We start from the raw sequence: 57000 nt of genomic DNA on the forward strand, positions 1-57000 counted from the left end.
GTGTTTGTAACTCTGAGGTTCTTCTGTAGCTTCGTATTAATAGTTCTTCTGCTCCTCCCGGGCTCCACATAGTTCCCTTTTTGTATCCTGCCTGTTAAACACTAGCCCAGGGCTTCTCTCCATCACAGAAGCCTGTCTCCTGAGCAGTCACTCCACAATTGACCTCCCTCAGTCTACTTATACAATTACTCACCCCTGAGGTGTGGAACATGAGTAATTGGGTGCTTTCCCTTGGCTTGCAGGTGATAGGGGCTTAGCCTCATCATAGTGATCCATGCTGGATGAGACCCACATCCTTGGTTCGGTTTATGGGAATTTATGCAGAGACTTATGCCAATGGGATTTTCAAAGACAGGAGTAAATAATATGCAGACGAGCTGCACCATAGGAAATGTTGCCCTCATTTTTGGTGGCATATGTTTTAATGCTTGTACCCTGACAATAAAACCACACAAATCTGTTTTAACGTTGAAATAAATGCAGTTCAAATTCTAAGTTTGTGCCCACACAATTTGTCGGTTGTTATTAAACCATAAAGAAGAAAATGTGTGCTTTTATTTTTTCCAGACAGCCTTTTCTCTATAATTGCCTATCATTTTAACTGTAAAAATTCAGCAAAGTGCGTAAGAGCTGCCTGCATAATAATGATAATTATATACATGCAAAACATTATTAGGGAACCTTGCACCCCAAAACACGTCACTAACTATATACATACACAACACCACTACATTTTAGCTACCAGTGGAGCCAGTGCTAAGCCAATTTACCCCAGTTGAGGATCTAGACCTAGAAATATACACATGGGTTACAACATTTGGAACTGGTTTCAGATTTCTAAAATCTGCCAAGTTTAGGGTTCTTTGCCTCCGGGGGTTTTATTCCAGGCACATCTGTAGTTAATGTAAGCATGTTAGTGGAAACTGGTAGTTTGGGAACTAAGGAACCCAAAATAATTGTCAGAACTTTACCAGCATAACACTAGTTAATCAGAAGGGGAAATTTACTGGTTAATATTTAGCAGTAAAATGTTTCATACTGTCAATATCACAAAGGGTATCAAAATTCAACAAAACAACTACCACTAGCAAGAAGCTCTGAAGTGACAGCTTTAATTAACTTTCTTCGAATACATCTGCCACTTCACAGTAGTACCTGTTAAAAATACATTTTACTGTGTCTTGCTTCAGAACATGATCTGGAGCAACGTGGATGAAGATTTCTTCTAAGTCAAGTGGGTCAAGTTATCTCAGTTTTGTCTGTCCGATACAGCATGCACTCACCACACAATACATCACTCGGCCTGGGTGCTGCTGGAACATAGAGACCAAATTACCTTTTGCCCTGGAGGAATGCTGCCTCTTTCAGCAGTGCAACTGATCTCACAGAGTAGTCATCTTCCGGTACTGGATCAATACCACAACAGAATACACAGTCTTCAGTAATACTAGTTCTCCTTCACCTTATCAGACAAACCTTTACTGCGCCAAACCATGCTTTCCTTTCTGCTTAAAACAGCTTGGTAGGAACCTGATTCAAAGCCCATTGAAGTCAAACGACTATCCATTGACTTCTCTGGGCATTGGACCTGGCCCTAATGATACACATTGTGAGCCCAATTCTTTGCTCTGGATGAGCTGTGTTCAACGTAAGAACAAGAGACAGAGATAGAAGATGGCTGTAAACTACCCCTATGTTTCCTTACAGGATGCCCAGCCCTCCATCCCAAAGGGCCATTCTGGCACCTGGAGATTGGTAGGGCATAAAGCCTCCCTATCCATGCCCTCATTCCCCAAGGAACACTCCCTGTGCCAGGGGCAGAAAGGCTGAATGGTGACTGAGATGCTATGGTGGCTGAATGCACCTGGGGATTACACTTGGTGAATCCTCAGAAGGCCAGATCTGGCTGGTTTGCTCTGCTGAAGCAGCACATAGCAGCTGCAGCGGGGTTGAGAATGGGTCCCCATAGCTATAAATGGAGCTTGTCTCCAATGCAAAGGTGTACCTCCCATTGGCAGCCATAGGAGTTACTATTTCTTATCAAGGGGAAAATACACTCTCAGACATAAAATCCCAAACAGGAACTCAGACAACAGCACGAAAATACCTTGTCCTGAGCAATTCCACAGGATGGAAAGGAGTAAGGGGGAAATCGGCTCTAGAATGAAGGAAACTTCAGAGTCTCTTGGATCACATAGCAGAGAGGATCTGTGTGCGTTACCCCCTTACCGCCCCGGGTGAAAACCACACAAGGCAAGTATGTCTAACATTCTCATATTTGGGTCACTCTGCCCTAGTATGAGCGATACGGTTTTTAACAGAAATTCCACAGTCGGCCGAAGAATTGATGTGCCTCCTACCCTAACATCGCAGCTGCGGAGGCGACTTCTTCACAAACAACCACTCCTTCCCCACCCATCTCCATTTAGAACAAAATGAATATCAATCTAGCGAGGGCCGTGACTCAGCACAGAAGAGGAGAGAGCTCAAATTTTGAGACTGCGCTGCTGAGAGGAATACAGTGCATGAATCACAGACATGATCTCAGGCACTGTGGGATAAATACAGAGCTGATGTATATGTTAGACTCCCTCAGGCTCCCTTACCACCTACTTATCCCTTCCTACTAATAATGTAATGGAGTTGGTGTCACTTACACCTTCTTCTAGCTGTTGTGTGTGTAGTTAGAGTCAGGCAGGGGAGCTTAGCCCTGGTCTAAACTGGGAGGGGAGGGGAGTTGATCGTAGGGTAGGTCTATATTTACCTCCGGGTCTGGCGGTAAGCAATCGATCTTCTGGGATCGATTTATCGCGTCTTGTCTAGACGCGATAAATCGATCCCGGATCGATCCCGGAAGTGCTCGCCGTCGACGCCAGTACTCCAGCTCGGCGAGAGGAGTACGCGGCATCGACGGGGGAGCCTGCCTGCCACGTCTGGACCCGCGGTAAGTTCGAACTAAGGTACTTCGACTTCAGCTACGTTATTAAAGTAGCTGAAGTTGCGTACCTTAGTTCGAAGTGGGGGGGTTAGTGTGGACCAGGCCCAAGTTACGCAACTTCAGCTATGTGAATAATGTAGCTGAAGTCGACGTGCTTAGATCTACTTACTGCAGTGAGTCGACTGCTGCCACTCCCCCATTGACTCTGCCTGCGTCTCTCGTGGCGCTGGAGTACAGGAGTCGATGGGAAAGGGCTCGGGGGTCAATTTATCGCATCTAGACGAGACACGATAAATCGATCCCCGCTGGATCGATCGCTGCCCACCGATCCGGCAAGTAGTGTAGACATACCCTAAGTGACATGAGTATAGTCTCCCTTACACACTGGTAAAGTGGGAATAAGTAGGACTTAGGGGAGTGGTCCATTTTTGCACCACTCTAACTATTTTGTTTAGTGGGTGATTTTTTACCAAACTAGCTGTACCAGTACTACCATTAATGTAGGTACAGTTATACTGGTATAAAGGTGCCTTTGGGTATGTCTACACTACGAAATTAGGTCGAATTTATAGAAGCCAGTTTTATAGAAATCGGTTGTATACAGCCGATTGTGTGTGTCCCCACATAAAATGCTCTAAGTGCTCTAGTCGGTGGACCGCGTCCACAGTACCGAGGCTAGCGTCGACTTCCGGAGCATTGCACTATGGGTAGCTATCCCACAGCTATCCCACAGTTCCCGCAGTCTCCGCCGCCCATTGGAATTCTGGGTTGAGATCCCAATGCCCGGATGATGCAAAACAGTGTCGCGGGAGGTTCTGGGTACATGTCGTCAGGCCCCTCCCCCTCCGTCACAGCAACGGCAGACAATAGATTTGCGCCTTTTTACCTGGGTTACCTGTGCAGACAACATACCATGGCAAGCATGGAGCCCGCTCAGCTCACCGTCACCATATGTCATCTGGGTGCCGGCAGACGTGGGACTGCATTGCTACACAGCAGCAGCAGCTAACTGCCTTTTGGCGGTAGACGGTGCAGTAGACTGGTAGCCTTCATCGGCGATCTGGGTGCTGGCAGCTGTGGGGCTGGCAGCCGTAGGGCTGCATTGCACCAGCCCCTCGCCTTTTGCCTTTTGACAGTAGATGGTGTATTACGACTGGTAACCGTCCTATTACAAGTTGGATCATCACACATTAACAGAGTCTTCCCTGAGCAGCAGATCGTGCAATAGGCCTGAAGGCCATCGTAGTACACTAACTGCCAAGCGCCCAGTATTTGCTGCCAAGCACCCAGAAGATGCCGAGGGCTATCAGTCATGCTGCACCGTCGTCTTAAGATGTAAAAAATATATTTGTTCTGTATTCATTTGCTTCCCGCTCCCTCCGTCAAATCAACGGCCTGCTAAACCCAGGGTTTTCAGTTTAATCTTTGGGGGGACCATTCTGTGTGACAGTTGTTTGTGTTTCTCCCTAATGCACAGCCACCTTTCTTGATTTTAATTCCCTGTACCTGTACATCATGTCGTCACTCGGCCTGCCCTCCCTCCCTCCTTCCCCTGGTCCGTCAGATACTAGTTTCGCGCCTTTTTTCAGACCAGGCGCCATAACTAGCACTGGGATCATGGAGCCCGCTCAGATCACCGTGGCAATTATGAGCACTATGAACACCACGCGCATTGTCCTGGAGTATATGCAGAGCCAGGACATGCCAAGGCGAAACCCGGACCAGCCGAGGAGGCGATTGCAGTGCGGCGAAGAGAGTGATGAGGAAATTGACATGGACATAGACCTCTCACAAGGCACAGGCCCCAGCAATGTGGAAATCATGGTGTTACTGGGGCAGGTTCATGGCGTTGAACGCCGATTCTGGGCCCGGGAAACAAGCACAGACTGGTGGGACCACATCGTGCTGCAGGTGTGGGACGATTCCCAGTGGCTGCGAAACTTTCGCATGCGTAAGGACACTTTCATGGAACTTTGTGACTTGCTTTCCCCTGCCCTGAAACGCCAGAATACCAAGACGAGAGCAGCCCTCACAGTTGAGAAGCGAGTGGCGATAGCCCTGTGGAAGCTTGCAACGCCAGATAGCTACCGGTCAGTCGGGAATCAATTTGGAGTGGGCAAATCTACGGTGGGGGCTGCTGTGATCCAAGTTGCCAGGGCAATGAAAGACCTGGTGATATCAAGGGTAGTGACTCTGGGCAACGTGCAGGCAATAGTGGATGGTTTTGCTGAAATGGGATTCCCAAACTGTGGTGGGGCCATAGACGGAACCCATATCCCTATCTTGGCACCGGAGCACCAAGCCACCGAGTACATAAACCGCAAGGGGTACTTTTCAATGCTGCTGCAAGCCCTGGTGGATCACAAGGGACGTTTCACCAACATCAACGTGGGATGGCCGGGAAAGGTACATGATGCTCGCGTCTTCAGGCACGCTGGTCTGTTTCGAAAGCTGGAGGAAGGGACTTTCTTCCTGGACCAGAAAGTAACCGTTGGGGATGTTGAAATGCCTATCGTGATCCTTGGGGACCCAGCCTACCCCTTAATGCCATGACTCATGAAGCCGTACACAGGCAGCCTGGACAGGAGTCAGGACCTGTTCAACTATAGGCTGAGCAAGTGCCGAATGGTGGTGGAATGTGCATTTGGACGTTTAAAAGCGCGCTGGCACAGCTTACTGACTCGCTCAGAACTCAGCGAAAAGAATATCCCCATTGTTATTGCTGCTTGCTGTGCGCTCCACAATATCTGTGAGAGTAAGGGGGAGACATTTATGGCGGGGTGGGAGGTTGAGGCAACTCGCCTGGCCGCTGATTACGCGCAGCCAGACACCAGGGCGGTTAGAGGAGCACAGCAGGGCGCGGTGCGCATCAGAGAAGCTTTGAAAATGAGTTTTGTGACTGGCCAGGCTACGGTGTGAAACTTCTGTTTGTTTCTCCTTGATGAACCCTCCAACCCCCCCCCCCGCCGACCCGGTTCACTCTACTTCCCTGTAAACCAACCACCCCACCCTTCCCTCCCCACTTCGAGCACCGCTTGCAGAGGCAATAAAGTCATTGTTTTTTCACATTCATGCATTCTTTATTAATTCCTCACACAAGTAGGGGGATAATTGCCAAGGTAGCCTGGGATGGGTAGGGGAGGAGGGATGGAAAAGGACACACTGCATTTTAAAACTTTAACTCTTATTGAAGGCCAGCCTTCTGATGCTTGAGCAATCACCTGGGGTGGAGTGACTGGGTGGCCGGAGGCCCCCCCACCGTGTTCTTGGGCGTCTGGGTGAGGAGGCTATGGAACTTGGGGAGAAGGGCTGTTGGTTACACAGGGGCTGTAGCGGCGGTCTCTGCTCCTGCTGCCTTTCCTGCAGCTCAACCATACGCTGGAGCATATCAGTTTGATGCTCCAGCAGACGGAGCATTGTCTCTTGCCGTTTGTCTGCAAGCTGACGCCACCTATCATCTTCAGCCCACCACTTGCTCTTTTCATCCCGCCATTCAGCCCGCCACCTCTCCTCTCGTTCATATTGTGCTTTTCTCATGTCCGACATTGACTGCCTCCACGCATTCTGCTGTGCTCTATCAGCGTGGGAGGACATCTGGAGCTCCGTGAACATATCGTCCCGCGTCCTCCGTTTTCTCTTTCTAATGTTCACTAGCCTCTGCGAAGGAGAAACATTTGCAGCTGGTGGAGGAGAAGGGAGAGGTGGTTAAAAAAGACACATTTTAGAGAACAATGGGTACACTCTTTCGTTACAAGGTCGCATTTTTCCTCTGCCTGCCGGTTTGGTATGAGAGATCACTCACGCAGTGCCAGCCAACATATTTCGGCTTGCAGGCAGCCATGGTAAGCCACAGTCTTTTGGCTTTTTTAACCTTCTTAACATGTGGGAATGGTTTCAAACAGCAGCGCATTTCCCATATCAAGGATGAATTGGGTTGGCCATTTAAAATGGGTTTTCAATGTAAAAGGAGGGGCTGCGGTTTCCGGGTTAACATGCAGCACAAACCCAAGTAAACCACCCCCACACACACACACCCGATTCTCTGGGATGATCACTTCACCCCTCCCCCCACCGCGTGGTTAACAGCGGGGAACATTTCTGTTCAGAAGAGCAGGAACGGGCACCTCTGAATGTCCCCTTAATAAAATCACCCCATTTCAACCAGGTGACCGTGAATGATATCACTCTCCTGAGGATAACAAAGAGAGATAAGGAATGGATGTTGTCTGCATGCCAGCAAACACCGGGACCATACGCTGCCATGCTTTGTTATGCAATGATTCCAGACTACGTGCTACTGGCCTGGCGTGGTAAAGTGTCCTACCATGGCAGACGGGATAAGGCAGCCCTCCCCAGAAACTTTTGGAAAGGCTTTGGGAGTACATGAAGGAGAGCTTTCTGGAGAGGTCCCTGGAGGATTTCCGCTCCATCCCCATACACGTTAACAGACTTTTCCAGTAGCTGTACTGGCCGCGATTGCCAGGGCAAATTAATCATTAATCATTAAAACACGCTTGCTTTTAAACCATGTGTAATATTTACAAAGGTACACTCACCAGAGGTCTCCTGTGTGCCCTGAGGGTCTTGAGTGAGTTCGGGGGTTACTGGTTCCAGGTCCAGGGTGACAAACATAACCTGGCTGTTGGGGAAACCGGTTTCTCCGCTTCCTTGCTGCTGTGAGCTACCTACAGTACCTCCATCCTCATCTTCCTCGTTCCCCGAACCCTCTTCCCTGTGTGTTTCTCCATTGACGGAGTCATAGCACACGGTTGGGGTAGTGGTGGCTGCACCCCCTAGAATGGCATGCAGCTCCGCGTAGAAGCGGCAAGTTTGCGGCTCTGCCCCAGACCTTCCATTTGCTTCTCTGGCTTTGTGGTAGGCTTGCCGTAGCTCCTTAATTTTCACGCGGCAATGCTGTGTGTCCCTGTTATGGCCTCTGTCCTTCATGGCCTTGGAGACCTTTTCTAATACTTTGCCATTTCTTTTACTGCTACGGAATTCAGCTAGCACTGATTCATCTCCCCATATGGCGAGCAGATCCCGTACCTCCCGTTCGGTCCATGCTGGAGCTCTTTTGCGATCCTGGGACTCCATCACGGTTACCTGTGCTGATGAGCTCTGCGTGGTTACCTGTGCTCTCCACGCTGGGCAAACAGGAAATGAAATTCAAACGTTTGCGGGTCTTTTCCTGTCTACCTGGTCAGTGCATCTGAGTTGAGAGTGCTGTCCAGAGCGATCACAATGAAGCACTGTGGGATAGCTCCCGGAGATCAATAACGTCGAATTCCGTCCACACTACCCCAATTCCGACCTGCAAAGGCCGATTTTATCGCTAATCCCCTCGTCGAAGGTGGTGTAAAGAAACCGGTTTAAAGGGCCCTTTAAGTCGAAAGGAAGGGCTTCGTCGTGTGAACGTGTCCAGGCTTAATTCGATTTAACACTGCTAAAGTCGACCTAAACCCGTAGTGTAGACCAGGCCTTAGAGCAGTATAGGTTATTCCCCTTCCCGGACAGGCTATACCCATATAAACACTTTTATACCAGCATAACTGCATCCATGCTTGGGGGGTTGGACCACTTTTGCTGTACCAGTATATTTAAAGTGATACAACTTTTGTGCATAGACAAGTGCCTTAAGGGAGTCTAATTAGTGTTAAGGGATTGCAAATCATCACTGAACGTGGCCACGTAGCTTCTAGGTCTTAGACAAATTAGGGTTGTAGATGGCTGAATGAGGTTGCTTTTTAAGACAATAATACCAGGAGTTAGATCCCACCTTCCTGAATGGCCACAGATCCGTAAACGGTGGCCCCATGAGCTCATTCTCTGGAATCCAGATTTTGATTGGGTGTGCAAACTAGAAATATTTCCCCCCACGTCAGCATTCAGTACAAACAACTTGCCATTTATTGTGCCAGGAAACTACTAACTGCAGACATCTTGGCAACTCTGCCTTTCCTTTTAAAGTTATTAAACACCCAAATAAGATCCACCTCTGAAGTGGCTTTCCTAACAGCTTCAAGGGCCAAGATGCCTGCAGTACTTTAATACAACAGACAACAGTTCTTCAGCACCAACGGAGGCTTTTAGAACTGGTGCTTTTAAAACAGCTATCATCAATCAAGTGGATCCCTCTCACATTTATTAGGAATAGCACTAAAAAGAAAATTGGCTATTGCTTTTCCAAGTGCTTCCTAACAAACTCATTGTGATGCTGCTGCTTGGAGAGATTAATTTGCAACGGAGGCTGTTTTAATTATTTCTTTTGCATTTACACCATCAGTGGCTCATTCTCACAGTGATTGATACCTTTGACTGCAGTTTTCTTTTTGCGGATACAGACTAACACGGCTGCTACTCTGAAACCTGTGAAATCTATACCCAATCCTGAGAAGAGGCTGGCCAGTTCACCACGGGTTTAAGCCAACACAGGGGAAGTGCAAGCTTTGGGTAACTACATAATAATACTTAGCTTTTTTATTCAGTAGTTTTCATCCACACATCTGAAGGGACCTCACAAAATAAAGGGTATTGTTACCTCAATTTTACAGTTGGAGAAACTGAATCATAGAGAGATTAGGTGACTTGTCCTAACGCACTAAGCAATCAGCAGCATACCTGGGACAAGAAGCTGGGTCTCCTGACAGCACTTCCACACTCCATACACTGGACAAGGCTGCCTTTCACACTGCCGCATTTATTAACAATTTACACTACAGTAGCACCTAAAGGCCCCAAATGAGATTGGAGCCCCATTGTGCTAGGCGCTGTACAAACACATGCTAAGAGATGCTTCATGATCCAAAGAGCTTAAAATCTGAGGAGCTCCATTCCAGCAATCAATAGCATGCAGGCTTGCTGAAATCAATGGGGCTCCGCATGGATCATCAGCTGTATGATGTGACCCTAAAAAGATGAAACAAAAAGGTAGAGAAGGGGATGCAACATACAGGCAGAGTGATCAGAGCAATGGCTGGCAAATGTTAGATTAGTTTCATAATTGCTATTTAATATTAGTTTTATTTTTCCCTTTTTTTTAGTAGTGTGGGGTTTTGTTTATAATGGGTGAAATAGTGGTAAAACAAGGAAAAGGCATCAGGGGTTGGTTTGAACAGACACACCAGAGCTATTGTAACCCACACACCTTCTGGGTGTGGTGTTCTGTCCCATCTAATGGCACTGAGACCACTTAGAGCAGTGGTTCTCAAACTTTTGTACTGGTGACCCCTTTCACATAGCAAGCCTCTGAGTGGAACCCCCCTTATAAATTAAAAACTCTTTTTTATATATTTAACACCATTATAAATGCTGGCAGCAAAGTGGGGTTTAGGGTGGAGGTTGACAGCTCGCGACCCCCCGTGTAATAACCTCGTGACCCCCTGAGGGATCCTGACCCCCCATTTGAGAACCCCTGACTTAGAGAGAGATATAAAGTGAGTCTGCTCTACAGCTTTAGCTAACAGCCAGTTGGCTTTTAGTTCATGCGGTAGCGGCTCATGCACAAAGGTCCAAGGTTCGATCCCACCCGCCCACAACCGGGGTTTGTCGGTGTTACACTATGCCAGCCAGATATTTCTATAAATCACACATGGATGTCTGAGCTCTTCTGAGGAACTATCCAATATTATGGGCTGCACGGTCTTCCTGAGTAAAGCTTACAGAACTGTCCCTCACCATCAATCTTCTGATAAGTCCCTCTAAAAACTCTTTTTTTAATGCACACCTTTTGTGATGCAAAGCACTATAAATTCACAATAAATAGGGATCTGACAAATAGTGATTTTGCCTACATTCTGTTTTTAATTTTTATAACTTACAAAATAAATTCACTGTAGGTTGAAAAAATCATTTTACCAGAAGGAATATATTTCCTCTTCACCTATTTGGGTAACCATCATATTCCATCACTTTGAACCTAACTTTATTTGCATGGTTATCACCTTACACCCTCAGAACCTATTTTAGTATGGGTGGCAATGTTCTGTCTCAGGATTTGCAGACATTAGCTCTCCTGTACAATTACCCAAACTATAATTACCTACATTTTCTTTTACAATGGCATACTTGCTTGTTATTTTTGCTTAGAGGATAAACGAGTCTGCAACAACACCCCTTACCCCCCAAACCTTTTTTTGAAGTGTTTTTATTCAGTAGGGTTAACAGCCTGCTTTCTATGAAGATCAAACTGGTGGTGGCTGCAATGGAACAATACCAGAGACATACTAACAGAAAGCCTCAACCAAAATTCAAAAAGTGGAAGTACCAATGTTTTAAAAGTCTTTGTTTCGTGCATATTCCTAATTATGTTTTGTACATAATGTTCATCTCTGTCTAAGCAGTATCTCCAATGGAAGGACTCTGGCATGCTGCGGTAGTAATAAGGAGATGACGCTGGCTTTCAGATCACTGCGTGCAACTTGTCATTATGCAGAAAGGTAGCCACAGTGCATGCTGATTACCACCTTGCTGATTCAATGTGGAGATTGCAAGACTATTCCATAGCAGCTGCTCTAGTCTAGGCTATATTAAGAAATGAATTTATGCAGCACTTTATATAATGCTGGGCATTTCAAATCCTTTCCCTCAAGCTCTGCAATAACGTTTAGATGTCTATGGGATGTATAGATTAGAAATCTCATGAAACCATACCAACACACTGCAGTAAAGAGTTTGCAATTCAATTACTTTCTTACTCCTCTCTTGCATCAACCATCTTCCAGTTTTCACCTGCTATGAGGAAAGTAATGACCCGAGCTTGTTACTGCTTTTCATGGCCAGCAAAGTGCCTCCGCATGTACTGGAGGCCACAAACCTTCTCACTAAGCATGTCATTTCAGCAAGGTGTACAGCATTTTACTACTTAGCCCTGGTCTACACTGGGCGGGGGGGATCGATCTAAGTTACGCAACTTCATAGCTCTACGTGAATAACATAGCTGAAGTCGACGTACTTAGATCGTCTTACAGTGGTGTCTTCATCGCGGTGAGTTGACTGCTGCCACTCCCTCATCGACTCTGCCTGCGCTCTCGTGGCGCTAGAGTACAGGAGTCGACAGGAGAGGGCTCGGGGGTCGATTTATCTCGTCTAGACTTGACACGATAAATCGACCCCCGGTGGATCGATCGCTGCCCACCGAACAAAGTGAACAAAGACTCTGTTGAATTTTTAATTCAGGGACTCTAAGGTCTACAAAGCAATACACTGCATTAGGCACCCAGGGCAATTCAACATTCTCCTGTCTTTTCAAAAATAGAAGAGGTTAGATTCTGAATTTATACCAGTGCAAAGCCAGAGTGACTCCACTGAAGTCAATGGAATTCCTCCAAATTTGCACTGTTGCTACTGAGATGAGAATCTGACTGTAATCTCCAGATAGGGATTGAGATTACGAGCACTTTCGGGAAATCTTTTGAAATCTTTCAACTTCCTGCATTCAGAAAAGCTCTCATGGCTGAATGGTTTGTTGAAGGGGAGGGGTTTCTACTGGGGGTTTGAATGTTTGAGGAAGATTCATAGACTCCAAGGCCAGAAGGGACTATCTTGTCTGAGCTCCTGCACAACACAGGCCACAGAACTTGCCAAAAACAATTCCTAGAGCACATGAGTTGTACATCATTTATTGTTAATGTGGCAAATATTTTACTAAAAATGTAATGATAAAAATATATAATGGACCAAATCCTACCACCATCTACAACTGTGTGACACCTGCAATCCTACGAGGGTGGCCTGAATGTAATTAGAACAGAGTCTGGCCCAAGGAATTGGAGAACTTCAGTCTATTCGCCATTCATAGGCAATAGTAGTAACGATCTAGCATAATTACGGATTATGAAATTGCAGTGTCTGTTGATACTGGCAAATGGACTGCTCCCTAACTGATTTGGATTTACACAGTGCTAGCCACAAAGTCTAAGCCACTATTAAATGTCGCATTTTGTCTAATGCACTATACATTTGCTTTACATTAACTACTGTGGCTAGTGTCTGACCTGATAAACTCAATGTTTCGTCAAGAGATTTCTGAGCCACAAAGGAGACAGCTGCCATGTAGAAAGCAGAGGCGATATGAATGACTGCTGCTCTACTTCAACTTCAAAGAGGCAGACTGTCCCCAAGCAGAGTTCCTGTGCGGAGGGAGAAGGAAACAGGCCAGAAAGAGAGAGGAATAAACAGAAAACTACAGACCTTGCTGTATCAACCTGGGAGGTGGGAGTGGACAGATTGTAGTGAATTTTGAATGATGTGGATAAGACTTAATCCCCACTAAGCAGCTAAGGAACCTTGATCCCGGACCAATTTTAGTGATATTTCTGCTGTTAGACGAATCTAACCACTGACAAAAGATACTGATGACACTGAGAAATCAGAAGCAAGGGGCAGCAGGATAAACTGAGGGGGGGGGGCAGGGGAGGGTGACAGGGAAGAGAACTGAAGGAGGGCTAGCGAGAGAGATTACCTCAGCAAGTTTTCATTCTTACACCACATTACAGTCTGCAGGCCCTCCTCTGGGGATATGTGGATTTTAATATTCCAAGGATCACTTCAATCCACTGGCTTAACCTTCCTATAGGAAACTTCACACAGTTTGAGTGCTGTTGCCTCACTGCTGCTGTGCAGCGTATCAGCAGGACAAAACGGTTACTTACCTTCTGTAACTGTTGTTCTTCGAGATGTGTTGTTCACGTCCATTACACATTAGGTGTATGCGCGCCGCGTGCACGGACGTCGGAAACTTTTCCCCTTAACGGCTCCCGTCGGGTCGGCAGTGCCCCCCCCTCCCGTCAGAGCGGCGCCCCGCTCCAGGGTATATATATCCCTGCTGACCCGACCCCTTCGGTTCCTTCTTGCCGGAGACTCCGACAGAGGGGAAGGAGGGTGGGAAGTGTAATGGACGTGAACAACACATCTCGAAGAACAACAGTTACAGAAGGTAAGTAACCGTTCTTTTTTCTTCGAGTGATTGATTGTTCACGTCCATTACACATTAGGTGACTCACAAGCTTACCATTGGAGGCGGGTAGGAGTCAAGGTATAACTGATTGTAGCACAGCCCTGCCAACCACTGCGTCCTCTCTGGTCTGATGGTGGATCGCGTAGTGGGCTGTGAACGTATGCACGGACGACCAGGTGGCCGCTTTACAGATTTCCTGGATTGGGATCTGCGCCAAGAAAGCCGCCGAGGACGCTTGGGCCCTAGTCGAGTGAGCCTGGATCTCTGGGGCTGGTACGTTGGCGAGCTCATAACACCTGCGTATACAACGCACAATCCATGCTGACAAGCGCTGCGTCGAGATAGGCAGGCCTCTCCTATGTTCCGCAACGGCAATAAACAGCTGAGGTGTTTTGCGGAACGACCTGGTCCGCTCCAGGTAAAACGCCAATGCCCTCCGAACATCGAGGGTATGCAGGCTGCGGTGGCTAGGGTCCGCATGGGGCTTAGGGAAGAACACCGGTAGACAAATATCCTGTCCCATGTGAAACTGCGAGACCACTTTTGGAAGGAATTTAGGGTGCGGCCTCAGTTGCACCTTATCCTTATGGAAAACTGTATAAGGGGGTTCGGAAGGGAGGGCCCTCAATTCCGATACCCTCCTGGCCGATGTGATGGCCACAAGAAATGCCACCTTCCACAAGAGGTGCATGAGGGAGCAAGTGGCTAGCGGTTCAAAGGGAGGCCCCATGAGCTTAGATAGGACTAGGTTCAGACTCCACGCAGGGACCGGTGGGCGCGAGTAGGGAAACACCCTCTCCAGCCCCTTGAGGAATCTGGCTACTGTGGGGTTGGAGAACACTGGCACTCCCAACTCCCCCGGATGAAACGCCGATATGGCAGCCAAATGCACTTTAATCGAGGCAAGGGCGAGCCCTTGATGCTTGAGGTGCAGTAAGTAGTCCAGGATCGATGGAACTGAGGCCTGCAGAGGCTGTATGTGCTAAGGCTCGCACCAGTGGGAGAACCTCTTCCATTTGGCCAGGTAGGTCGCCCTGGTGGAGGGCTTCCTACTACCAAGGAGAATTTGCTGTACCTGGTGAGAGCACCTGTGTTCCGCCTCGTTCAGCCAGAGAGATACCATGCCGTGAGATGTAGCGACGACAGGTTCGGGTGGAGCAGGCGACCCTTGTCCTGTGTGACTAGGTCGCGATGGAGGGGGAGGGCAATCGGGTTGGCTATAGACAATTCCAGCAGGGTCGTGAACCAATGCTGTCGTGGCCACACCGGGGCGATGAGGATGACTGTCGCCTTGTCCCTTCGGGTCTTGAGGAGGACCTTGTGGATGAGCGGGAATGGAGGGAAGGCATACCTCAGGCTCCCTCCCCACGGAATCGCGAAGGCGTCTGCCAACGACCCCGGACTGAAGTTCTGGAAAGAGCAAAACTGAGGGCATTGCCTGTTGTCCTTGGTGGCGAAAAGATCCACCCGGGGAAAACCCCACCTCCAGAAGATTGAATGCAGGACGTCCTGCCTCAAAGCCCATTCGTGCATGTGGTAGGATCGGCTAAGGCGGTCCGCTAACCTGTTTTGGATCCTTGGGAGATACGTTGTGATTAGATGGACCGAATGGGCTACACAGAAGTCCCATAGACGGAGTGCCTCGCGACAGAGGAGAGAGGACCGGGACCCGCCCTGCTTGTTTATATAAAACATGGCGGTAGTGTTGTCCATCAGAACTGCCACGCTGTGACCTTCTATGGTGGCGTGGAAGGTCTGACAGGCGAGGCGAACCGCCCTCAGCTCCTTCAGATTGATGTGAAGCAACCTGTCTTCCCTGGACCACATCCCCTGGGTCCACAGTTCCCCCAGGTGCGCCCCCCAACCCAGGTCCGATGCATCTGTTACTAACGTCAGAGTGGGTTGTGGGGCAGCGAAGGGGATCCCTTTGCAAACCCGCTGTTGATCGAGCCACCAGCGTAGGGAGCTCAACACCCGAGCCGGGATCGTCACCACCAGATCCAAGGGGTCTCTGTTGGGACGGTACGTTTGGGCAAACCATAACTGCAAAGGTCTGAGCCTTAGGCGGGCATGTCTGACTACGTGTGTGCAGGCTGCCATGTGTCCCAGGAGCTGCATGCAGCACCTTGCCGTCGTCGTGGGAAAATTCTGGATGGAGCTTACGGCCCCTTGAATTGCCAAGAACCGCAACTCTGGAAGACTTGTCCGTGCAGTCACCGAGTCCAGGACTGCACCTATGAAGTCCAGTCTCTGCGTGGGAGTTAACGTGGACTTGGGCACGTTGACCAGTAGGCCGAGCCTGCCGAACATCTGTAAGGCCAGCGTCACATGAGAGCGGACCTCGGCCTCTGACCTGCCCACGAGGAGCCAGTCGTCCAAGTACGGGTACACACGCATCCTTCTCTTCCGAAGGAAGGCTGCTACCACAGACATGCATTTCGTGAACACTGGCGGTGCCGATGCTAGGCCGAAGGTCAGGACCGTAAATTGAAAATGGCGCTGGTTGACGGTGAAGCGCAGGAACCGCCGGTGGGCTGGGTTGATGGCGATGTGAAAATACGCATCTTTCATATCGAGGGCAGCGTACCAATCCCCCGGATCCCGGGATGGGATAATAGTTCCAAGCGAGACCATACGGAAACGCGTTGTGACCAGAAACTTTTTTAGTCCGCGCAGGTCCAAAATGGGACGGAGGCCCCCTTTTGCCTTGGGAATCAGGAAATACCTGGAGTAGAATCCTTTTCCCCTTAGGTCTGGTGGGACCTCTTCCACCGCTCCCACTGCGAGGAGGGTCTGCACCTCCTGCATGAGAAGTTGCTCGTGAGAGGAGTCCCTGAAGAGGGACGGGGAAGGGGGATGGAAGGGAGGGGGCCAGGAAAACTGGAGGGTATAGCCCGCCTTTATTGTGCGCAGGACCCAGCGGTCCGATGTTATGCGTGACCATACACGGTAGAAATGGGACAGGCGGTCCTTGAAACCTAGAGGTGGATCCGGAATGGGATGTGGTACGCTGTCCTCGAGCGTAACTTCAAAAGCCTGGTTTATTCCCTGGCTGCGGCTTGCCCTGGCCATGACCTTGGCCTCGGTTAGGCGTATTGTTACGTCTTCGCCTATTATCCCTGCCACGATGGCGGTACGGTTCGTGCCAAGGGCGAGGGTGGTACTGCCTCTGTGGTGGTTGAGGCTTAAAGGGCTTCCGCTGTGTCACTGGGGTATGCATCCCTAACGACTTTAGGGTCGCTCGCGAGTCCTTGAGGCTATGTAGCCTGGCATCCATTTGGTCTGAAAACAAGCCTGACCCTTCAAACGGAAGGTCCTGCAGGGTGGTCTGCACCTCTGGCGGAAGGCCTGAAGCCAGTAACCATGCCGAGCGCCTCATCACTACCCCTGACGCGATTGTCCTAGCCGCTGCGTCAGCCGAGTCAAGGGAGGCCTGCAACGAAGTTTTGGCCACCGCCATCCCCTCGTCCACTAGGGCCGTGAACTCTGGATGTGCGTCTGGAGGTAGGGATTCTTTGAACTTGGAGACTGATGCCCAAGAATTAAAGTTGTGTCTATTTAGAATCGCCTGCTGATTAGCGATCCTCAGCTGGAGGCCCCCAGACGAGTAGACCTTCCTCCCGAATAAGTCCAAGCATTTCGCTTCCTTGCCCTTGGGCGCAGGGCCTTGCTGGCCATGACGCTCTCGTTCGTTGATCGCAGAGACCACCAGCGAACAAGGAGACGGGTGCAAAAAGAGGAAGTCAAACCCTCTAGATGGGGCAAAGTATTTCCTCTCCACGCCCCTTGCAGTTGGTGCACTGGAGGCCGGCGTTTGCCATACAGTCTTATAGTTATACTGTCCGTATAATCGGGAGAGCGACTCTGGAGGGGCCCTCCGGGCTCAGGATGTCGACCATGGGGTCCTCCTGCTCTACGGTCTCCTCTGCCTGCAAGCCCAGATTGAGGGCTACCCGGCGGAGCAGGTCCTGGTGCGCCCGATGATCAATCGAGGGAGGGCCAGACACTGTTGTGCCCGCCACGGCCTCGTCCGGCGAGGAGGAAGAGGTCGGGGCCTTTTGCCCATCCTCGCCTTCCTGCAACCCGTCATCGACTGGTTGTTCCTCCGGGGACTGTCCCACGGCGTGGGACTGAGATGGTACCGTGCTCGGTGCCGAGTCCACTCCTTCCTGCTCCTGCGGTCTAGAGATCGATGCCTCCTTGTGAGAGGGCGGGCGGTACCGCAGAGAGCGGGACCGGTACCCTGCTGGCCCAGATCCCGAGGCCCTAGATGGGGGGCCTTGCTGGTGGTAGGCCCAGGGTGTCCAGAATGGCCATTGGCCTGGCTGGCCCCATTGAGGATGACCAGAGGCTTCGTAGTCTCTACTGGCCTGTGTCCTGTGGGCATACCTGCCGTACCGGCCCGAGTCAGTCTCCGACACCACGGACGGAGATCTTGAAGGGCACAGCGGTGCCGTGAAACGGTGCCGGTCCGGGTTTGGAGAGTAGTGTCTCCGCGACCAGGACCTGGAGTAGCGTCTCGCCGACCTGGACCTGGATCGGTACCGGTGACCACGGGACCGAGAACGACTACGGGTGGTCGGTCGCGGGGAACGTGCAGCCGACGCGTCCCGGTGCCGACTCGAGTACGGCTGCTGAGTCGGTGCCGGCTGCTTATCGATGCCCGACGGCTGTGGCGCTTTCTGCGCGGAGGGCAACCGGGAGTCCACCAAGGCGGAACTCGACTGGGACTGGTGCCGTGAACGGTGCCGAGATGGCGACCGAGATGGACGCACCATCGCTGGCTTGCCTCTGGATGGCAGTCTCGGCGGAGCGTCCTTAGTTTGTGGAGGGCCCTCAATGGACAATTCAATGAGGTCTTTTGCTGCCTCAAATGTGTCCGGAGTGGAGGGCTGTTCCAAGAGCTCCTCCAGCCCTTCTTCCTCACTTGACGCGCCTGTCCCAGGGCTCGACGGGCCTTTCGGCGCCGGAGCCACTGCCGGGACCTGTGTCGGGGCCGTAACAGCCTTAGGCGCACTCGAGGTCTTCGCTGGCGCTGCCCTCTTATGTGGGGAGCGTCCTCGGGCCCTGGGTTGGCCCTTCGATTTTGCCGGCGAAGACGACCGGTGCCGTAAATGTCCCCGTTGGGTTGGTGCCGTGGGCTTCGGGTGACCCGCCAGCGCCGGGTCCCGGACTGATGCCAGGGCGCTCTGTACTGAGGCAGACGGTACCGTTGAAGTGGAGGGCTGTAACGCCGTCTCCATGAGCAGCTGCTTGAGGCGAAAGTCTCTTTCTTTCTTAGTCCTGGGCTTCAAGGCCTTACGGATCTTGCAGCGCTCTTTCTGGTACGTTTCCCCCAGGCAACGGAGACACGAGTCGTAGGGGTCACTCAATGGCATAGGCTTATGGCACGTGGCGCAAGTCTTGAAGCCTTGCGCGGGGCATGCCCCGCCGCCCAGGGCCGGTGCCGGGGTCGACCAAACACCTACAACAAGAACTTCGAGTACTTCCTAAAGAACTGTTAACTACTAAGCTTAACACTAACAACTAGAGAACTGATAACTGTTGCAGATAACACTAATGACTATGCTAAGGGACACTCTCAGATGAGAGACAGAGTTGTTCCAACGCCACCACGGACGGTAAGAAGGAACTGAAGGGGTCGGGTCTGCAGGGATATATATACCCTAGAGCGGGGCGCCGCTCTGACGGGAGGGGGGGGCACTGCCGACCCGACGGGAGCCGCTAAGGGAAAAAGTTTCCGACGTCCGTGCATGCAGCGCGCGCACACCTAATGTGTAATGGACGTGAACAATCACTCGAAGAAGAATGATATCAACTCCAACCCGGCAGGTTCAGCATTTCAAGCAACTAATTGTTTCTGCGAGTGCTGCACACGTGATTTATGTTCAACACGCCTTAATCTTTATATATCCATCTTCCTAGGATCTTTGTAGACAACATAGCTAGGAAATGAAATTATGCTGTCTTTGAATCTTATAAACAAACAGGGCAGCAAATCTGTAAAGGCCTTCTGAGGTACTGAGTTAAACCACATGGTTTTCCTTCACAAGATGGGGGCAATTTATCGTGCGATTTCTTCTTATTTCTTTTAAAGAAGAAAAGGACTTTGTTAAAAGGAGGACAGCGAAGACTGCAATGCCAAATGAGCACTTTCCTTTGAAGGGATCCTGACAAACTTATGTCCTCCCATTAAGGTTTATACATTAAATAAACAGTGGCACAGGTGTGAAGAGGCCAGGCCCGAGAAGGGGATCACAGTTCCTCATGGGTCCCATCCACAGCCTGCTGAAATCAATGGGAGTGTTTCCATTGAAGTTGGCGGGCTCTGGATCAGGCCCAACAGAACCCTTTTCATGCCTTTTTAATCAATTTTATTTCAGGATTAATATTTAAAAGCACTGACTTGAACAGTCTCTCTCAGGGATGGAAACTTAAACATACCACCTTGGTGCTAGCACAATTAAAAAAGAACCAGTCTGTGTTTGTTTTTAAGCAGGACAAAGTGCAGGATGAATGACAACAAGTACATTCAATTTATTAAAACATTATTTCAATTTAGTGATTTAATTTTCAGTATAAAATAAAAAGATATTGCTTTAAAGTAGACCTGAAAATACATACCATAGAGACACATGTACACACACACATTGGACCAAAGTCATCGCTGACTACCGAAGTCAACTAAGTTACCCCAGGAATGAATTTGCCCCAGGATTTTTATCCTGACAACAGCCTTTTAAACAATAATTTGAATTCCAGTGCTACTCTATTTTTTTATCAGGATCAAGAGTTTGTGTTTATATGTCCCCTGACTCTTTTAATAACTCAGCACAAGGCATTTTGAGGGGCAATCAGAGTTTTATTACAGGCTTATAAATGGCTACTGGGGGCATAAAAAGAGCCCTGAGAAATGTAAACATAAATGCTAAGAAAATATACGGAAAGCAAATACTTGGCCACAGATATAACCGTTTGACATTGTGTATATTCCAAATTGTTATCTCTTTTCTTCATGGATTTAGTTGGAGCTTGGTGAACACTGGGGAGGAAAATCACTTTCAAACATTTTGGCAAAGGGAAAACCACATTTCAATGTGCCATGTATCCTGGTTTGCCCTTTCATTAAATATTTAAGGAAACAAAGTTTTGTTCATTTGACTGTTCATGGAAAATGAATTTCAGGCCCAAAGACCAAATTGTTTTTGATAAGCAACAACATTTATTTTTTGGTCACATTTCAAAATGTCAATGAAAAATATCTTTAAAAAAAAAAATCAAAATTCAGAACATTTCAACCATCTCCAGAACAAGGCTACTGCAGGAGCCTCAGAAGCAGGGCCCACATCATCCTTCTCATTGCATATACCGGGTGTCAAAACTCCCTCTTCCTCCCAGAGCTGGCTCCTCGTCTGCATATATTCTAATATGGATTGTACTGATAAATTAGGCAAATATACTGCTCTTTCCACAGCAGATGGAGTGTGGTTTCCTACTCTAAGTCTCACACACTGCAATGTAAGAAAAAACAAGAGGTCGTACTGGCCGCCAATTCCAGCAGCTCCCATTGGCCTGGAGCAGCGAACCACGGCCAGTGGGAGCCGCGATCGGCCGGACCTGCGGATGCGGCAGGTAAACAAACAGGTCCGGCCCACCAGGGGCTTTCCCTACACAAGCGGCATCCCAAGTTTGGGAAACACTTCTCTAGATCAATGGTTCTCAACCTTTCCAGACTACTGTACCCCTTTCATGAGTCTGATTTTTCTTGTAAACCCCCAAGTTTCACCTCACTTAAAAACTACTTGCTTACAAAACCAGACATAAAAATACAGAAGTGTCACAGCACACTATTACTGAAAAACTGCTTACTTTCTAATTTTTCCCATATAATTATAGAATAAATCGATTAGAATATAAATGTTGTACTTACATGTCAGTGTGTAGTATATAGAGCAGTATAAACAAGTCATTGTCTGTATGAAATTTTAGTTTGTACTGACTTTGCTAGTGCTTTTTATGTAGCCTGTTGTAAAACTAGGCAAATATCTAGATGAATTGGTGTACGCCCTGGAAGATCTCTGCATACCCCAATGGGTACGCGTACCTCTTGTTAAGAAGCACTGTAATAAATGTCATGAACAAATCAGAAATCTAAAAATGAACTTGAGATCATAAATAAATTGGAAGATGTAGACTACTCTCAACTGTGTGCCAATCTTTATGCAAACAACGACATAAATGAATGCAACCGTTGTGCAATCAAATGCAGCAAAAGCAACAATATAACTGGGGAGAGAGACTTCTGCCTTCTGATTCTCACTAGTACTACTTTGCTCTCTACACTGTCTGTCTGTCAAGTGCAAATTCCCAAGTACTGACGCGGGTACCCTCAGAGGGTATGTCTACTATGCAATTAAAAACCTGTGGCTGGCCTGTGCCAGCTAGCTCAGGCTTGTGGGGCTCAGGCTAAAGGATGTTCAACTGAGGCGTAGACATTGGGGTTTGGGCTGGAGCCTGGCCTCTAGAACCCTGTGAGGTGGGAGGGACCCAAACATCTACACTGCAATTAAACAGCCCCTTAGCCTGAGCCTCAGTCAGCTGCCACGGGCCAGCCAGGGGTGTTTAATTGCAGTGAAGACAGTGCTTAATTTGTAATGAAAGAGGTGCTGGGACTCAAGCAATTACGTGCCAGGGCTCAAACAAATTTTTTTTTTTTTTGCATTCATAACTGATGCAACAAGCCCAGAGGTGCCTGGACTATGAACTGCCAAACCTAGAGGTTCCAGGGCTCAATTCTACAACCCCCACTGACTTCCATGTCTGAAATAGACCAATGTGTCAGTACAGCAGATGGCTGTGGGCTGGCACTAGCAGAAGTGCCTTAAGGTGATCAATCTATGCTGGTGGGACCCATATTTGGATTACCCCCTGCTACATGCACAAGGTCTAAATGGGTCTTTTTAGCATATCCCCTTAGCCCACTACTACCTCCTGTGCATGCTGACAACCACTGTGCATGCTGACAACCAGTAAAGCTATTAAAAAAACAACACAAGGCAGCCAGAGAGATTTGCTGAGTTGTTCCCCAGGCCCCCTCTAGTGCCTTCCAACAGAAGCTCTTATGGGGATCTGACTGTTCCTTTCCAAAGCAGGATTATGCACAGGCATGCAGGTTGCAGTTACTAATTTGTTAGTGACTAGAACTATGGTGAATGAAAAGTAGTGGCAGAAAACTGGAGACCAATCAAGTCTACAAATGCCCTTGGTAGATAGACAGAATATTGTTGTATATGGGATGAGACACAACAGCATGCCAGGGGCACTGAGGCCTTGGCTACACTTACCCGCTAGTTCGGCGGCTGGCAATCGAACTTCTGGGTTCGACTTATCGCGTCTAGTCTGGACGCGATAAGTCGAACCCGGAAGTGCTCGCCGTCGACTGCGGTACTCCAGCTCGGCGAGAGGAGTACCGCGGAGTCGACGGGGGAGCCTGCCTGCCGAGTGTGGACCAAGGTAAGTTCGAACTAAGGTACTTTGACTTCAGCTACGTTATTCACGTAGCTGAAGTTGCGTACCTTAGTTCGAATTAGGGGGGTAGTGTAGACCAAGCCTGAGAAGAAATTAATGTTAGATTATTATGATATATTGTTTTTATCTTGGTAATGCCTTCGGATTCTGACCAGGGTCCCAGTGGACTAGCACTGTCCAAAGAACAAAAAGCCAGTTCTTGCCCCAGTGAGCTCCCAATCTAGGACTCAGACCTACGTTAAACACGTTCAATTACGAATGTCAAGTCTGACATAACCCCACTGAGTCAAGGAAATTCAGAATTAGTGGGGGCTGAAAAATTTAGAACAAACAATTTATTTGTCAAACGTTGCCTCTGTTTTCTATTTGTGAGATGTCCACAGAGAAATTTCTTTTTTTATTATTATTCAAATATTATTTGTAAATGTCTTCAGTCATTTATTCCTGATTTGTAAACTGTTAGCAAGCTGTTACTTAAAATCCTGTGATACTGTTTCTACTCCTTGACCAGATGACTTCTATAATGATCCACCTACAGTGCTAATCTTGATTTCCTTATCTAACTGCAACAGTGACAATGGCAATCCAAGGCCTGGTCCACACTAACCCCCCGCTTTGAACTAAGATATGCAACTTCAGCTACGTAGCTGAAGTCGAAGTACCTTAGTTCGAATTTACCGCGGGTCCAGATGCCGGCAGGCATGTTCCCCCGTCGACTCCGCGTACTCCTCTCACAGAGCAGGAGTACCGGTGTCGATGGCGAGCACTTCCGGGATCGATCCCAGAAGATCGATTGCTTACCGCCGGACACGGAGGTAAGTATAGACCTACCCCAAGAGTCACACTATTGTTGGTTAGTTACAGTTTGACATTTGCTTTCAGGTAGTGTCATGATTGAGCATTAGAGCCAAACATTGACTTTTCATGATCATCGCCACTGGTAAAAATCCACTTGAAAATAAGTGTTTGGAAAGCAAACAGAAAAGGAGCACGAACACAGTCCTAGTATATACATTTAAGACTCGAATGAATATTTGCAGAAATGTTTGTTGTATTTGCCCAACTTTCATTCCTAGATGTTGCAGGAAATATAGTTGTAGGAACCACTTCTGCAAGTCTTCTGTGGCTGTTGTTATTATTATTATTTGTGTTAATGCAGTACCTAGGGGCCACCGTTCAAGGGAAAGGACGCCATTGTTCTAAGCACTCAGGGCCGGTGCAACTCATTAGGCAACCTAGGCAGTTGCCTAGGGCGCTGCGATTTGGGGGGCAGCGACCGCGGCGGTTTTTCGGCGACGGGACCTTCCGCCGCCTCTGTGGGGGAGCAGCATTTCGGGGTGGGACCTTCCGCCGCCTAGGGTGGCGGAAAAGCTGGCAGCGCTCCTGTAAGCACTGTAAACACGGCAAAACCAAACAAACCAACTCTGCTGCAGCAAGTCTCAGGCCTAGACTCAGGCCTAAAAACAACCATGTCAATCTTCTGGCTTGGGCTCTGAAGGGCACTTCCCTTCGCAGGCTCCTGTGCTCCAGCCCGAGATGGAACATCTACACAGCTACTTTTAGGCTCTGAGACTAGCTGCCATGGGTTCTTGGTGTTTTTGTTTGCAGTGTGCACATACCCACAAAGTGAAAAGACAGTCCCTGTCCCAAAGAGCTTACAATATAAACTATGGAATTCCCATGGCGAGCTTGCTGGATCAGAGTCATTGCATGGTAGAGCACACAAAGGCCCTGAATCTGCAATGAGTTTTCTGTGAGCAGACCACTGCAGCCACTGAACGAGTGGGGTAAACGTTAGAAATCTCTCCAATACCCACACGGGACTAGTTGTTTCTCTTCTCCAGGTGCCAATCACATCCGCAACAGTATCGAGCATCGCAGCTTTTTGCTTGAATTTCCTCCATTTTTAATTGTGGTTATAAAAAGAAAGACGGAAAATAAACGACTGTGTGAATGTGACACATTGTTTTGAGTGTGGAACAATTTAGAACAATTTACCAAGGGTTGTGGTGGATTCTCCATCACTGACAATTTTTAAATCAAGTCTGGATTTAATTGGATTTCAATATTTTTCTAAAAGATCTGCTCTAGGAATGATTTTGGGGAAGTTCTATGTCCTATGTTATACAGGAGGTCAGACAAGATGATCACAATGGTCCCTTCTGGCCTTAGAATCTATGAATCAGTAAGTCTAAAGCTCTTTTAGACATATGTTAATAAATAAATCCAGTATAATGTAACAGCGGTTCTGTGTTTTATCTTATATTTAGACACTACAGTGTAACAACTGCCTACTACAAATGCACGTTAACAGCATGTATTCCTAATTATGACTCCATAACAAGCTTAATTTAAGCACATTTTATTACTGTTAATAATAAAACGCATGTATCCAGCATTACAGATTAACACTGCACTTTATAACCATATGAAATCAATGGCAGCACTCTCTTTAACTTCTCTGAGAGCACAAGAAAGCCATGAGACGGTAAACTCATTAGGGAAGGGAATATGCGTGAATCTAAGACCTGATCCTGAGAGGTGCTAGCCACCGCCCCCCCGAGAGGACCATGAGGGTGTGCATGTGGTTACACGAGGGTGTGCAGCACCTGGTGGGAGGCAAGGTAATGGCATGTCTGCATCTTTAGTAGCCATGGTTTAACAACAGGTGTGATTTAAAATCAAGTTGGTCAAATCAGTGCAAAAGGTTGCATGGACCCCTGAAATCAATATAAACCTGGCTTATAGAGAGTTAAATCAATTAGGAACAGATTTAAGCTAAATAAAAATAAGTCATTCTTGAATCAAATGAGGAGGGTCTGACAGAGTTTTGCAACTAGTTTGACTTATGTGTAGACAAATCCTAAATCACATTGCCCAACCCTAAAGAATTTAGAATCCAATAATTTAGTTCTCCTCTTAGTGAAGTGAAAGGAACGTTGCCATTGATTTCAGGTGGAACAGATGGGGCACTTTTGTTTTCAAACACATTCACAAGGAGAACCACAACAGTTTTCAAAGAAGATTACCCATTTGTCTGTGGGAATACTACATGGACAGGAAATATTTAGCAGTTCAAACTCCTTGCTATGACAGCATGGCTCTGAGTGAAGTGAATCCAAGGGCAGAATTTGTCCCTTAACACACATGCTCATCAACAACTTTTCAAACCTTTTTAGTTCTGCCATTTTCCTCCCTAACGGCCATTCTCCTACATGGCTTCATCTTAAATCTCTCCATATCTGACAGACTTTTAAAACCCTACCAGACAAGAAAGGCTTCAAGCCACCATTTAAACAAAATAAGGTCAATCCTACTTTTTCCCCCTTCTGCTAATAAGAAGCATAGAAATTACAACAAAACCCTAATCTTACATTTGCGCATTCATAGAAAAATATAAAATACAGTTGCAAGAGAGAAGCAATCATTAGTCAACGTATAGCTTCCTTGCTGCCCAAACAAAACTGTAGGCGCCAGTTCTGCAAAAAGGACTTTTATGTGTGCCTCACTTTACACACTGTGAATAGTCCCATTAAAGTCAATGGGTCAGCTCATGGGGCACAGCGATAAACACACGCATAAATCTCTGCAAGACCCAGGTCTTAAAGCTCACACTATGGCCTGAGCCTGAGGCGGCGTGAAGCAGCATAGCTCTGTTGTTTGCCATGGAGCAAGGCTTGTTTACACCAGATCAGGATCTGGCCATATAGTTTTGCACTGTAATGTCACCAGCGTAAAGACAGTTCTACTGGTAGAACACTCTTTTGTATAAAAAAAAAAAAAAAAAGGGTGTGCACATCATTTTACATTGTCTGAAGACTGATATAGGACCTAATCAGATTCCTTTTGCAGTCTACTGAGAACAGAATAGGAGCCAAGAGTTATTTTTGCAAACTGCCTTCTTTTAGGCCAGTATTTTGAAGAATGTCAGTGACCATAAAAAGTTAGGAGATGGAAGACATTGACTAGAGGTGGATAACTGAGTAGCTTTGCCACACGTCTGTGTTAAAGACTCTGAAGAACCCTAACTAATGGCTCATCTCTGAATGAGCAAAATAGTCTAATATGACCACTAGCACGGGAGAAGACAGCAGAGGAAGAATGATGTAAAACACTGCTGAGTACCCTAACTCGACATGAACTGCTGATCTGGTTTTCCAACTGTCCTTTCCAATGTTTTCCTTAGTAGTTATGGGCCACATCAAACCATTTTGTTCTGTACATGCAATTCCCAGTGATATTCCTCAGAGCTTTGCTCAAAGGCTGAGGTAACATTTTCAAAAGTAAGTGACTTAGGAATCCATGGAACTTAAGCACTTTTGAAAATTTTACCCTGTGAATAACATACAACCCTAGGATCTTTGCTCTCATCCTACATTACTTTCCTTTCCCACTAGTAGCTTCTGAACATTTCTTCATTGTGTAAGTGGTAAGTAGCTTCCTTAAATCTGACTCATTTTTGTTTTATCCAATCAAGCAGTGTTTTAATATTTTCAAGCTGCCAGTATAAAAAAAATTAATCTGATTCAACAACCACATGCACCTAGAAAGTCACCTCCTTGCAAGAACTGTGATGACTCAGAAAATGCTTTTGTGATCTAGAGTTGACTGTCACCCAAGGTACTAAAATAAATTGCCCATGATTTCTCACAAGCTTTGCAATAATGTATTACCACAATGGCACTGAAAAATGCTGCATTGCACAACTATTTAGAGGTTCCTTTGGGTGATAAATAATCAAAAAACTGCCTTCTGACCATCAGAGGGACTGGCAGAAGAGGTTAGCTTTCGTACCTGGCCTTTCAGAGAATGTTACAGGTTTTTAAATGACGAGTCAGCGGTATTCTTTGCTTGTTCCTGACAATGCAATCTCTTTTTGGCTTTCCCTGCTCCCACATACCAATCTAAGTATGATTGACACCCCCATAAGTAAGCAGCAATATCTTGTACAACAAGGGACTAGGGAACTGACTCACTTCTATTCATCATGTCTACCTTAACCCTCACTCAGTACTGTGGGGTCACCATGTAATTTACATTGAAAGGAACCTTACATGGAACCAAGTCATTAACCAGTAGATTCCTGGGAAGATAAAATTTCAGCCTCATGTATTTGTGCTATTAATTAATTATTATTACTAATACACCCATTTCTAAGGTCAATATACTACCTAGGCTCCCGTTACTTTGGCATTTAGGTTCCTTAAGTAAACTTTGTACTTACACAGCTCCCTCTGCCAGAGGATCTCAAAGTGTTTTTCAAACTTTAGGACTCAGACTCAGCTCCCAGTGGAGGCAGACAAATGCTACCATCCCACTTTTTATGGATGAGAAAAGTGCGGCACAGATACATAAAGTGTTTCAAAAGTGACAAGGAGCAGCCTGCAGCAGTTGAAGCCAAGTCTCCTGTCTACCAGGCCTGTGCCTTAATCACCTTTCCTCCTCTAGTTAACGGCGCCTAATGCCGTGCAACTGATCTGGGTTTAGTTTTTGACCCAGTCTCACTTTGCAGCCAAGCTACTGAGGAAGTGTCACCGATGGGCTGTGTCCGATAAGAGGTCCATCTTACCCATCGCCACAGGGCCTTGAGGAGAGGGGGTGTATTCTACTGAATACAGGAGGATTAATGTGGTTAGGCTACTAACCAACGTCTTGGGTGACTAGAGTTCAAGTCCCTGCTCTGCCACAAACTTCCTGTGTGACCTTAGCCTCTCTGTGCCTCAGTTCCCCAGCTGTACAATGGGGATAAGAGCACTGCCCTGCCTAGGGGTGTTTTGATAACTACATTGAAGATTGTGAGGTGCTCACATACCAAGGCAATCGGGGCCATATAAATGTCTATGACAGAAAGGTAAAAAGAAAAAAAATCAGCACAGAGGGAACTATGTATGTTACTGCCACTAAAATAAAGGAAATGGCCAAATTGCACACTTATGTTCAGCATTCAGCTGTCCTAAAGAAGAGCGACTTGGCTTTAATCCACTTTGGATATTTTTTTCACATGATTTAAGAAAAAACAACACTGATACTGGTGGACTGTGCAATGAATTTGGCTGGGAAGCTGAATAAAAAATTGAGGTTCCTCCTGGAACAATTCTAGAGTAGAATCCCCGCTTACCAGCAATGTCGATTCTTTCAAAAAGGGGCACGGTAAGAATCTGCATTGTGCTTATATTATGATAAACCTCTTAATAAACAATATTAAGAACTAGATGTCCATTTCATCTCAGGAATTCAGACAGGCCCAGCGGCCTAGACTCACCACTGGTGCAACTCCCAGTAAAAGTTACACTCGGTATTTCTCAATGCCTTCAATGAACGTGGCCACACTGTTATCTGTTTAAATAAAGTAGATGCCAAAATATCACAGAACTCCGGCTTCATGCCCAAGAGTTCAGAAAGTGTAATCTAAGGCGTCATTGCCTCTATACTCTTTGGCTTCTGTTCTTTATTCCTATTGCTCCCCAAAACTCCCTTCTTTTTGCCATTTCTCCACAGTCTCCACTGGTTTGTAACTTTAGTTAAATGCCTCCTGTCAACCTAGCACAAATCTAATACAGTAAGCAACCCAATGGTTGCTTTGAGAAAATAACATTGTTTTCAAATGATTAATTACAGTATAAATAATACACCTCTACCCCGATATAACGCTGTCCTCGGGAGACAAAAATCTTACCGTGTTATAGGTGAAACCATGTTATATCAAACTTGCTTTGATCTGCCGGAGTGCACAGCCCCGCCCCTGAGCACTGCTTTACCGCGTTATATCAGAATTCGTGTTATATCGGGGTAGAGGTGTATATAATATATAATAACTGAAACAGCATACGGAATGGATAGTATAGCAGCCTATTACTTTTCTTTTCTGTAGACAGAAGGGACAATTTGCAGTAGGAGTACCAAGGAGCTGGCTACAGCTACAGGGTTAAAATGAATTATAACTGCATAAATTGGAGGTATAAAACTATATATAGTTTATTTTTAAGTCATCTCCTCTCTGCAGTATAAACAAACAGATGAAACTTGATTTTTTCTGCATTCAGGAGATCATAAAAGATTTGGTAAATGGCTGCACACTTCAATAAGAATTTCCATAAGAGAGGAAAAGCTTTATATCCAAAGGAATTGCATAATCTGAGATTTTGATTCATCATTCACTAATTGGTGAAAAACCATGCAAGTCAAACATGGTCTGTTGATGACAAGCTCACTTCTATTTCTTTATTTTTATCCTGGTAGAGAACATTCCTTTACAAGTCTCCAGTACTGCAGCAAAACCTTGAACGCTGACATCAAGACTAGTAAGCAGCATTAGTCCTTGAAGCACCGTTTGGAAAGCGTTAATTAATTCAGATTGGTACCGCAGTTTGGCTTGTTGCCCTACGATCATGGAAGTGAAATTACAAGGGTTGGAGGGGGGGAGAGAAAAATGACTTGTGTTTAGCCTAAAACAAGTTTTTGAAGATATTTTTTATGAATCAAAGAATTTTATATACATTGCTGCTCCATGCCTTTCAGCCATAACGAGGCCTCATGTTAATAAATATCAGGGAGGAAATATTATTAACACCATCTATGCAAAACAGAACATTTCCTTGAAGAAATGTATTACCCAGGGAAATCTGAAAAACAGCAGAAATCCCCCTAAAGACAGAAGAAATATGATGGTCAGAAGAGGCAGAGCTGTAGAAGAATGTATATACGTATATTATATAAAATATCCATTACAGGCAAGATTCTGGTCAGAAAATAATTATCAAGCATGTCAGAATGGCCTGATGACAGCCTGAAAAACATACTCGTTTTAGTTCAGAAGTAGCATCTATCACTCAACTTTGATTGTACAGGAAGTCCAATTTCATTATGAGTATAAATGAAAATATTAAACCAAAATTCACAGTGAAACCCATTAGCAGTTGCTGTTAGCTGAGAGCAAAGATCCAGAAGTACCATTGGGTTTACATGTTTTCTGACTCGTCCCAATATCTGACACCTGGAAACCGCACTGGAAATCTCAGGAGACTGGGCTTTTTCACAAAGTTTCCATTATTCCTGCTTTCTCCCGGGCTGGAAATACCACAAGAACTCCCTTTCCTGCTGAATTTTGTGTTTGTGTGGGAGGAGATTGGGGGGCTTTTGATATCCCCAGAAGACACCATGAAACAGGATAATGAAGACATATGTGCAAGTGTGGACCTTAACCCTGCAAACACTTACACACACGCTTAACTCTAAGCACATGAGTAATCCCATAGAGGTTAAGCATATGTATAAATATTCGCAGGATTAGAGGCTTAATTTTTAAAAGAAGTTAAACTTTTCTGAATTCTACACTGATTCAGGGTTTGGTTCAGCTTCATTTTTTTAAGCAAAGATTTGGATCTTTTCTTATTTCAGTCATTCAATCAGCACTGATATTGGCATAACCAGTCTCTTAACAGCTAAAAGGACAATGGACTTTGTGTAAAGATTACATGAATGAAATCCCATTACTTCTAGGAGACTACTGTAGGTTTGTGATGAGATATAACTGCAGAAGTTAAGCAAAATGAACAACATGCTTCTGAATTTTGTTTGATTGTTGGAGTTCTCCAAAACATCTGGTTTTTTGTTTGTTTGTTTGTTTTTAAAGAAAGGTATTCATATAGACTTAAAGGATCCTGATCAATTTCATGACAACTGAGTGGATGACCATTGGGAGGTTTGGCTTGGAAGATTCTGGGAGAAGTATGGCATATATAGGGGTTAATGAGTGATGATCATGCACATTATCTCCAGCCAAACAGGAGACACACAGGCAGTTTTGAAAAAACTTCCAAGTGACTTAGGACCATGAGTTCCATTGAAAAATCAATGTGATTTGTGTTCCTAAGACACTTAGATCCTTTCAAAAATCTCACACAGTTTGCAAGGTCCTCATTCTGAGGGCCCTATCACAAAAGAGCTCCTTTCTCCAGTGACTTCTCCAGTAGGCCTCTATGCTATGCAGATAGTCTCAAAGGACTAAACAACAGAAACAAGAAAGAGAAGGAGAATATACATTCTCATTTAAGTTTCAGTAACAAAACATTCATAAATAGCAGATTCTGCTGCTTTTGTAGCAACATGTAGGAAGAGCCTCTTCTGTGCTGAATGACGTATCTAATAAATATGGGGAATGTGCTCCTTCAGTGTTGTCCCATATACCTGGTACATTAAAATTCCATGCACCAAAACCTAAACCAAGGCATTTTCTGGCAGCAAGGTGGGGGTTAACAGCAATTTCCCCTGCCACTCATGAAAATGATAGAGTATTAAGCCATCTCTATGCTTCCAGGTCTGAGTTCTGTGATAGATCTTACCTGGCTAAAGCAAGCCAATGAATTTAACCTCATTCTTAGTATCATATGTAGCTTTCAGTTACACTAAAACCCATATTAAAAAGATTCCCCTTTCGAACGCTATTAACTCTCAGTGTGGATGGAGGATTTTGTACAGCTTTCATAGGGGTTCCAAATCCATGTAAGCAGGTAAACAGACGTTAGTATTCACCCCTTTGGGGGCCACTGTGGCTGAAATGACTGATCTGATGAGGTAGTCACCACAGATCAAGCAATCTAAGCTTATACATACATATTAAAAGTAACTTTTACAGTCTGCACTGAGATCAGATTTAATGCCCAAGTAAAGCTGTAACGTAGCACAGTATGACAGAATGAAGAAGCACATACGTTTCTAGAAGATCATATCAGTATGAACTCTATACTCCTATCTGTTTATAAATATATTAAAAAATAATGTGCCTTACCTTTTTGATCTGTGGAATAAGCAGATCCCAATCAGTGCGCCTCGTCAGAGACAAAAGGCTGGAGAATCTGTTAAAATAAGCCAATAAAAAAAAAAGGAGTGATAATATTTTATTTTTGATGACACAAGGTATTTTCTTCAGCTAACGGGAAAAAAAACTGATTGTTTTTGTTCTACTAACAGATACATATATAGATACATATACACATACCGCATGTACTATATACACATCTTGAATTGATGCAATGTGCACTAATGCAGCACTTCATACCCAGAGACTGAATTCGGAATGCTACAACACAATGGTGGTTTTCTTTTCATTTTCCGAAATCACACAAAGCTGACATTTTAAAAAAGAAAATCATTACCAGCTCATATGCTGCCATACCACAAAAGCCTGTCCTTAACTAACTGCTGCATAATCATTCTCCCGGAGCGTTATTATCCATCGGCTCGCTGCCTATCTCCAGACAGACGCAGTCTGCAAGCCACCAGCTTGCATCTACCATGTGTACATTGGGAAAAGGAAAACGGCAAATTAGAAAAAGTCCCTGCAGTGGTGAAAAGGAAAAGAGGGCGAGTGGGAGAGGAAGAGGGAGCTCACTGGCCACAGAATTTTCGAGAAGGATGACAAGGCAGCCAGCTCCGCCATCATTCACTCACAATAGGATACTGCATTTGCGTCTGCTTAAGCAGTTTGTCAAGGGGTTTCTGGTATCAAATGCCTGACAGGCATTTTAATTGCATTCAGCCAAGTGTGTCCCCAGGAATCAGGCCTCTAATCCTATGAATTTCATCAACGGGTTTCCTTTGTGCCACTGCCAAACACACACACACATGCACCCACTGCACACAGGCAGCAGCATGCGGTATTTCTGTAGCTATACAGTCCAAATCCTACACGGGTTTTACGTACTGTACATGCTGAAAAGGAGGTCTCATTTTCTGCATTATGGAGGGGGAGTGTTTTTATTTTTCCGCTTTATTTTTCTATTTGGTGTTTCATTGTCAGCTCTGTTATTTGAGCCCCAGGTTTGCTTATTTCCAGCGACCGAGAAAGACGAGAAATTTCCAGCAGAGCTAAGATGTTGTGAGTGGGGGACCTTTGTCACCAATATTCCATGGTTCAGCTTGCAACTAAACTCCTGTCAAACATCCAATTTTGCCTCCACTGCTGTACAGTTTACATATTGGGCTCAAAATCCATATGTTAGATCAGGAGATAGATTAGGTTAGGGTAGATTTTTTTAAAAAGCCAAATTTGAACAGAATCAGATCAGGCGCTTCTGAATTATGACACACTATAAATTGAAAAAAGTGTTGAATAGAGTTTCAAAACTTGTCAAACTTGTTTTCCAGGAGGGGAGGGCAACTTCCTAGCAAAAAAGACAGAAGAAGAGATCAAACTTAATAGACTGAGCTCCCGTGGCTATCTAGTGCCCAAGACTAAAATTTAGTAGGGTCAATTTTAGTAGAAATTGATAAAAGTCTAATTTCTTTTTGAAACATCAGTTAAGGTGAACTGAAATCCCAATCCAGCAAAGCAGTTAAGCCCATGCCTGACTTTAAGCACATGGGTAGTCTCACTGAAGCCGGTGGGACTACTCATGAATGTAGAGTTAGGCACACATGCTTAAGCGTTTTGCTGGATAAGGGCGCAATTACACGTCAAATGGAAGATGAAGACAGTTTTAAACAGCAAGTTGTTGTCCCTTTTCCTTGCAGAGTTAGACCCCATAGTATAACCCTATCTCTGGGGAGTCTGGTCAATGGAACAGAGGCCATTTCCCCCCAAAAAAGGTTTGTGAGGAGACCCAACAAGCCTCTTAAGTCTTGTGGGATAATGTGGGGGACCCAGCATGGTGCCTGGAGCTTCTGAAAAGGGCTGAGAAACATCCTAAGGTTCACTGAAGGGTCTCCCCTACCATAGAATTCAGGAAGTCCAGAGGGAGAGGGGCAATGCCTTGCCTGATCTCCTCCTCCCAACCCCCTCTTCTCACCCAGTCCCCACTCCCTGTGGGCCTCCCGAGGTCCTTTTGACTCCAAGAGTCACAGCAGTCAGTCAGGTAAAAATAACTGGCATGCACCAATGCTTCCCCCTCTGCATTCTCCTGTGCCCATGAGCTGTCTCCAAGTGCCCACATCTGCCCATCTCTCCTCTTGGAATCAAAGCTGGCCTTAGGGGTGGGCGATTGGGGCAGTTGCCAAAGCAACCTGGGGGTGGGGGGAGGAAGCGAAAATGTTTTCCACCCTGGGCGACAAAACACCTAGGAGTCAGGCCTTCCTGGAAGCCCTTCTTCCTCACAAATCACATCTCCAGTAAGAGGAAGGCATGAGGAAATGGAGGAAGCTAGTTTGATGGGGGCATGCATGGGACTGGGGTTATGGGAGAGCATGAGGGTATGGGGTGGAACAGGTGTCTTGCTAGGAGTTATGGGGGATGGGGGACCCCTGAAGCAGCACAGAGGCATAAGAGAAGCAAGCAAGGAAAGCACTAGGACTCTCCTGACTTCTCTTCCCAGCAAGCTTCCTGTGACTCATCAAAAGCGAGTCTCACAGCTGCCAGCTACAGGAGGTTCACCATCTGCAGAAGCCAGGGAGGCTCCAGTCTAGTGCTTCGCTGCCTTCTCCCAAAGGACGGAGCTGCTCTCCAGCTCCTCCACCTAGCCCCCGTCACCTAGTAAGCAGTACCCTCATGGTCCTTCAATTGCCCCCACAGCTCTGCTCCTCCACAGACTCCTCCAAAGCTCCTAGTGGGGTCCCATAAACATAAGACATGGGGGAAAAGAATAGCAGGGACCCCTGAAAACCCTCCTAAAGACTGAACTGAGTGCAGATGGCTCTGAGAAGCCTCATTCATATGGCTCAGTGGGGGGTCGATGCATTTGCCCAGGCAGTGTCCTATTTTGGGGCCCATGCTAGGACTTTAGAAGGCATGGTGAAGTCAGGCTTCCCTCCTTCAGTCCTCAGGAAATCGAGCAGCTTATAGCTTCCTTTGCTCCTGAGTTCCAGGTCAGAACTATTAAAACAATAGGGAAGTTTGTGCCTGGGAAGTTAAGGTTGTAGGCCCAGATCAACAGTGAGTGCATATTGCCTTTAAAGAAAATTAGAGATCAGAATACAACCCTTTGGACACCCAGGAAATGCAGAATTAAGGTTGCACTTCTCAAACAAGGCACTCAAACCACCTCAACTCTGCCCAGGCCCGAGAAAAAATAAACCATTAAATCCATCCATAGCAGACAGATTCATTTCATCAGTCTTCACAAAAACCAGAGTGCCTCACACATAAAGCATGCAGTGGGTGTGCTCCCTTCCAGCTTTCCTTACAGTCATACGACACACATATGCAAGAATTTCACAAATTCCTGACCAGACAGATAACATCCACAGTCACTATGGACCTAATCCAGCTAGATGCTGAGGGCATTCAGCATCTCATGGGGGTTGCTTATGTCCTTCCAGGATCGAGCCCTATGACTCATAGACTCATAGACCTTAAGGTCAGAAGGGACCATTATGATCATCTGGTCTGACCCCCTGCATGCTGCAGGCCACAAAACCGTCCCTACCCTTCCCTTGACTCTGCTGATGAAGTTCCAAATCCTGTGTCTTGGTGACTTCAATTTGCAGAGAACCCTCCTGCTAGCGATCCCTGCCCCATGCTGCGGAGGAAGGCGAAAAACCTCCAGGGCCTCAGCCAATCTACCCTGGAGGAAAATTCCTTCCCAACCCCAAATATGGCGATCAGTAAGACCCTGAGCATGTGTGCAAGAGTCTCCAGTCTGACCCTTGTTAGTCATTATACTATTTACCTGCTATTGCTCGGTATTCCCCACCAATTATGTTTTACCATTAAACCATTCCCTCCATAAACTTATCTAATTTAATCTTAAAACCAGACAGGTCCCTCGCCCCCACCGTTTCCCTCGGAAGGCCGTTCCAATATTTCACCCCTCTGACGGTCAGAAACCTTCGTCTAATTTCAAGCCTAAACTTCCCCACTGCCAGTTTATATCCATTCGTTCTCGTGTCCACATTAGTACTAAGCTGGAATAATTCCTCTCCCTCCCTGGTATTTATCCCTCTGATATATTTAAAGAGAGCAATCATATCCCCCCCCCAGCCTTCGTTTTGTCAGACTAAACAGCCCGAGCTCCTCTAGTCTCCTTTCATACGACAGGTTTTCCATTCCTCTGATCATCCTAGTGGCCCTTCTCTGCACCCGTTCCAATTTGAGTTCATCTTTTTTAAACATGGGAGACCAGAACTGCACACAGTACTCCAAATGAGGTCTCACCAGCGCCTTGTACAACGGAAGCAGAACCTCCTTATCCCTACTAGATATACCTCGCCTAATGCATCCCAAGACTGCATTGGCTTTTTTCACCGCCACGTCATATTGTCTACTCATAGTCATCCTTCGGTCTACAAGAACCCCTAGGTCCTTCTCCTCTTCCGTTACTTCTAACCAATGCGTCCCCATCTTGTAACTAAAATTGTTGTTAGTCATCCCTAAATGCATCACCTTACACTTTTCACTATTAAATTTCATCCTATTTCTGATACTCCAATTCACAAGCTCATTCAAGTCTCCCTGCAGAATATCCCTATCCTCCTCCGAATTGGCAACGCCTCCCACCTTCGTATCATCCGCAAACTTTATCAGTCCACTCCTGCAATCCGTTCCGAGGTCAGTTATAAATAGATTAAATAAAATGGGTCCCAAAACCGAACCCTGAGGAACTCCACTGGTAACCTCCCTCCAACCTGACAGTTCACCCTTCAATACGACCCGCTGCATTCTTCCCATTAACCAATACCTTATCCACCTCTGGATTTTCATATCGATCCCCATCTTTTCCAGCTTAACCAATAATTCCTCATGGGGTACAGTATCAAACGCTTTACTGAAATCCAGGTATATTAGGTCCACCGCATTTCCCTTATCTAATAAGTCCGTTACTTTCTCGAAGAAGGAGATCAGATTCGTTTGGCACGATCTGCCCTTCGTAAAACCATGTTGTAAATTATCGCACTTGCCATTAACCTCAAGGTCCTCAACTAGTTTCTCTTTCAGAATTTTCTCCAGCACCTTGCACACTACAGATGTTAAACTAACAGGCCTATAGTTACCCGGATCACTTTTTTCCCCTTTCTTAAAAATAGGAACCACATTAGCTATTCTCCAGTCTAACGGAACAATCCCCGAGTTTACAGATTCATTAAATATTATCGCTAACGGGCCTGCTATTTCTCGCGCCAATTCCTTCAATATTCTCGGATGAAGATCGTCCGGTCCTCCCGACTTAGCCTCATCAAGGCGTTCGAGCTTTGTTTCTACCTCGGTTACGGTAATCCCCCATTCTGTTTGCCCCTCTGCCACGGTGCTAGTATCCCTAATACCTTCATTGGCCTCATTAAACACCGATGCAAAATATTCGTTGAGATATTGCGCCATGCCTAGATTATCTTTAATCTCCTCTCCGGCTATAGTCTTCAGCGGTCCTACTTCTTCCTTCTTAGATTTCTTCCTATTTATGTGGCTGTAAAACCTCTTACTATTGCTTTTAATTCCCCTCGCTAGGTCCAACTCTACACGGCTTTTGGCCTTTCTCACTCTATCTCTACATTCTCTGACTTCACTAAGGTAAGTTTCCTTACTGATCCCTCCCCTCTTCCACTCTTTGTACGCTTTCTGTTTCTTCCTAATCGCCCCTTTGAGTCGGTCGCTCATCCAGCTCGGTCTAAATCTCTTGCTTAGTAATCTTTTTCCCTTTTTCGGGATACAGGCCTCTGAGAACTCATGCATCTTAAACTTAAAGTAATCCCAGGCTTTATCTGCCTTAAGATTCATTAATACGTTTGCCCAATCCACTTCCCTTACCATTCCCCTTAGTTTGTTAAAATTGGCCTTTTTAAAATTATAAACCCTAGTCTTTGATTTAATTCTGTTACTCCTTCCGTTTAGTTTAAAGCGAATTAGCTCATGATCGCTGGAGCCCAAGTTGTCCCCCTACTACCACTTCCTCAACGAGGTCCTCACTAGTCACCAAAATCAAATCTAAAATGGCCTCCCCCCTCGTCGGTTCGGCTACCATTTGATGAAGGAAATGATCAGCAAGCACATCTAGGAACATCTGAGCCCTATTATTGCTGCTAGCGTTTGTTCCCCAATCTATATCCGGGAAGTTAAAGTCCCCCATAATTACACAGTCCCTATTAGTATTTACTTCTCTAAACACATTAAATAGTTCTTTATCCATATCATGGGTCGATCCCGGCGGTCTATAGCACACCCCAAGCACTATCCCCGGGGAGGCTCTAGTAGTCCTTTTACTCAGTGTAAGTATCGCCCAGACGGATTCTGTGTTTTCTATTCCATCAACTATTATTTCTTTACAGCTTATCTCACTATTGACATACAATGCCACCCGCTATGATGCATGTACGCACCAGTTCTCCAAATGTCATTAGACATAAAGCTGGCTTGTCTCCATAGATGATCCTCACATCCCAAGATAATGAAATTAGAGCACTTAAATGAGACGAGCAAAGGTTAGCATGGCGACAAATCATCATACTTAGCAGTGGAGATGCATATTTGTGAAGCAAATCAGAAAACCTATGCTCTGTTATACACATTTTCTGTACCCTACCCATAAAGAAGGAAAAATGGGAAGCTAGAATCTATGGGTACGTCTACACAGCATCTGGGAGGGTGCTTCCAAGCACAGGTAGAAAGAAGCATGCTACCTCTGCTCAAGATAGCATGGTATAGTACGTGGCTGCGGCACCTGAGTACAATCCTGCCTGACCTTCCCCTATGCACTCAGGTGGCTAGCCCCCGTCACTCATACCACATAGCTATTTTTAGCGCACTAGCTCAAGCAGGGCTTGTGTGTCTGTCCTGCACCCTCCCAGCTGCTATGTAGACATACCCCATATAGGGGCAAGAAAGAGAGTCTGCATGCCTTGTTTGTTCAGTGAAGACATAACTCGGCATTTTCTGGGTTTTGTGATGGGGCATGCGCCCCACATTGGCACGTAAAGGGTTAACCTCAGCAGGGAGCAGGGGAGAGGAGTCCTTCGAGTGACCCACACCAGCGCAGCCAATCAGGGAGGAACTGCAGGGAGCAACCAATCTGGGCCCGGCAGGCTCAGATAAGAGGAGCTGCAGGGCAGGGCTGGGTTAGTTGTTGTTGGAAGCTCAAGGAGTGAGGACTGTTTCTAGCAGGGAGAGAGACCTGCAGCACCTTGGACAGAGCAACTGCTGGCGAAGACCAGGGGAGCAAGAGGGAGCTCCTGGCTGGCTGGCTGCTGGCACTGGGTAGTTGCATGCCCTGAGGCAAGGGTGAAGAAGGTGCAGGGGATGTGGGGAAGTGGCCCAGCGAGACACAGTAACATGGTGAGAAGTTAATGAGTTGCAACACGAGGCTGCTATCCACAGGGTCCCTGGGGTGGGACCCAGAGTAATGGGCCCAGGTCCCCCCAACACTCAATACTGGGGAAATGGTGTGATTATTGGACTGAGACACTTACCCCTGTAAGGGGGAAACATGGATGGTGATGCCGGAGGGCTAAGTCACAAGGAAGATGCTGTGGTTCCTGAGACTGCCAGAGGGGTTGCAGGCAGGCAATGGGGACAGAATGATGGTGTGCAAATCATGGGTGGGAGGGCGTCAGCCTCAAGCTAATCCCCAGAGTAACCAGGAGAAGGCGCCGGACCAGTGCTAAGTGACATGTCCCGTGATTAGCTAAATTTAAAAAAGAAGCTTATTTTTATTATTATTTCTATTACAGTAGCAGCTAGAAGCCCCAGCTGAGCTCAGGGTCCCATTGGATTATTTCCCTCATTTTAGAGACTGGGACTAGAGGCAAAGAACAATAAATGACTTACCCAAGGCCACACAGGAAGTCAGTGGCAGAGTCAGGAATTGCACTCAGATTTCCTGACTCCCAGTCTGGTACAATTATCACAAGACCATCCTGCCATGCAAACTACTGCCGTCTGCCTGCACACATCCCTTAACCTTAACAAAGGGTTTTTTTGTGTGTGTGAATTTGGTTAACATTTTATGTGGTGCCTGAAGTGGCATCTAATATGATTTCGACTTAAAAGGAAGATGTTAAAAGGAAGATGCCTTGTGAACAGAAATTGTACCTTGGTGGTAAAAGCAGCCCCCAACAGGCCTGACTATTTTGTTTTCACACCTTTTGGTTGATCATTTTAAGCACTAATGGGAGGATGGCTGCAGGGGCTGCTGTTTCAGCCCCAAAGGTCCAGGGCACAGCTGGAATCCCATCATTGCCAGTTTCTCGGCCATAGTAAGAAACATCAGAATATGATCATTTTATAGTGCCCTGCAAGGGGGGCCAGTTTGGGAGAGGATCTGGGATTTCTCTCTCTTTCCATTAGGAGGAGGAAACTAAATGGAAGGCAATGAATTAATTCTGAGAGGCATCGTATGCACTGTACTGTGTCTGCAAAACCTTTCAAAGGGGCTCTGCAGTAGGGAGGTTGAGGCAGGAGTCAGCATCGCTAGGTATTTCCATGGTTACCGGTACAGTTCAGATAAAGTAGAAATAAAGCAGTGATGGGAGACGGGGAGCTAGGAAAAGCTGCAGCCTGAGTTACCAGCTTCTGCGGGTACCAAGGAGCAGAAGATTAAAAACTCATGGGAAATTTCAGGATTGAAAGAGGCCCTGGTTTTGTCCCTAGCCGCCTACTTTAATTTCTTTTACAGGGAATTGATGCACAAACAACTTTATCTGCCCATCTCATGATGCCAGTCTATCCATGGCCTTCTGATTTGTGTTGTCCATTTCCTTTATACTGACTGCACCCTGTAGTTTTGTATCCGCAGCAAATTTTGTTATCTTGCTGGTACTTATGTGCTCTTTCTCACAAGCTCTTGACAAAATGAAAAAAACATTCGTACCATTATTCATCCTGGTGGCACTCCGCCAGTCGCCCATCTCCATTTCACAGTGCCTCCCTGCACATCGACCTTTGGCCTTGGCTCTCTAAGCCAGTTCTCTATTCCCCCAATAGAACATCTGCAGGCCTCATAGATTCGTTGTTAGCTGAGCAGAGTATTCTTACAAGGGATCTTAAAATCTAGGTAAACTATGTCCACCCTTTGCTCCCTGTCATCTCAGTTGGTTACTTCTTTTTAAACTGCCAGATTATTCAGGCATGAGCTCCCTTTTGTGAATCCAAGCTGACCCTCGTTAACGAAATAACAACATTCTAGGTATTTCTTAAATCTATCTCTGATTTCTATTTTTTTCCTGTTTCATCTTTACTGCTGAAGTCAATACTAAAGATTTAAAACATTCAAACCCTCCCAAAAATGGTTCTCACAGGGTGGCTGATGCCACATGGAATCTTTTGAAGCTATCAGACAAATATATTTATTTTTCCCGTCCATTTCTCTCACCAATCCTTTTATTAGAGGAAGAATCAAGACAGAAGTGAGTTTGCAGTAAGATATCAAAGATTATAGTGAAATTGTTTCCTTAAATGTCAGTTCAGTTTGTACTTTCATTTACTGTGTAACCTAATGATGTTTTATTAATTGTCTTGTCATGCCTCATCCTGAGAGCTCTAGCTTGTTCCTATTCTCTATCAAATTTATAAAAAAAATATCTTTTAAAAGCAGGAATCATTTGGTTAAATCAGATTTCACATGGCATACAATTAAAAACTAATTCTTGAGCTGACATGACCTTAAATGCAAAATATACACATTATCTGTTCTGCTCCATCCCCGGATTCATGACAACATATAGACAACATATAGTCCAGGGGTCAGCAACCTTTCAGAAGTGGTGTGCCGAGTCTTCATTTATTCACTCTGATTTAAGGTTTCGCGTGCCAGTAATACATTTTAAGGTTTTTAGAAAGTCTCTTTCTATAAGTCTATAATATATAACTAAACTATTGTTGTATATAAAGTAAACAAGGTTTTTAAAAAGTTTAAGAAGCTTCATTTAAAATTAAATTAAAATGCAGAGCCCCCCGACCGGTGGCCAGGACTCAGGCAGAGTGAGTGCCACTGAAAATCAGCTCGCGTGCCGCCTTTGGCACGTTGCCATAGGTTGCCTACCCTAGATATAGTCCATCCCTATTCAGACCAGCACGTAAGCACATGCTTGACTACAAGCATGTACTTAAGTTCCATTTACTTAATGGACATTACAGGACTTAGCACGTGTTGAAGGGCAGGACGCTTTCCTGAGTTGGAAATCATATTGCAAGCTTGTCATGGCATTTGATCTTGCACTGCATTATGCCAATAAACCAGTTTACGCTGGCAACCTCTGCTCAGCAGCTGACAATTTGGGATACAAAGTTCTCCACCTTTAAAATTATGCCTTCTTAAGACACAGTATCTACCCTGGGTAGTTAAGTATTTTCTTCCATATTCACCCGCTCACTCAAGAGATTAAAAACAAGTGGTCGTTCAGATGACTTGTGACTTACTTGACAGTGAGACCAAGTAAACTAGCAAAAGAAATTGAAATAACATGTAGTAACATCTACTTGAATTAGTTTGAACAATTTCTCACTTAGCAAACTTTTATGTAACATAGGCAGTCAAGTAGAAATATATGCAAGAATTATCAGTAACTGGGCCGTGTAAGAAGGGAAGCCTGCAGTTTAGCAACTCTGAAATAAAAAAGCATCACAACTATTTAGTGGGGAAACTGCAGCAAAGAAAGGAGAAGTAACCAGGCAAAAGTCACACACCACGTCAGAGCTATAGATATGAACAGAACCCGGGCCCCGACTCAATAAGAAAGAGAAGCACATTTCTAACTTTAAGAACCTGAATAGTCCCATCAGCTTCAATAGGTCTGCTCAGGTCCTTAATGCCATGTAGATGCTCAGGTATTTTGCTGAATTGGGGTCCTGGTCTCCTGACTTAATACAGTGCCCTATTTGATGGACCAAGCTGCCTGCTTCTCTTTCTCCATGGGTCTCGATCCTCCCTTTAAAAAATGAGCATGCCAGCAATGTCAGTACTCAACTAAGTGTAAAGGAAAATCATAATGTTTCCTTCTTCTACTTTAACTGGTTCATTGTAGGACGCCCGGGCTCCAGAACCATTTGCTAATATCAATTTCCATTCACAGTCCAGGGCTCTGACTGACTCTCCCACCCACCTGCCCCGCCCAATAAAGGAAGAGGTACCTGAAAATCTCTGGAATGTCAGCAGGCACAGATTTGTCTACTAAGGACTCTACAAGTAAACAACAAACAAGGAGAATGGAGGCCCTCCATCCCCTGAACAGGATGACTGCTGCTGAGGACACTGTGTCTATGATGGCTTTGCTGGCAATAGTTGCTGCAGTTATGGACATCATGGCCACAATAACCACAACACAACTAAATCTTACCTCAATGAACTCCTTTCCATAAGCGTTGGCAGGACAGGTGAATGAAGCAGAAAGGAGAGTATCAGCAGGTTCAGAGAAGCCTCACAGATTTAGCTTCTCTTAAATCTAAAGTGGCAGGGGGAAGGTCTCACCATAATAATGTGAGAATTATAGGAGTACCTGAAAGAGCAGAGGAAGGGAAGCCAGCCCCTAGAACCACAAGCTCCTTTCAGAAATGCTCGGCCAGTTAGAGAACACACAGGTCCTTGGTTTCTAAGCCAGCCTCAAATACCAAACCTGATTGTCAAATGTATCAGATTTACGGTAAAAGAAAAAATAGTGCAGCTAGCTCACCGGGGTGGGGGGGTGGTAGGGGAGGGAGATTTTGCACACAAAAAAAATGTGGTTGAACAGAGATCTGGCCTTTAGAAAAGCAAGGGAACTTGCCAAGCAGAGAGGATTCTGCTCAGTTTCACATCAGAGTTTGGTGAGATCCCAAAGCCACAAGAAGCAGAATTCAGAGTAGCAGCCGTGTTAGTCTGTATCCGCAAGAAGAGGAGTCCTTGTGGCACCTTAGAGACGAACACATTTATTTGAGCACTAAAACCCACTTCATCGGATGCATGCAGTGGAAAATACAGTAGGAAGATATATATATATATATAATATATAAAAGCAGAATGTTTTTTAGGTAGCGTTCAGTGAACTGAGCACCTGTTGTGTTTTACACCAAGTTTACTTCCCAGGTGTTATGTCTGCCTTACGTGCACTGAACTTACCCAATTACTGTGACTAACCTACTTACTTGGTTTATCGCTTCTATTCTAAGCTTATACTTTAACTTTTGGGACATATATATCAGATCTCATCAAATGGTTGAATGTGAAGTGCCCCAGCAAGGGAATTAAGGGAACACCTCATCCCAAATTGATCTCACGGGAGTGCACTGACTGTGGAAAGGATTTATTTAAATATTGAGTGCCTTTGATCCTGTATTTGTGCTGGGGAATTAATGAAACATTGGACAATACCCCTAACTGGATGGATGAACATGAACCATTTGTTTGTGACCTCCGGAGCGATCGATCCAGCCGGGGTCAATTTATCGCGTCTAGTGAAGACACGATAAATCGACCGCTGAATGCTTTCCTGTCAACTCTGGTACTCCACCGGAGTGAGGGGCACAGGTGGAGTCGATGGGGAAGCATCAGCAGTCGACTTACCATGGTGTCTTCACTGCGGTAAGTAGATCCAAGTACGTTGACTTCAGCTACGTTATTCATGTAGCTGAAGTTGCGTAACTTAGATAGATCCCCCCTCCCCCATGTAGACCAGGACTATATGAAGCCTGTGTGTTAGCCTGGCACCGATACACACCAAAGAGAGATCACCTGGGGCAATACAGCTCCCTGTGGCTTGGTAGAAATTTGAAGGTTCCAATACCACTTTTAAAAATCGGTGCCAGTGGGAAACCCTATTGTGCCACCACGTCTTACTGCTAGGGGGCTCAAAGCTCAGCAGCTAGACCTCCCCTGTGCTGGAAGTGTGAGAGGAGGCTCTCCTCCCTGCAAGCTATCATGGAAAGCTGCACAGGAGCTGAACAATATAGTTATACCCCCATGGATCAATGGAGTAGGGGAGAAGACAAATGCAGGTTATGGCGATAAATGGACAGTGATTTCTACCTTCCCCTATACCTCCAACTTCCTCTCTTGCCCTGCCCCGATAGCCCCTTTCCCCCATGTCTCCTGCCTTCCTCACCCACCCTGCCCTCCCTACTTCCCCAGACTTTCCCCTTGTTGCCCCAGCCCCATTCAACTTCCCCCACCCTAAGACATTCTATAAGCTCAAACCCAGAGCTCATGAACACCAAGTATGAAGTGAATGCAAAAGAGTCACTTGTTCAACTGCATTGTTTGTTGTGTTCTTTGGTGCAGTCATTTGCAATTTGTGGGAGCAATTAGATTTCTCTGTTATTACCAATATGTTTGTTTAATATGGGCAAGGAAAACAATGTTTGGTTGTAAACAAGAAGCAGGAGGGGACATGTGGCTCTGGGAAGGTAATCCTCACAATACACAATGGCCCTCTCAGTGTGCTGAGATGTATTACCAATACTCTGATGTTGAGTTAGGCAAACTAAAAAGATTACAAGTTAGGAGACAACACACAGGCATATCTTTGACATATCAGGTTAAAAAATGTGACGTTTGTGGAGTGTGGGCTCCCTCTCTCCTTTCAATGGAGTTACTACTTTGTGGTATGGGAAAAATAGGATGCCCGTTAAAATAAATAATTAATAATTAAAATAATGGATAGTGGTGGAGCTCCCAACATGGATGGTGTCTCCCCAGCCCATCCCCGCCTGAACTTTTGATTGGTTTAGTTTTATTTCTAGTGTTAGGTGTTTGATTATTGTTGCCTTTTCATTGTGATGTACTATGCTTGGTAATAAGTTAAGTTTTTATATGTATGTTATGTGTTTTTATGTTTTTGCTTTAACTTATCTTTTTGTGCTCTTCTTTCCCCCAGAGCCTTCTCCTCAGTATTCCCTGGAAGTCTGGCAGGTGGCAAGAGAATCAGAAATCTGGGGAATAAATGTCAGACATTTCATCTCTAGATTCCCCGCCCTCATGGGCTTCTGTTTGGGGGGGGATGGGATGGAATACAGCAAGTGACAAACATTTCATCACCAATGGGTAGGGATTAGTCATATTCTTCTCTGGTAGGTAGGTCCTATTCCCATATAGATTTCTTTTTGATCTCCAGAGTCTTGGCTAATTCTGCAATTCACTCCTCCATTAACCACAATTTCTGTCTCTGAGTTTCCCTCTATAACTTTTCAAATAGCAACAGATCAAGGTAAGAAACAGCCATGCAGATGGAGATTTAATTCTTCACTTATTAGATTCCCCCTTTCAGAATTTTTATTGAAAAATAATTTGGCCTGTTCCTCAAAACAAATGAACCCTCAACATCTTCTCGCAGGCTTTTGTGGGAGACACTCAAGGCCTAGTTGAGAGGTTGAATTATAATTTTGCATTTGCCAAGAAGAGAGAATGTGGAGAAAATGACACCCCTTGAGATTTGTCTTATGTCGCAGCCCCATCTCCAGATTTTCTGCATCCTCTGATTAACTGTAGACATGAACTCAATAAGCTGCACTTGGTGCACGCTGAATTTGCCGTATTTCAACTCAGGCAGAATTTCTAGGAATTGGGAGAAAAAGCTGGCAAGTTGCTGGCATACTACCTAAGACAAAAGACCTCTGCATGTACAATCATGTTCAGCCATGATAAACATGGTAAATTATGTTGATCATCTAAAAGTATTAATAATGATTTTTTAATTTCTATAAAGATCCGTACAAATTGAACATAACTCCTCCAAAGATGCTTTAGTTCAGCTTTTCAAAAATATTACATTACTGCAGCCCAGCATCGAAACCTGGCCATGCCCCTTACAGAGGATGAGTTAATTGAGGTGATTAAGAATAGAAATATAGAGTAAACCTCCAGGCCACATGGCTTCCCTGCCAAATTCCATAGACACTTCTTGACCTCCTCTCTCACAGGATACTTACAATATTTAATAAGTCACCCCATGGAGAAGTAAACCCTAATATAAGTTATTCCTAAACCAGGAAGAGATGCCACACTAGGTTCCAATTGCAGACCATTTTCACTTATTTAGTAATGTCAATATATTGGTCAAAGTTCTGGCAATGAGATTGGAGAAGGATTTGGATTCTATCACACACCCAATCAAGTTGGGTTAATCAGAGGCCATCATAGCTTTAATAACCTCCAACAACTTATTGATATTCTGGCAGTGAAAGATGATGACCCCGGACTACAAGCCATATTAGCCTTAAATGCAGAAAAGGCTTTTGAGAGAGTGGGCTGGAGGTATGGGTTTTATACGCTATAAAAATCTGGATTTGGAGAAGGAAATAGTTCCTGGATCCAAATATTCTCACCCAGCTCCCAGGGGGTTGGACTAGATGATCTCCTGACGTCCCTTCCAACCCTGATATTCTATGATCACAACCAGTGATGTGACCAAGTGAATAGGGAAGTATTATTCACCCTTTCCCACAATACAAAAATCAGGGTCACCTGATGAAATTAATAATACAGCAGGTTTAATACAAACAAGAGGAAATACTTTTCACACAACACACAATTAACTTGTGGAACTCATTGCCGTTGGATGTTGTGAAGGCAAAAAGTATAACTGGGTTCAAAAAAGCTGGGTGGGCAAGACAGGGATGGATCTCCCCAAAATTGCCCTGCTCTGTACACTTACCCTGAAGCTTTGGTACTGGCCACTGTTGGAGACATGATACTGGGCTAGACAGACCAGTGGTCTGACCCAGCATGGCAGTTTTTATGTTCTTATGACCTTGGATTCCTTCAGCCTCTCCTGGTACTAGGCAAGGGTGCCCGCCGTCTCTAATACTTATTTATTTGTCTCTTGAGCCTCCAGAAATAGCTATTTGGGCTTCTCCAGGGGTCTGAGGCATACAACTTGGTTCCATGGAATATAAATTAATGTTATATGTAATTAGTGTACATATCCAAACCAGAAATCACTATTCCAGCCCTCCTGTAGCTAATTCAAAGATTCAGAGCAATATCATGTTACAAAATAAATTGGGACAAATGAAACCTGTTGGAAATCTCCTGGTTGTCATGTAGTGGGTTTTTTTCTCAATGGAATTTCCATATGCAAACTGATGCAAGGAAGTACTTAAGTATAAAGTTATCAAGAAACATTAAGAAGCTAGTGAAGATACATTTAGATCCTGTACTCTCTCAAAAAACTAGAGATACTAATAGGTGCCATCGTCTCCACATGAGCCTGGGGAGAGAGGGGTGAGGATTAATGCAATAAAAATGAATATTCTGCCTAGACTCCTCTATATTCTAAGTGACTTACTTGTATAACCCCCCCCCCCATCTTATTTTAGAAAATGTAATAACATTATTAGTCTGTGGGGGCCTGGTCAATGCCCACAACTATCACTTTAAAAACACCAGCTCCTTATAGCCAAGGGCCAGAGAGGGGAGGGGAGGAGGGGGAGGACGGGACTCACAGACCTACAAAATTACATGAAGGGCCAGGGCTATCCTAGGGAAGAGGTATCACTTTCATCCTCACTGTCATGCAAAAATCACCTATCTGGGCCAACCTAAACTTAGAAACTGAGGGGGGGAGGGAACCTATAATTTGAAAGAACTGGCAACATATATATTTTCCAGTTAGTCAAGGATAAGAGCTTTGTCTCTTTTCTAAATGCAAGCAGTGATATGACCTACCACGCTCAGCGGAGTGGCAGTTGTACCAATTTGATCCAGATGTCCTAAGGCTTCCAGAGGCCCCAGAGCTACTGGGAACCTTGGAAATGGTTCATAAACTCCGCAGGCCCATGTCCACTATATGTGCTTTACTAATGAAGAGGAAAGCCACAGGTCTGGAGTTCTTTGCGAAAACATGGCCAGGGGAATTATCACAGCCCTTGAAAGAACCTCAGTGGTAGAGCAGAGGAGGGAATTTTAAAAATGCTCCTGAGGACCTCAGGCTATGCCTGATAAAACAGAATATTCTATTCAAAATACATTGGACACCACGGAGGTTGTGAAAGACGGGGCCTCGTCCTCTGATGTTTGTTAGTGCTGTAATAAAGAAAAAGGAACTGTGGTACATATAGTATGGGGCTGTTCGTCAGCCAGCTATGGAAAGAGGTGGACACAAGAGTGAAAACAGTGCTTGGCCTTCAGCAATCAAACCTCAGCTGAAAATTATATCCTGGGGTTAGATATCTGCTATGCTGGGTTTAATTCCATTGCAAAGACTTCAGTTGTTACCAAGCACAGAAATGGAGGAGTAGGCCCCAGAATAGGGCAGTGGTATTCGAACCTGTCTGAGTTAGCAGGGAAAGAAGGAATAGCTTATTGACAGAGAAAGCGATTATATGAATTCAAAGAATTTGAACCCTCTTCTTGATACATTTGGATGAAAAATGCTGAACTAGCTCAAATAATGCCAGACGTCTGTTCCACCTGACCTCTCCTTTTTCCCCCTCCCTCTTCCCATTCCTACCCCAGTCCTCCCCTTCCCTTTATTGCCTGTTTGCATGGATTGTTTTTCGTATTGTTACCTTCACCCTCATATGTTATGTCTGTGTAGTACTGTCTGTCCTTGCAACTTTGACAAGTCGTAAAGTTGAGTAATTGCATAATTATATTGGCTATCCTGTGAAGTGTGTGGTATTTGGAAACATGCAATCTGTAAGTCATCTAACCTTTTTGTATTTTGTTTCTTTATGAAAATGAATAAAATTTAATAAAAAACTAGCTCATTTTATACCTGATTCATTACCAAAGCTTTAATTCTACCATCAAATTCCCCATCAATGTCACAAAGTAGTAGCAACATAGTAGATTTAATATTCTTGGAAAAATATTTGGATTAAGGATAGTAGAATTTTTTAAAGTTATGGTTAAACTTTAGCTCAAAATTTCAAATGTCAACAATTCTGATTCCTGCCATAGGTGCTGGAACTAGGAGTGCTGGGGGTTCTGCCGCACTCCCTGGCTTGAAGTGGTTTCCATCACATACAAGATTTACAGTTTGGTGCAATGGCTCTCAGCAGACCCACGATACAAATTGTTCCAGGACCCCAATTCCTGCTATCAATTTTTAGAAATAAAATCAAGAAATGGTGGAAATTAAAAAAAAAAAGGGGGGGGGGGGGCGAGGGCCCAAAATTTTGAATAAAGTTTTGATTCCCCCCCCAAAAAAGTCCCCCTTTTTTAGACCAGCTCCAATTTAGAATGTGATTCAGCCTTTACCTTTTGTCTTTACTTTTCTGTGAATGTCTACATAAAAATATTACTTAGCTTCTCTGTAGCACTTCATATCTTCAAGGTGAAAACACAAATTAACCACACACTACACAGCAAATCAGCAGTAGAACAAGGATTAAAAAGAAGAGTTCCTGGCCCACCATCCTATGTTCAGTCCACCACACCATGAATCCCTGTGAAAGTGCCTTTATGAACACTTCACTCTAATCCCATATCCACAGTCTCACACATCCTACTGAGGATTCCTTTCATGGATAACTTTGTTGTATGCATTTCTCAATGGACTTTCACGGTTACATGTGCTTTGAAATTCACATAGTAGATTCTGCAAGCTAATGCATGAAATTCTCAAGATTGATTCCTGTCTTTGTCACCATAAAAGCAAATTTCCTGCGATTAACATAATGAGACTGATTCCCCTTTTGCTTACACACGTGGAAATCATGAGAAACTACACCAGTGTAAAATTGGTCTGAGTGGAGACCCAGACCTGAAAACTTAATTGCAGTTTTCATTTCCCATGCTCTCAGAGTGCCAAGCAAAATTATTTTCTAGCTATTTGTACATAAAAATGACTTCACCTGCCTCCAGAACACAGTTGCCTCTAGGGTGAAAAGCAGCAGCTGTTTAACAACATGATGTAACACTCAACAAGAGTTTAGGGGAGGAAGTGAAGAATATCGTACCCAACTGAAATTAATAGGGATATTTTAGGAAAGTAAAACATAATCATAATCAAACATCATTCATTAGAATGGGATGGGAGTCGTGAGAGTCATTAGGATAAATGGGGTTCTGGATAAGTGAGGGACTTTTGAACATATTTGATATACATCGGAGAACAGGATCTTCTTTTGGATGAAGAAATCCTTTGGATTGCCAGATGTCTTATAACAGGCTTATTCAAAGTGATACAAGCTACGAAAATGAGATCTTGGAAGAGTTTTGCCATTTTCATAATGTAATAAAAATAGTGTAATGATAAATAATAATTAATAATAGTGTGTAATAAGCATGTCATAAAAACAAATTTTGTATTTCCAAGATCACTGCTTTTATAATTTATACTCGGGTAAAGGAGAAAATCCCTGGAAATATTCATTTTTAGGAGGCGGTTCGCGAGACTTGACATTTTAGTGAAAGGGGTTCACAGATTGTTAAAGTTTGGGAACCACTGCTCTACCCCCTGCTGCCAACCCCACCCCTTGGGTGGCAGCCTCCCCACCTTAGGCCGGACAGTCTGTCTGTGTTTGCTGTCTTCTCCAGCCAGGCAGCTGGGCCATAGACTGTTACTGCTCGGCCCTGCCAAGAGGGCTTGAGCCGGACTCTGTCTGCCCCAACCTGAGAGCTGGGCTGAAGACTGCTAATTGCCCTGCCCCACCCCAAGGGGCCATGGCCCTAGACTCTTTACTGGGAGGGACTGTGCTAATCCCCTATCAATTGGCTATCAGCCACTAGGTGGCATAGTGAGGCAATTGGCCTCCCTCCAAGGCTGCCAGGGGGGAACCACTCGAAGCCACTACAAGGGAGAGAGCAAAGTTGCCGTGGTTGATAAAGCAAGAGATGTTGGTTAGAGATGGGGAGGCTTCTTCATTTATGTTTTATTGTGGAACATCAGCTCCCTCAACTCAAGGCTGCTGGAACACTCTCTCACACATATGAATGTTATGTAGTATTTATATTATGGTAGTGTCCACCAACCCCGGTTAGGATCAGGACCCCACTGTGCTAGGTGCTGCACAAACATATATAGAGAAATGGTCCCTGCCCTGGATATATTTGGCCAGATTCTCTGCTGTATTCCTTCCCCTGAGCACAGCAGAGAGGGAAATGGAGGCTGTCATGGAGCCAGTTACAGCTCCATGATCCTTTCCCCAGCCCTGGCCTCCGTTGATGTTAGAGCAACATGAAGGTTGCTCTAGCTTGCACTGTTATATTTTCCTATGGGACCACCTTTCCACTGAAGGGCAGCTGAAGTGCACCACTGCATCTGCTCTGCAAGTTATGAGAACCATGGTATAAGAACTTGCTATGCTTTCTGGGGACTTGCCCACACCATGTGTATACTCAGCAGGGAAATTAGGGTTGGGTTTTGCTCTCTTTCTGTTGCAGGAGCAGTGCAACATCCATGCAGTGGGCCAGAGAACCTGTCCCATTATATGTATTCCAAAAGCAAAAACAAACGCTTTCAAAAAATCAATGAACATTGTGGAATGATAATTTAGTTTCCTAGCATATTATTTACAAACCCCAAGCACTTAAAAGCAAGGAAATTAATAGTTAAGGACATTGTAAATCTTACAGCAACCCATAAAATTATTCATATCGAGCATCAAGTTTGCATATTTCAACACAGTACAGAGACCTTAACTCTGACCCAAAATGACCACTGTTGTCTCAAAATTTAAACACAAGACAAACCGCTTTAAAGAAGTTACATTAAAATATATGTTCAAATTAGTGGCATATATAGTATTACTATTCTTTACTATGCCCGAAGAATCTCAACACAGCCACCTGAGCTCTGACCCAAATTGGATGTGGCATATAGTATATGAAGCACGGAAGTCAAGACATCAATAAAGTGGAGCATCAGACCCTTAATATACAGCTTGATCTTGCAGCCCTTACTCGCATGAATACAGGTTGCAAGCTTGGACCCGTATTTTTGTATTATTCTTGCTTTCTAGGCAGTGTAAGTTAAAATTACAGAATTTGGCCAACTTGAAACATATTTTTAAAACATTTTATTGCTTACAGCCAAGCATAACATATAAATCCTCTGTCTGAATGAGCTCTCGTAGGACAACAGATTAGTGAGAAAGAATTGCGTTTTCATTATAGGATTTATTCTCTTTTCTTTGCATGTGTTTTGTTTTTAAAGCACAATCACTGAATACATTTTCACATGGACAAGGAACATTATTCCCTCCTCTATTTAGCTTATTTCTTATTCTCTACTATGTGGAGACTTATCGAAGGGATGAGAAATGTGGAGAAAAAGAAATAATTATTCGGTCCCTCCATCTGATTTTTCAGAGACAAACTTTAAAAAGTCATGGATTAAAAGACTTAGCTTTTCACCAGCATCACTGTAAATAGTTCTTTAAGGTCTTGAAGAATCAGGCAGAAACTTGTTTATATTAATATTGAAAGGGACAGTTTTGGATGCCTCTGCTAACACTGAAAGTACCTTATTCCTTAAGTAGTCTCACTAAAGTTTGAAGCACTGATTCTTCATTACCCTACACCTTGGACCTGAATCTGCTTTACACTAAGGCCTCTTTACACCACTCGAGCTCTGGTTAAAAGGCCTTAAAGTGAGTGAGTGTAAATTACACGGCCAGAATAGTGTAAAGAGGCCTTCATAGAAGGAAAATCAGGCTCATTGTGGACTCATTTGCAGAAGTGTAAAGAGAATACAAAGTGGGTATAACATACTACCAGATCAGACTGGTAAAATGGTGTAAGTCTGTGATTTTCAAACGGACCTAAGAGAGGTAGGCCCCCATTTACTTTTAATAGGAGATGAGAGCCAAATTCCCTATGGTCCTAGCGAATATCCTATGACTAAACAAAGTGCAAGGCAAGAGAGAAATAGACCCAAAGAGACCCACTCATTATTATCATTGTTTAATGTTTATATTGCAACAGCCCCTAAAGGCCACAGCTAGGTCACGACCCCATTGTGCTAGGTGCTGTACAGACATATAATAATTGATAACCTCTGCCACAAAAGAGCTTACAATCTAAACGCAGCCAGGTGCTATATACTGTGAGTAAGGTAGAAGAATCTGGTGCCAAACAAAAAAATAGAGAGGCAAGACGGTCCAGTGGTTAGGGTACTGTGACTTGGGAGACCTGAGCTCTATTCCCTGCTCCACCACAGATTCTGTGTGACCTTGGACAAGTCAGTCTCTCTGGGCTTCAGTGCCTCATCTATAAAATGGGGATAACAGTGCTTCCCTACCCCCCAGTGATGCTATGAAGATAAATACGTACGAGACTATGAAATGCTTAGACATGATGGTGACTTATATGGCTGTATAAGTACCATAGATAGACAATAATGGTACTTGATCTATACACATGGTGATCTGAAGGACAGTGGGACAGGCTTTTTCCTCATTAAAAACACTGAAAGCAGGCCTAGGCCAAGAGAACGGCTTTCACATACACAAAGCAGCACTGCGCACCAAACACCTGTTGGATATGGCTTGCTCAGTCCACTGGGAGAGAATTCACATTTGGGAAAACAGTGTGAGCCTTTGCTAAGGTTTGATATTTTCTGCAAGATGTCATCTGTTTAGAGCGCCAAGTGACTGGGAATTCTAGAAATAACTCATGCCAAGTGTTTCTGAAACTGTGTCCACTGTATATATTTTGGCACTGTAAATCCAGTCATCTGTGTTTAACCATTGTGGCACTTTGCCAGGGCCGGCCCCAGGGTTTTTGCCGCCCCAAGCGGCTGAAAAAAAAAAAAAAGCCGTGATCGCGATCGGCGGCACTTCGGCGGCAGCTCCACCGCGCCGCTTTCGTCTTCTGCCAATTCTGCGGCAGGTCCTTCCCTCCAAGAGGGACCAAGGGACCCGCCGCCAAAGAGTCCAACGTGCCGCCCCTTCCCCTTGGCCACCCCAAGCATCTGCTTGCTGAGCTGGTGCCTGGAGCCGGCCCTGCACTTTGCTTTTCCTCTGTTCTTCAAAGCCTCTCTCCCCTCTAAAGATACTGATTCCCCCTCAGTTGCTGATTCTTCTTCTCCATCTTACAAGACCTACCTCCTCCCAGGCTCTCTAATTAACCCTACTCTGACCACCCTCCCTATAGCAAATTATCTCTCTCCCATGGCTACCTGCATCCACCTTCCTTCCCTGCCTTCAGTTCCCCGACTCCAATGTTCCAGCCCCAACAGCAGGGAGGCAGGTCACATGAGTTGCATCTGTCCCAGATTGGTAAGGAAGCACGCCTTGGGGATCAAAGTTCCTTGCAGAACACGTTCCAGGCAAGAGTGAGTGTCTCCACAAGCCCCACCTATCAAATGCCAAAACACCTTACTAATCCCAACGGTAGCACCTCTTACCAAGCCCCCTTCCAAAACATTCTGCTTTCTAAGAGTCAAAGGATGGTTTTCACCACCATCAAATGCACTTTAAAAATCTGGCAGATTTTCAAGTATAAAATCCAATCTGCTTCTTCTTTCAATGTTTAAAAAATAATGAACTTCCCGATCAAATTTGCTTATCTTCTTCCCCCATTTTCCACTTCCTGATGGATGTTAAAGGCAGAGAAGACACTGTCTCAGTAGCTACTATGTTGGGAAAGAGGATCAAGTCCCCTCTCTAACCCCTCTATGGCTCCAGCTCAGGGTTGCCAAACCTCCAAGATTGTTCGGGAGTCTCCAGGAATTAAATTTTAATCTTTAATTAAAAGATCACGTCATGTGATGAAACCCTCCAGGAATACGTTCAACCAAATTGGCAACCCTACTCCAGCTTTTTTTTTTTTTTTGGGGGGGGGGGGGGAGGGAGAGAACAGAAAGT

General features: G+C 45.3%; 1 protein-coding gene across 5 annotated transcripts; it reads right to left on the bottom strand.

Annotated features, from left to right (window-relative positions):
• Nucleotides 1–5996: 5996 nt before the first annotated feature.
• Nucleotides 5997–33880, bottom strand: LOC103307175 (uncharacterized). 5 transcript variants are annotated; one of them, XM_065579555.1, is made up of 4 exons: nt 33575–33880; nt 33208–33274; nt 7495–9844; nt 5997–6618 (listed from the first exon to the last, which is right to left on the bottom strand). In XM_065579555.1, exons 3-4 carry the CDS (start codon nt 8030–8032, stop codon nt 6116–6118), a joined length of 1041 nt encoding a protein of 346 aa, XP_065435627.1. In that variant the 5' UTR covers nt 8033–9844; nt 33208–33274; nt 33575–33880; the 3' UTR covers nt 5997–6115. The 5 variants fall into 5 exon arrangements, 1 of the variants encoding a protein (XP_065435627.1); XR_010596065.1 differs by lacking the exons at nt 5997–6618; nt 7495–9844 and adding exons at nt 20410–23214; nt 23503–25318; XR_010596063.1 differs by lacking the exons at nt 5997–6618; nt 7495–9844 and adding exons at nt 20410–23214; nt 23503–25318 and having other exon boundaries at nt 33418–33724.
• Nucleotides 33881–57000: the final 23120 nt, after the last annotated feature.

This window comes from Chrysemys picta, unplaced genomic scaffold (genome assembly GCF_011386835.1).
Source record: "Chrysemys picta bellii isolate R12L10 unplaced genomic scaffold, ASM1138683v2 scaf415, whole genome shotgun sequence".
NCBI classification, from domain to species: domain Eukaryota; kingdom Metazoa; phylum Chordata; order Testudines; family Emydidae; genus Chrysemys; species Chrysemys picta.

Excerpts from the sequence above, each read along its gene's own strand:
- LOC103307175 (XM_065579555.1), bottom strand. The coding sequence starts at position 8,032 with ATGGAGTCCCAGGATCGCAAAAGAGCTCCAGCATGGACCGAACGGGAG. Across the intron at positions 6,619-7,494 it reads GGGCACACAGGAGACCTCTG|CTGCAAATGTTTCTCCTTCG; the intron begins GTGAGTGTACCT and ends CTCCTCCACCAG.